Source organism: Triticum urartu, chromosome 3 (genome assembly GCF_003073215.2).
Source record: "Triticum urartu cultivar G1812 chromosome 3, Tu2.1, whole genome shotgun sequence".
NCBI classification, from domain to species: Eukaryota; Viridiplantae; Streptophyta; class Magnoliopsida; order Poales; family Poaceae; genus Triticum; species Triticum urartu.
Window position 1 is genome coordinate 692,545,658 of NC_053024.1, and position 72,089 is coordinate 692,617,746.

The following is a 72,089-nucleotide window of genomic DNA, read 5'->3' on the forward strand; positions in this document are numbered from 1 at the left end:
GGAAAACGAGGTCTGTTTTTTGGGACTTGCCGTACTGGAAGATCCACCGTGTGCCTCACAGCCTTGATGTCATGCATATCACGAAGAACGTGTGCGAGAGTCTGCTTGGTACCCTGCTCAACATGCCAGAGAGGACCAAAGATGGGCCGAAAGCAAGGGCAGACTTGAAATCAATGGGCATCAGGCAGGAGCTTCACGCTATATATGATGATCATGATGATGAGGCGAAGCAGGACACGGAAAGTCGTCGCAAAGGCAAAAAGGCCAAGAAGACCCGAAATGACTACCCTCCCGCGTGCTTCACTCTAAGTCAGGAGGAGATCGAGCAGTTTTTCACCTGCCTCATAGGAGAAAAACTTCCTTACGGTTACGCGGGGAAGATAAGCAGATACCTAGACCCAGCGAAGCTGAAGTTCAGCGGGATGAAGTCTCACGACTGTCACGTGCTGATGACGTAGATACTTCCAGTTGCAATCCGTGGGATCATGGGACGCGCACGTCCATGAAACCCTATTTGGCCTATGCAACTTTTTCGACGTTATCTCTCGGAAGTCTGTTGGCATGAGGCAACTCAGAAGGCTACAGGAAGAGATCGTGGTGATACTATGCGAGCTTGAGATGTACTTCCCGCCCGCATTCTTCGACGTTATGGTGCATTTGCTGGTCCATATCGTGGACGATATCATCCAACTCGGCCCGACGTTCCTGCACAGCATGATGCCGTTCGAAAGGATGAATGGTGTCATCAAAGGATACGTTCGCAACATGTCACGTCCAGAGGGAAGCATAGCCAGGGGCTTTCTGACCGAAGAGTGCATCTCCTACTGCACGAATTATCTAGGCATCGAGAACCCCGTTGGTCTGCCCGTCAACAGGCACCTCGGCAGGCTCGCTGGATGGGGTCACCGTGAGTGTCGTTGCGAAATGCATGTCGACTTCGAGGGTCGACTCACCGACTTTGAAAGAGCAAACCTAGTCGCGCTACAACACATAGACATGGTCGATCCTTGGGTGGTACAGCACAAAACCTTTATTAAGAAGACGTACAATGACCGAGGCCAACAGAGGACGGACGGAGATATACTCAAAGAGCACAACTCATGTTTCACGCGTTGGTTCAAGCAGAAGCTTCTGTCGTACCCTTTACATGAGGATTCTTTCGCGGAAGAACAACTCATATTCGCCTTGTCACAGGGCGTCGAGCACAACCTGATGACCTATGAGGCGTACGATATCAACGGCTACACATTCTACACCGAGGCCAAGGACATGAAGAGCGATGGTTATCAGAACTCCAGGGTAACGATGGAATCCTACACCGGTAATGACAAGGACAGATACTACGGAAGTATTGAGGAGATCTGGGAGCTGAGCTACGCTGGAGAGAAGGTCCCGATGTTCCGTGTCAGATGGGCCAAGAGCGTCCTAAAAGAAGACCGGTATTTCACCACCATGGTTATACCCGAAGCCAAATCCAAGACCGCGGGCGCAAACGTCACCGCGAAAAATGAGCCATGGGTACTGGCTTCCCAAGTGGACCAATGCTTCTTCATTACCGACCCGTCAAAGCCCAGTCGTGTTGTCATGAGGAGAGGCAAAAGGAAGATCATCGGAATGGATGGAGTAGCCAATGAGCAAGACTTAGACAAGTACGGCGACCCGAGGATCGAACATGACGACGATGATGAAGTAGCAGCATACACCACAAGAAGAAGCAGGACCACCCTACCTAAAGGACGTCCGTTCCACAGAAGAACTCCATTTGTGAAAAAGAAGGGCAAGAAGATTGTGAACAGATAGCTAGCTAAGATCGATTGTATTTAAATCGTAGCCTTCATTTCTCGATTGTATTTCATGGGCACTTTTTGAACTATCATGAATATTTTTAAATTTCATGGACACTCGATCTCGATCCCCCTCCATCTCGATCGCTATCCCACCTCGCCAGATCCGGTCCCCCTCGCCGCCGAGCACCCCCCGGTCCACCGGCCGCCGCCGCCGACCCCCCGCACCCTCGATTCCCCTACTCAACCGCCGCCGCCGACCCCCCGCACCCCTCCCCTACTCAACCGCCGCCGCCGACCACCCGCACCCCTCCCCTACTCAACCGCCGCCGCCGACCACCCGCACCCCGCGCACCCTCCCCCGCTCCACCGGCATTACTGTTTGATGATATTTTTAAAAAAATTATTACTGTATTATAAAAAATATTACTGTTATGATTTAAACAAGTTTGAACATATTTATTACTGTCTTATAAAAAAATACTAATGGCGCACCACGGTGAGGTGCGCCATTAGTATGGATGTACTTATGGCGCACCGAGGGGTGGTGCGCCATTAGTATTGTGCCATTGCTATAAGAAAAAAAATACTAATGGCGCACCACGGTGAGGTGCGCCATTAGTATGGATGTACTTATGGCGCACCACGGTGAGGTGCGCCATTAGTATGGATGTACTTATGGCGCACCGAGGGGTGGTGCGCCATTAGTATTGTGCCATTGCTATAAGAAAAAAAATACTAATGGCGCACCACGGTGAGGTGCGCCATTAGTATGGATGTACTTATGGCGCACCACGGTGAGGTGCGCCATTAGTATGGATGTACTTATGGCGCACCGAGGGGTGGTGCGCCATTAGTATTGTGCCATTGCTAGTTCCCCCCTTCCCCCCTTCCCTCTCCCCCTCGCCAGTTCCCTCTCCCTCGATCCACCGCGCTGCTCCTTCCCTCGTCCCTCCCTCCACCGCGCCGCCGCCGCCGCTGCCCCGACCCACTGCACCCTGCCTCCTCGCCCCGTCCCCACTTGCCCCCTCGCGCTTCCCCTCGCCCTTCCCCTCGCCCTCTCGCCTTCTCCTCTCCCCCAGATCCGCATCGGCAACCCGCGCGCGACGCGCCCGTCGCCGGCCACCTCGCACCATCGTGGCAACCGTCGACCTCATGCCACACTGACGTGCCCAAGCACTCCACCTCCCTCGACTACATCTCCCCGGACAAGCCGCAGGACTCCGGACGCCCCCGCGACACCTTCCCCGCCACCGGCTTCCTCTTCGGCCCGGCGGACTCCGTCGACAATTCGCTCCGGCGAGCTCTCCCCCGAGACCGCTTTGCTCACCTACAGGTCACGGTGAGCTCCTCTGTCGATCCCCTCCTTGTCACTGCACTATGGTTTTGATGTACTACATACACATTAGTGTTGCCATAGTAAAGAAGATGAGCATGAGTAGAGGGACATGGGGCTGTAGTGGCTGAAATTTTGAGAGACGGCCAGGGTTATGGTGAGAGGAAGAGGTGGTGTCTGTAAATGGTTTGTGTGATCCTGGTTAGTGAGGGGCAGATCAGATCCCTGCTTTTGTTTGTTAGTGATTGTTTAGTCTCCTGGGCTGCTTTGCCCTTTGTATATATTGTGTTGGATGGAGTGAAAGGGAGACATGGTTGTGTTTTTTTTGTTTAACGAGAAAAGAGAAGATGAGTCTGCTGTAAGCCATGGATGATGATATGACATTAGGGAAGAAAGATCTTGTGCAGATACACTCTGATGCATGACATTGTCTCCTAGTTAAATTTAGCAGCATCTGGTTGTTGAGCCCATATTATTTGTAATATTTAATTGTTGCTAATGTTGGGTTAGTTCCCCCATAGAGGAGGAGCTTTGGGTAGGGTACTGTTGCTATACAAAGGTATGCATGAGTAGTATATGCTGGTGGTGTGGATTAGTAAGTAGATGAGATCTTGTTTCTAATTAGCAGCCATACTTTAGTAGTAGTCGTTAGGCTGGTGTGGTGGGATAGGAGTAGCCATGTTGAATTGTTAGGCATTGGTCAGAGTGCCAACCAGTGGAAAAAGGAGCAGAGAGAGTCCAGCCCCTTTTTCTCTTGATTAATTATGGCATTGTGTGTCATAATTTAAAATTGCCATGTTTATTAGAAGTGTTAACCATCACTTCTGGGTTGTAACCTTAGCTATGTTTCAATGCTTAAAGACTATTAGTTGCATAGTAATTTTCCTGTCCTAATTGTTGTTTTTCCATGCATAGATGAACATTCTATAATTTCCAAGGATCAATTGAACAGATTGCTCTTCTTCAGCACTTCACTGTTTTTTGATTCTAGCTGAATCCATCAAGTCTTGTGAAAATACTCTATGAACTGTGGGGTTGCTATCATTACCAAATGTTAGAATGTTGCGCTGCACATGGATGTCCATACCTCACTGTTCCTTTTTATTGTTGTTTTGACCTTTCTGTTGTGAAAAATAAAGCAGGATTTTAGACTAATGTGGGCCTATGGCTACACCAGCATGGTGTTTTGATTCAGAAGTGATGATTTTCTAGGTTGCATGGCATGTGCTGGATGAAGCTTATGGTGTAGTATCTTAATTGACTGATGTTGATGAACCTTTCCTGTACATATTTGGTTTGGTTGATTGCCTGGCATGAGCTAGATGAAATGATCTATTTCTCCTGATGTGAAATGATCCCTTTCTCCTGAAATGTTGATTAATTTCCGTTTCGGTTGAGAATGGGGCACTCCTAGGTCAAGAAAATTAGCAAAGGTCATGCCCAATTTTTTGACTAAGAAGGTGGCCCGATTCTCAACCAAAAACAAATATTAATACCATGTATGTTTGACATCAACCAACTTTCTGGACACATCCTCGACAACTAGGTTATCTTGAGAACTTGAGGAGTTGTGGCTTTGCTACCAACACACTAACAGGTTCCATCCCAAACTGCCTAGGAAATTTGACCAAACTCACAGCCTTGGATCTTGAGAGAAACCAACTTTCTGGACACATCCCTCGAGAACTAGGTTAGCTTGAGAACATAGAGAAGTTGTTTACCATGATCTTGATCTTGTTCCTTGACATAACCAACTTTTTGACCAAAACTTTGTTCTATTTAGAAAGAAACATGGCCAACAACGATGAGGCCGGGGGTTCAGGCGGCAAGGCATTCTGGGAGCTGTCCCAGGAGATGGAGGAACAACCTCACTTGTATGAGGACGCCGCCTTCCCCACCGATCCTGAGACCACTGATGGTGCCGCCGAGGATGACCCCACTGATGCCACCACTGATGGTGCCGCCGAGGATGCCACCACTGATGATGGCGGCGCACGCACAGATGGCAGCCAACCGAAGAGGCAACGGAAGGACCAGCGCCCGACCGTGCTCCGCACCCTCAAGGAGGAAGTTACTGAAGTGGACTCCGACGGGAATCCAATGGCGCCCGAACGAATAGTCAAGGGGTACTCGCTTCAGCTCGGGTGCATTCTCCGGAGCACCGTCTCGATCAACACCGAGAACCTGAGGCATCCTGACCGAGGGAATTTGCGCAACCTCCTCTTCACGAAGCTGCACGAACGATACAAGTTCCCCGCTGAATTTGAAAACACAAGCCTCAAAGGGAATAAAGTGAACAATGCTGCCCTCACGAAGATGAGCAAGGCCCTGTCTACTTGGAAAAGCAATGTGAAGAGAATGATCGAGAAAGGTGAGAGTTATGAGAAGATCAAGGAGAAAAATCCTTCGATCACCGAAGATGACTACAACGACTTCAAGATCAATTGCTCGAGCACCGCAAACTCCGAATCAAGTAAGTGGGGGAAAGAAATGCGGGAGCTGAACTTAGGGGAACACACACTCGGTCCCGGCGGTTACAGAGTGGCGGAGCCTATATGGGACAAGGAGGAGGCGGACCGTGCCGAGCAAGGCCTACCGCCCCTCTTCGATAAATACGGTGACAAGCAGACCAGGAACTTTGTCAGGGCCCGGTACAAGAAGGACAAAACAAAGGAGCTTACCACGGATCCGAAGACCAGGGCGCTTGAGCTTGTTCTGGTAAGGAATACACCCCCGCGTAATTAGCTCCATATGGTTGCATTCTAATTAATGAAGCCAAATTTCTAAATGGTTCACATTCCTTCCGCAGGCGACTGAAAGCAGTAGCGCGGGGTCGACTAAGAGCAACCCTTGGGACACCACTCTAAATAGGGCGTTGAATGTAATGAAGAACAAGGATAAGCTCAGTAAGCCGACGTCAGCTGGTCGTGTGGCCGGCAAAGGCTTGTCGACAAAATGGTCGTCATACTATAACACTGGTGGGCGAAAGGAGAAAAAGACCAGCTCGGAAAGCCAGGCGCGCGAGGTTCAAGAACTCAGGGCACAGGTGGCGCGGATTCCGGAGATTGTCCAAGAGCAAGTGCAACAACAACTCGGAGCGACGATCACCGCCATTGTGCCTACCTTGATCCAGGGGATTAGTGCGTGGATTGCGGGCGGCCAACAGGGGCCGCCCCCGATTCCTAGCTTCACGGCCAGCAACTCGCAGAACGCGATGGCGGGGCCATTGGTGTCTCCGGCGGAGGCGGCATTGGTGTCTCCGACGCCGGCACGGGAGCTTAATGCACCCGGGTGTACGCCGGCGGCACCTCTGCAGCAAGCGGCCTCCGTCAACTGCACGCCCGCCGTTGGCGGTGCCTCGACATTAGCCGAGCTCGACGCCATCATCACGGTAACTAATTAAGCCTCTCTCGGCCGAGGACTTCATCTCCTTGCCTTTGACTGGGCATCCCTGACGCCCTACATGTTTTCGCAGGGCGCCGCCGACGTTCCGTGCACTCTCCTGCACTTCGTGAACAACGAGTTGGTCGATGTCGCCAAGGGCAAAATCGTTCAACCGGGCAACCCCTTGTTCCACGGTACCCAGATGCCACCCAACTTGTTTAGGGTTCAACTGGTTCGGGTGCTGCCAGGCTGCGACGAGTTGTTACCTCCGATTCGACCCGTCGGGGCCGACGATGATGACGTGATGACCCTCAGCGCCTGCCTGAGCTGGCCCCTGCTTTGGCCGAAGAGCCAGATTCGTTTGGGGGCGGGGGACACCACCCCAAAGACAACACCGCCAGTCGTGCCGGTGCCAAGTCGGCCCCATGGCAAGACCGCCGCAACGGTGCCGGACATCCCTATGCCACTGGATCCAAACATGCATATGGCACAGGATCAGAACGACGATGACGACGATACATTTGGCAATGTCGATCAGCACTTTGCCGATCATGGGTACGGTGGCGACTTCATGGGGCCTCCTTCTCAAGAACCCAACCCAACAAAAGACGTGCGCGATCTAGCTGGTACCGCGGAGAAGCCAAGTTGCAACAGGCGTCGTCTGCAGTTCAGCTCTCAGGAGACGCCTCCAGCTGCCGACTTCACCGAGCCTCAGATAGGCGAGGTGCGAAATATATCAGCCCCAACACACTCAAGAAGGCGGTCTGTGAGCAGAACTCGGTCCCATTACAGGAGAAGAAGAAGGCACGCAAAAGAAAGACTAACAAGGGTGCGGGCCAGCCGGCACCGAGTACGATCCGTGCTCAGGACGGGCCACCTTCACCTGAGGATTTAATGAGGAGGGTGCATGTGGCGGGTAGGCCGATGCTACCGAGAAATATGCTCGATGCTGCAACCGGTGCTATGCGGAGTCTGCATGATAGTGTTCTTTCTTTGGAGAAGCGGCGTCTTAGAGAGAAGGATGTGGCATACCCGGTTTTCGCAGCCAAGGTGCCAGAGGGCAAGGGCTTTGTGGATAACTCCATCGGGGGTACGATCGTCCTGCGGTTTGACGACATCCACGCTATGTTGAACCTTCATCCGCTGCACTACACCTTCATTCGGCTATTTTCGCTGAGTATGGAGATGCGGATCATTCGCGACAAGACCCCGGACATCGTGATAGTCGACCCCTTCTACATGTGTGCCAAGATCTTGGCAGCGCTGGGGACCGGCAAGTCGCGAGTTCTTACCTCGAAGGCATCATTCTGGCAAACCAAGATAAGGATAACTTCCTCGTGCCTTACTTTCCCGAGTAAGTCCTCCCCTCAACCGCCCCGTAACATATGAATTCTTAGATTTCGATCGTTTTTCTTTTAACATTCCGTGTTTTCTGCAGTGACACACATTGCACGCTCATCCTCCTAAGCCCCAAATATCCCATGGCCACGTATTTCGACCCGGACCGTCAGTCGAACGTAGACTACACAAATGTCAAGAAGGTTCTTGATGATGTTCTCCCCGGCTACGCCAAATCTGGAGGCACCTTCAACAGGCCTATACGTAAGTACGACAAGCACGAGTTCTCCCACAATACGACGTTCTGCTGCGTCAAGCAGCCGCCTGGCGGTCAGAAGGGTGCCTACTACGCCATCCATCACATGCGGGCGATCGTACGGGACCATCATCAACTTCTGCTACCGAGTAGACTCAAAGATTGGGCCGCGAGCATGTCGGCAATCCAGGACGCGGACATCAGACAAGAATTCTTTCGCATCCAGTCGGAGTTTGCGGAAATCATCCATCAAGATGTCCTTCATACCTCGGGGCAGTTCTACCTCAGAAATCAACCGTCCAACAGTGACATCGACACAATCCTACAAATGCAGGCTGACAACGCCCGTTTGTTTCATGACTCCCACGATAGACGGCAGGCTTCATCCACGCTCCGGTCCCTTGAGTCGAGTCGAAAGCAGTGATGCTGTGTCTAGTTCTGAAACATCGATTGGCTCATGTTGTAATTAAACTTTAATGAACTTGTAGTATGTCTCTTTGGTTTCGAGAGTCGTTCAACTTAGATGTAATCAATGCTATTAATGTCTTGCTTTTCTCTTCTGATCGTTCTGTTGCATACTTATATATCGCTTATGTATTGTTTGTGAATTGGTACTAACGTTTCGTTTGGCTACTGCATAGCGATGCCGTGGTATGTCGTGTACAAGGGTAAGGTTCCCGGAGTCTACAACGACTGGGAGGAGTGTCGGAGACAGGTTCACCGATTTAGCGGTAACAGTTACAAAGGGTACACCACTAGGGCCGAGGCCGAATCTAGATACGCCCGCTATCTAGCGGGAGAGGGGAGGGAGCGTTGGAGGAACCGGATGAAGACGAGTTTCATCGTGATGATGCTCATCGTGATGACCGCAGCTCTCTTCTATGTGATGGTAGTTTAGATGATCGATATCGACTTGTAATGTGAAGACAAACTCGCGGTCTCGAGACTTGTAATATAATTTTCTATCTTTGTTCGGTCTTTTCAATTCGGAGACTAATATGATGAATTGTATTCGGAGACTAAAATGATGAATTGTATTCAGATACTAATCTTCTATTGTATTCGATGAATTGTTGTTGATGTGTGCTGTCTATATTTTGTCCAATTATACATTTTGTAACCTGTGCAAAAAACAGAAAATTAAAAAATAAAAAAAAACCTAATATTCATACTAATGGCGCATCACATCATAGTGCGCCATTAGTATGCCAAAGGATACTAATGGCGCATCATTAAACAGTGCGCCATTAGTATGCCGAAGTTACTAATGGCGCATCCTGTTGTTGTGCGCCATTAGTATGCCAAAGCACCTGGGTATACATGCCCCCCTGGGAGGCATACTAATGGCGCACTGTTGTATATACTAATGGCGCATCTGAGGTGCGCCATTAGTATACCAGATACTAATGGCGCACCAGTGGAGCGCCATTAGTAAAATATACTAATGGCGTGGCACTAATGGCGCACCACTAATGCGCCATTAATGGACAAATTAGGTGCGCCATTAGTAGGCCTTTTCCTAGTAGTGAGTGTTGGTCCAACTTGTTAGCCGCCGGTGGCCACGAGGGGCAACTCTGGGCTGGCCTACCGGAAGTTTAGACAATCTGGTGTGCCCTCAGAAAGAGATATGTGCAGCTCCTATCGGGATTTGTCGGCACATTCGGGCGGTGTTGCTGGTTTAGTTTTACCTTGTCGAAATGTCTTGTAACCGGGATTCTGAGTCTGATCGGGTCTTCCCGCTAGAAGGAATATCCTTCGTTGACCGTGAGAGCTTGTGATGGGCTAAGTTGGGACACTCCTGCAGGGATTTGAACTTTCGAAAGCCGTGCCCGCGGTTATGGGCAGATGGGAATTTGTTAACGTCCGGTTGTAGAAAACCTGAAGTTGACCTTAATTAAAATACATCAACCGCATGTGTTACCGTGATGGTCTCTTTCCGGCGGAGTCCGGGAAGTGAACACGGTGTTGGAGTTATGCTTGACATAGGTTGTTCTAGGATCACTTCTTGATCATAGTTTCTCGATCGTGCTTTGCCTTCTCTTCTCGCTCTCATTTGCGTATGTTAGCCACCATATATGCTAGTCGCTTGCTGCAGCTCCACCTCATACCTTTTACCTTACCCATAAGCTTAAATAGTATTGATCGCGAGGGTGCGAGATTGCTGAGTCCCCGTGGCTCACAGATACTTCCAAACCAGCTTGTAGGTGCCGATGAGTCTGGGCAGATGACGCAACCAAGCTCAGGAGGGGCTCGATGAAGATCTTGTCCTTTGTGTAGTTTCGTTCTAGTTGATCAGTAGTGGAGCCCAATCGGGACGATCGGGGATCTGTGTAGCATTTGGGGTAGTCTTCTTTTATTTTGGTTTCGTAGTCGGACCTTGTGTGTATCTGGATGATGTAATGTTTTATTCATGTAATTGTGTGAAGTGGCGATTGTAAGCCAACTATGTATCTCTTTCCCTTATGTATTACATGGGTTGTGTGAAGATTACCTCACTTGCGACATTGCTTTCAATGCGGTTATGCCTCTAAGTCGTGCTTCGACACGTGGGAGATATAGCCGCATCGAGGGCGTTACAAGTTTGTAATCAGAGCCTTCCCCGACCTTAGGAGCCCCCTACTGCTTGATCGATATTAGCACCTGATGTAGAGTCTAGAAAAAATGTTTTGAGTCATTTAGGAATTATATATCGGAGAGTTTAGGAATTCTTTTTACTCCCCAGTCTCCTCATCGCTCTGGTAAGGCATTCTGATGTAGAGTTTTGACTCTTCTCTTCTCAAATTTCACTAATTTTTTTAGGATCACGCGGGTATCTTGGAATTGTTCCGATCGATTTGTGATGAGAAAATTGTTCTTGGTGCCTCCTGTCTTTAGGGGTTGTGGCAGTGTCCCGGGGAGTTGAGCTCCGAGGTGTTGTCGTCACAATTTTATCATTGCAGTTCTGGAATACCTGGGATTAGTTTCGCCGACATCGAAAATCTCTTTTATGCAGCTGTTGGTGAGATAACCTCGACGCCACCCAGTACTGGGGCAGGAGTTCGGGAGTATTGCCATAACTCGTATAACGGATGCTTTTTGAAGGTTGAGGTAGACGATTTCCGAAGTTTCTTGGTTATGTGTTGAAGGATGGATACAGCTGGATGTAGGATTTGCTAGTTTGGGTGAGATACTAGGCTTCCCCTGTATCCCCAACACCTGATTGCATAACCGGAAAATTTCGGGAGTTTATAAGTGGGAATTCAAGTAGCTCTTAGGATATCTTTCCGACAAATGTATGATATGAAATTGGGGTTCTACGTCTAGTGGTCCGCCTATCCACCATTGGTTTTACAGTGGTCTCGTTGTGTCTTGAAGAGTCCTTGGCTATGCCGACTCGGGGACGCTTCGTATGTCATGTGCCCTACCTTGTACATGATGGTGCTGTACGATCGAGCCCGTGTAGGCCCCACCACGAAAACTTCGGATGAAATCTCTATCATATGTTTGTTCTGGCTTATTTTGCAAGGCAATCATTTGTTTTGTTTTGAGTTGTGGTATTCGAGTTGCTTCGAAGTCAAGTGTTGATTCCATACCTAACCCAAATGGTGTTCTCATACTCCGATGTGAATACCAATCCTTCATGATCATCGATATTGTCATGTCAATCCTTTTCTATCGGCGTGTTTCTCTTCAAGTGGATCCGATCATTTCAACATCCGCAAGGTCAATTATCAGTTCTTCTCAATGTTGTTTTTTTCATCCATCTACATGTTGCCTTTGTTTTTCCTGCCCTCCCTCCCTTGTGTTTCTTTAAGGACTCAGATTTCTTAATGGAGTATCCATCTTATTGATGTGAAGCCTCTCCATTCCTTTCCTTCAATGTTCTTATCCGGTGATTCTCATGAAGATACTAACGGAGCTTCAAGTTCGTCATTCTTCATTCTTTTCATCTCTGGTGGTGTCAAGTCATGCTTTGTTGATCATATCCTTTCCTCGTTTCAAATACCTTTTCTTACCGGTGCACCTCTTTATCATTCACCTTTCGCTATTCATTTGTTCCAGAGTGCTGAAGATATTTTGAAGATTTGTGTTTTCACCTTGCATCCGTTCAAGCTATTTCGAGGTCCTATCGTATTCATGCCACTTAATTCAACCAGTGCAACCTCTCTTGTAAATCGTTCTACGGTGTTTCTTTTGAGTGGGCCCTAACCCACAGGTCTTTTTCCAGGATCTTACCTGACTCTTCTAATCTTTCCGGAGTTATTCTCAAATTCTTTTCTAAAGTTTGATGTAAGAATGATTTATCATCAGTCAAATGTCTTTCTCCAAGATCGGTTAAATTCTTTTCATCGTTGGCTCAACCTCTTCGTTTTGATCCTTCCGGAGTGTCTAAATAATTCACGGTGGTGTTTCTCGCCGTCCTTCTCATCATTTGAAGACCGAAGAAGATTTCACCTCCATATCTTATCCGTTTTCTTAGAGGTTCGTGGTTTTAATTCGAGGCCATCCTCTCATAATGGTTTGAATGTGAGAATTCTTTTTAAATATCCGGAGCAATTCAGGAGCCTTTTTCAATTTGTTCATCCGGAGTCCATCATCTCAGAATTTATTCATTCTCAGCTTTCAGTTATCATTCTCCAATCTTACTGGTGCTTCGTTCAAGTGATCTTTAATCGGCTCGTGATCTCTTCGTTCTCATGTATCTAAATTCTCTCAAGCATCTTCGTTCATTTGCTAAATTCTTCCCGGTGTCTTCCTTATCTTTTCTTTGTTCATTTTTAATTATTACGGTTGTTCATTCAAGATTTTTCTTCCTTATCAATTTATTCGTTGTTTCTATTCTACCGGTGGGTCGTTCAAGATTTTCTCAAGTTATCGATATCTCTCTTAATCCTGTCCACGAGAATAAGTAGTGTGCCAAATCCATTGTTTGTCATCAATTAAATTGGTGAAGGATAAGCATAATGTAATTCTTATTCTTGTTTCATCCAGATGTTAATCTTTTCTTCCGGAGTTTGGTCACGATGATTAAATTCTTGGTTTCAAGTACTCGTTTTTCTTTCCCAGAGTTCCAAGCTCTAATTATCACGGAGATCCATCTAAATCATTCCAAGGCTTCAACCTTATTCTTTTATCCTTCATTTTGGCCGTTCATTCTTTTCTTACCGGAATTCTTCAACGAGGCTTTACATGACTGGTCATCAAGGACTTAAATCTTTCTCGAAGTGCTCATCAAGATTCTTTTCAGAAGAGCTCAAGTTTTCCTCATCTTGCAATCCGGAGAGCAATTTCTTTCTACCGTATATTTGGAGGTGGTATTATGTCATTCTTGATAATTTGAGTTCATGTTTCATGATTCACATGTTATTAAGAATGAGGTATTTTAAATCCATCAATCTCGTCATTGGAGTTATCTTAGGTTATATTTCACCAAAGCTTTCACTAAGGATTGTTGCTATTTATGGTGCTTATATATGACACAAGTTCTTCATCTATCCCCCCGGTGAAATAATTTCTCATTTTCTTGTTCATATCAATCCAATATATCATTTCCGTTAGTGGCAGATTTTCACCTCTTGGTTTTGAGATGTTTTCCATAAGCCCACTTCAAGCCTATCTTTTCGTTGTGGATTGTTCCAACAACTCCGTGTGACCCTTCTCTTTAAGATGCTTGTCAGGTAGAAGATGATGTTTTCTTCTCCGTTCTTTTGTTCCGTAGATACAACTTCTATTCTTTCGTTCCGGAGGCATTGTTTCGTTGCTCTCTTCAACCATCTTCTTGTTTTGTCAAGATCATGTTCTTTTCATGATTGTCCATTTAACCGGAGTGACGTGCCCTCTTTTCAAGTTCTATCACCTTATTAAGCTCTTATTCAATCCTTTTTTTTCTTTTCAATCGGAGTGCTGCCCGAAGTTGTTCTTCCTTGTTCCTCTTTTAAAACGGAGTGATTTCAATTGTGTTTTTCTCCGTTGCTTTCTTTCTTGAAATTGCTCAACCTTTCAAGGTTCTTTGGTTTCACTCATTGGTCAAAGAAGCAACTTAGTTTTTACCCCTTCTCTTTCTTTTCCGTGTGCCCTCCGGTGCCATTCTAGATCTCGGGACGAGATCCTCTCGTAGTGGTGGAGTGTTGTAACGCCCCGAGACCGATGTGCCAGGTGTCGTCCAGTTATTCGATGTTGTTTTCCTTGTCATTGCTTGCGTTTCATGCATTGCATATCATGTCATCATGTGCATTGCATCATCATGTTTTCAAAACTTGCATCCGCCCCGGTCTCCTCTGTAACACCCCGGATATGATTTACACAATTTGTACTCCAACTCTTGCCGTTCCGGCCTTAAGTTATTTTATTTTCTCGGGTTCGGGTTCTTTGTCTCCGTGTGTTGTTATCGCTGTCATGCATCTCATATCATGTCATCATGTGCATTGCATTTGCATACGTGTTCATCTCATGCATTCGAGCATTTTCCCCGTTGTCCGTTTTGCATTCCGGTGCTTCGTTCTCCTCTGGTGGTCATTTCTACCTTTCTTTCATGTGTGGGGATTAAACATTTCCGGATTGGACCTAGACTTGCCAAGCGGCCTTGGCTTACTACCGGTAGACCGCCTGTCAAGTTTCGTACCATTTGGACTTCGTTTGATGCTCCAACGGCTAACCGAGGGACCGAAAAGGCCTCGTGTGTGTTGCAGCCCAACACCTCTCCAATTTGGCCCAAAAACCACCAAAACCCTCTCCATCATCTAGAGCATTCGATCACGATCGCGTGGCCGAAAACCGCACCTCATTTGGACTCTCCTAGCTCCCTCTATGCCTATATAAAGACCCCCTCCTCCAAATTCGCGGATCCCCTCTCCCAAACCCTAAAAATATCTCCTGCGCCGCGCCGGACATTGTCCGTCCGGCCGGACACGCCCGCGCCGCCGCGTCCGGCCACTCAGGAGCCGCCACGTGGCCCGGCCACCTCCCACCACCGCCGGCCCGCTCGGGCCCGAGGCCGGCCCCCGCGGCCCGCCTCTCCGCCGCCGCCGCCCGCGGGAGACCGTGTGCCCCCACCGCCACGCCACCAGCTCCGGAGAGCGCGAGCCGCCGCACCACTGCTCTGGCGCGCCTCGCCGCCCGACCGCCGTGCGCCGCCCACCGTCGCCCGTCGCCTCCTCGACGTCCGGCCCCGCCGACCTCCTCCTCGTCCGCTTCAACTCCGGCGAACCCCGACGCTTCATCATATTCATTTGTCCATTTTGCATTCCGGCGCTTTGTTCTCCTCCGGTGGTCATTTCTACCTTTCTTTCGTGTGTGGGGATTAAACATTTCCAGATTGGATCTAGACTTGCCAAGCGGCCTTAGTTTACTACCGGTAGACCGCCTGTCAAGTTTCGTACCATTTGGACTTCGTTTGATGCTCCAACGGTTAACCAAGGGACCGAAAAGGCCTCGTGTGTGTTGCAGCCCAACACCTCTCCAATTTAGACCAAAAACCACCAAAACCCTCTCCATCATCTAGAGCGTTCGATCACGATCGCGTGGCCGAAAACCGCACCTCATTTGGACTCTTCTAGCTCCCTCTATGCGTATATAAAGACCCCCTCCTCCAAATTCGCGGATCCCCTCTCCCAAACCCTAAAAATATCTCCTCCGCCGCGCCGGACATTGTCCGTCCGGCCGGACACGCCCGCGCCGCCGTGCCCGGCCACTCAGGAGCCGCCACGTGGCACGGCCACCTCCCAACGCCGCCGGCCCGCTCGGGCCCGAGGCCGGCCCCCGCGGCCCTCCTCTCCGCCGCCGCCGTCCAGCCACTCCGGCCGCCGCACCACCGCTCCGGCGTGGCGCCCGCCCGCGCACCTCGCCGCCCGGCCGCCGTGTGCCGCCCACCGTCGCCCGCCGCCTCCTCGACGTCCGGCCCCGACGACCTCCTCCTCCGCTTCAACTCCGGCGAACCCCAACGGTTCCGGCGAACAGTAGCTCGGGTTCGGCGATCTCCTCGATCCGCGTGCCGGATCCAGATCTCAGAATCGGGGTTGACTTTTTCGTCCCAAACCCTAATAATTGGCATTTTTCATCATTCTACATCTCCTCATCCGTAGCTCCGTTTTTGGCATATAGCATATCAAAATGTTCGTCTCAGAGAGTACATCATTTCATCTCATTGCATCATATTCATTTGAGTTCATCTTGATGCCCGAAATGCTGTTAGAAGTATGCTATTTGAGATAATTGTCAGATCTGCTGCTCCAATTAGATATTTGTCATTTTTGCCATGATTATTGTGTGCATGATATGCCCATTAGATCTACATGTGTTTTGTTATATGTTTTGCCATCTATCCAGAGGTGCAACCCATGTATTTTTGTGATGTGTGTGGTGACTAGCACAAGCTTGCAAAGTGAGGCACATGGTAATGCTGATTTCAGGGACTTAGCATTTTCACTAAGTCCTTGATCTGTTTATCTCATATGGCCATATGTTCATGTTGTTTCCTAGTGATCCATGCCTCTTTTGAGGATGATCAGTAAGGATGTTTTGTTAATATTTTAGTGCTCTATCCATCCATGTCTTTGTTTGCAATTATTGAGCACCCTAGCTTGAGTCAATCGAGCTCTGCTTTTGTCATTTCGTGAATCTGGGCAGATTGTCTACTTGTTAGCGATTTTGCCGAGGATGTTGTAGTTGATCCATGCATGCTATGTTATTGTTCTTGCCATGTCTAGCTTGAAGTTTGTGTATTCTTGATGGGTGTATGCTTAGCTTGTCATGACTTGCTCTGTAGTGAGTGCATCGAGCTCGTAAACATGCCTACTTGATATCTGTTTTCAGCATGCTCCAGTTTTCACTAAGTCTGAGAACTGATTATGTTTTTGCCATGTTCACATGCTTGCAAATATATTTTCTGATCCCTTTTGGCTCAAGGTCACTAAGGGACTTTTGTTAAGATCTTTGAGTAGCTCCATACCATGCTTTACTTTGCCATGTTCAGGTCCTGTAGCATGTAGTTTTGTTGCTCCAAATAGTGCTATCTAATTTGAAATTCCAGACAAGTGTTAATTTCACAAAGTCTGAGATCTGTTTACCAAATGCATTTTTGCCATGCTTGTTTGAACCTGTTAATGGATGAATTGGCCGTAGCTCAGTGCTAGACTTTTGTTAAGCATCTTGAGAGGATTCCTGCCATGTATTTTGTTGTCATGTTTGGGTGCTGTAGCATGTTCATCTTGTTGCATTTAGATGGCTACTTGTTGTAAATCGCAGAACATGGTCATATTTGAATTGCTTGCCATTTCCAAATCGTAACTTCGATTCCGACGTTCTTTATATCGTTTTCAAGCGATTTCATCTCATCTTTCCAGTGGCTCACTTGGATTTCCAAGTTTAGGCCAGGTTCATTCATTCCTCGTCAAATCTTGCATATGCATCCCGCATCGCATCCCGCATAGCATGTTGTTTGAGTTTGCACGTGGTTGATTGTGTCCTTGTTGCTTGTTTTTCTTGTTTGGGTAGAGCCGGGAGATGAGTTCGCTAACGAGGAGCCCGTTGAGTTTGCTTTCAAGGATCCAGTCAACTCTGACAACTTTGCAGGCAAGATGATCATACCCTCGAAATCACTACTATCTTTGCTTTGCTAGATGCTCGCTCTTTTGCTATGCCATGCTACGATGCCTACCACTTGCTTTCAAGCCTCCCAAATTGCCATGTCAAACCTCTAACCCTCCATGTCCTAGCAAACCGTTGATTGGCTATGTTACCGCTTTGCTCAGCCCCTCTTATAGCGTTGCTAGTTGCAGGTGAAGATTGGAGACCGTTCCTTGTTGGAACATTATTTACTTGTTGGGATATCATTATATTGCCATGTTATCTTAATGCATCTATATACTTGGTAAAGGGTGGAAGGCTCGGCCTCTCGCCTAGTGTTTTGTTCCACTCTTGCCGCCCTAGTTTCAGTCATATCGGTGTTATGTTCCCGGATTTTGCGTTCCTTATGTGGTTCCGGAGCCCGAGGGTCATCTTATTTAAACCCCCCCGGGCCAGTGCTCCTCTGAGTGTTGGTCCAACCTAGAGCCCCTTGCAGCGCCACCTCAGGGAAACTCGAGGGCTGGTTTTAGTTGTATGGATTGCTTATCCGATTGTGCCCTGAGAAAGAGATATGTGCAGCTCATATCGGGATTTGTCGGCACATTCAGGCGGTGTTGCTGGATTTGTTTTAGCCTGTCGATGTGTCTTGAAGAACCGAGGTACCGAGTCTGATCGGAACATCTCGGGAGGAGGTCTATTCCTTCGTTGACCGTGAGAGCTTGTCATGGGCTAGTTGGGACTCCCCTGCAGGGATTTGAACTTTCGAAAGCCGTGCCCGCGGTTATGGGCAGATGGGAATTTGTTAATGTCCGGTTGTAGATAACTTGAACCTTAATTTAATTAAAATGAATCAACTGTGTGAGTTACCGTGATGGCCTCTTCTCGGCGGAGTCCGAGAAGTGGACACGGTGTTGGAGTAATGCTTGCTGCAGGTTTGCCCTCTAGTTACTCATTCGCGCTCTGCCTCCTCTTCTCGCTCTCTTTTGCGAACATGATAGCCACCATAAATGCTAGTCGCTTGTTGCAGCTCCACATATTTTTACCTTAACTACCTATTAAGCTAAAATAGTCTTGATCGTGAGGGTGCGAGTTTGCTGTGTCCCTGTGGCTCACAGATTACTATTACACCAGATGCAGGGCCTGATGATTCCGCTCCAGATGGCATGCTTGAGCTCAAGTGGGAGTTCGACGAGGACTCTCAACGATACTATGTTTCTTTTCCTGATGATCAGTAGTGGTGCCCAGTTGGGGTGATCGGGACCGTGTCGCATGTTGGGTTATCTTTTATTTTGGCGCCGTAGTCGGGCCATGAGTGTTTGAATGTTGTAATGCTATTTATGTACTTTGATTGACGTGGCGAGTGTAAGCCAACTATGTTATCGCCCCTTTTATTATCTATGTATTACATGGGATGTTGTGAAGATTGCCTAACTTGCGACATTGCTTTCAATGCGGTTATGCCTCTAAGTCATGCCTCGACACGTGGGAGATATAGCCGCATCGAGGGCGTTACGAGTTGGTAATCAGAGCCTTCCCCGACCTTAGGAGCCCCATTGCTTGATCATTTTTAGCAGCCGAGTTGTGTCTAGAAAAATGTTTTGAGTCATTTAGGAATTATATATCGGAGAGTTTAGGAATTCGTTTTACTTCCCAGTCTCCTCATCGCTCTGGTAAGGCATCCCGACGTAGAGTTTTGACTCTTCTCTTCTCAAATTTCACAAAAAAAAATTTAGGATCACGCGGTTATCTTGGAATCGTTCCGATGGTTTTGTGACGAGAACATTGTCTTGGTGCCTCCTGTCAGGGGTTTTGTGGCAGTGTCCCGGGGAGTTGAGCTCTGAGGTGTTGTTGTCACAATTTTATCATTGCAGTTCTGAAATACCTGAGTTTAGTACGCCGACATCGGAAATCTCTTTTATGAAGTTCGTTGGTGAGATAACCTCGACGCCACCCAGTACTGGGGCGGGAGTTCGGGAGTATCGCCATAACTTGTATAACGGATGCTTTTCGAAGGTTGAGGTAGATGGTTTCCGAAGTTTTTCTCGGTCATGTGTTTAAGGATAGATACAGCTGGATGTAGGATTTGCTAGATTTGGGTGAGATATTATGCTTCCCCTGTATCCCCAACACCTGATTGCATAACCGGAAAGGTTCGGGAGTTTCATAGGTGGGAATTCTTGTAGGTCTAGTTCTTCTTCCATGGATATTTGGTTTGAGATTGGGATTTCTTACCGAGTATTCGTTCTTGGTCCGTACCTTGTTGATTTATTTCTCTACGTAAATTCTAAGTGGCTTCTCAATTTATGGATATGTGACCATTTCAAGAGGAATGCATTTGTTCTTATGTTCGGATGTGAAGACTTTATGTTGCAATTTTCATTCCGTTGGATTCATCTTCAATTTTTGTCTATCAATTTGCTAATGGATGTCAACCTCTTCAGGATGGCTCCTCCAATGCGCACGACTCCGAATCCTGATCCGCCACCACCTCCACCTCCTCCAGAGGCATGGCAAGGTGTGATGGCCGCAACCAATGCAAACACGCAGTTGATCATGCAAATTCTTCAAGAGCGCAATCAAGCGAATCAAGGCAACCAAGGGAAATAAGGCAACAATCAGAATCACTTTGCTACACTCAACCAGTTCCTTGCTAACGGGCCAAAGACTTTCAGCAATTGTGTTGAGGCAACTGATGCTGATGATTGGCTCGTGGATCTGTGCAAGCATTTCGAGTGCAGTAACGTCAGGCCTGAGGACTGTGTCAAGTTTGCTTCCTTCCAACTCAAAGACCAAGCCGCGGAGTGGTTCCAGCAGTACAAGGATTCCAGAGGTGGACGTGTGATTACTTGGGATGAATTCCGTCAAGATTTCAGAGCTCATCATATCCCTCAGAGCGTGGTTGAAAGCAAGCGTGAGGAATTCCGCAACCTGAAGCAAGGCTCTTTGTCTGTCTATCACTACAATAAGTTGTTCCAGAAGCTCGCCCGCTTTGCCAAGCAGGACGTACCTGATGAGAAGAGCATGATATACCAGTTCAGGGGTGGTCTCAGAGAAGAAATCCAGCTAGCTCTTGTTCTCTTTGAGCCCTTGAGGTACGATGAGTTCTACAACATGGCACCGAAGCAAGAGGCCGCTCAACTGAGATGTGATGCTTCCAAGAAGCGAGTCGGAGATGTTACTCCTTCTTCCTCTACTCAAGTGGCCAAGCAGCAGAAGTTTTGGCTTCCTCCTCCACCGTTCCGTCAGCCGTATCAGAAGAGCAAAGGTGGCAGTGGATCTTCCCACCCACCCAACCCTGGTCTTCAGAATAAGACTTCGTCTCAAGCTCCAAGATCGAGTGCTCCGTATCACCGTCCGCTTTCAGAGGTCACGTGCAACAAGTGCCAACAGAAGGGTCACTATGCCAACAAGTGCTTCAACCAGAGGCGCCTCCCTCCTCCTCCTCCTGTCAGATCGGCAAGTACAGCTGTGGTCAAGCATAACCCCAAGCACACCAATGTCAACTTGATGAATGCAGCTCAGGCAGAGGACTAGTCAGATGTCATCATGGGTAACCTTCCTATTAATGATATTCCAACTAAAGTTCTTTTTGACACTGGTGCATCGCATTGTTTCATCTCGAGACCGTTTTCATCTAAGAATGGTTTGGCTTTGCAAATTTTGCCTAGTCCATTAGCAGTTGTCTCTCCCGGTAGGCGCATGCATGCTAACTCCATTGCTCCGGATGTTACTATCACTTTGGGCGACTACAAATTTCTGGCTTCTCCAACGGTTCTTGGTGACTCGGATATTGATCTTATTCTCGGAATGGATTGGCTTTCTAAGCACAAGGCACATCTTGATTGTGCAGCCAGGCAGATTCAATTGACTCATTCGTCTGAGGATGTAATTGTCTTTGCCGCTCAGGAAATACCATCCGTCTGTTTTCTCTCAATGAGAAGGGTGAACTGGATGCTATCTCGCAAATTCCAGTCGTTTGCGAATATCAAGACGTCTTTCCAGAAGAGCTTCCAGGAATGCCTCCGCACCGGCCAGTTGAATTCGTCATCGATCTTGAGCCTGGCACGGAACCTGTGTGCAAGCGTCCTTACAAGCTCGGACCTGAAGAGTTGAAGGAGCTGAAGAAGCAACTCGATATTCAAGAGAGAATGGGTCTCATCCGGCCTAGTTCTTCTCCGTGGGGTTGTGGTGTTCTTTTTGTGAAGAAGAAGGACGGAACGGACCGACTTTGTGTTGATTACCGTCCATTGAACAAGACAAGAACAAATACCCACTTCCCAACATCAACGAGCTGTTCGAACAACTCAAAGGTGCCCAAGTATTATCCAAGCTTGATCTCCCTATGGGTTATCATCAGTTTCGAATCCTTGAGCAAGATATTCCCAAGACGGCTTTCAGGACAAGCTATGGTTTATATGAATACACTGTCATGTCTTTTGGCCTCGTCAACGCTCCTCCGACTTTCTCTCGCATGATGAACTTCATCTTCAACGCCTACACCAATGACTTCGTTTTTGTCTATCTCGACGACATTCTGGTTTTCTCAAAGAACAAGGAAGATCATACCAAGCACTTGCGTTTGGTACTCGATAAGCTCAGAGAACACCAGTTCTACGCCAACTTCTCCAAGTGCGAATTTTGGCTCAATGAGGTTCTTTATCTTGGTCATATCATCTTCGCCAAGGGCATTGCAGTGAATCCTGAGAAGATGTCTGCAATTATGAATTGGGAACCTCCTCAGAACGTGAAGCAACTCCGTAGCTTCCTTGGTCTCGCAAGCTACTGTCGAAGATTCGTTGAAAACTTTTCTAAGATCGCGAAGCCTCTCTCAAATCTTCTCCAGAAGCACATCAAGTATTTTTGTTCTCCGGAGTGTGACATTGCTTTCAACACTTTGAGAGAAATTGGTCACCGCTCCAGTTCTGACTCCGCCTGATGAACCCAAGCCGTACTAGGTCTTTTGTGATGCCTCTCTCTAAGGTCTCGGCACAGTGTTGATGCAAGAGAAGAAAGTTGTGGCTTATACCTCTCGCCAGTTGAAGCCCAACGAGAAGAACTACCCCACTCATGATCTCGAGTTGGCGGCAGTTGTGCATGCTCTTTTGACTTGGAGACATCTCTTATTGGGAAGAAAAGTGGACATTTTCACTGACCACAAGAGTCTCAAGTACATCTTCACTCAGCCTAATCTCAACCTCAGGCAGACTCGATGGGTCGAAATGATTCAAGAGTATAATCCGAGTATCGAGTATACTCCAGGCAAGGCCAATGTGATTGCCGACGCATTGAGCAGGAAGGCTTATTGCAACAGTCTGATTCTCAAGCCCTATCAGCCCGAGCTTTGTGAAGCTTTCCGCAAAATGAATCTGCAAGTTGTTCCTCAAGGTTTCCTCGCCAACATTCAAGTCTCTCCTTCCTTAGAAGACCAGATTCGCCAAGCCCAGCTTCTTGACGCTATGGTGAAAAAGGTGAAGATTGGGATTGCCAAGAGCCAGCCCAAGTACAAGTGCTACCGCCTTGATGACAAGGATACTCTTTTCTTCGAGGATCGTATTGTTGTGCCCAAAGTGAACTTCGTAAAGTGATCATGAACGAGGCTCACAATTCTCTCCTCTCCATCCTCCCTGGGAGCACAAAGATGTATCAGGACCTCAAGCAGGCTTATTGGTGGACTCGAATGAAGCGCGAGATTGCTCAGTTCGTGAATGAATGTGATGTCTGCAGAAGAGTGAAGGCAGAACACCAAAGGCCAGCGGGTCTCCTCCAACCTCTTGCCATTCTAGAATGGAAGTTTGACCACATTGAGATGGACTTCGTGACTAGGTTTCCAAAGTCCAAGCGTGGCAATGATGCTATATTCATTGTCATCGACAAACTCACTAAAGTGGCTCATTTTCTGCCTATCAAAGAGTCAATCACTGCAGCTCAATTGGCGGAACTCTATACCTCTCGAATTATCTCTCTGCACGGTATTCCTCAAGTGATCTCTTCAGACCGTGGCAGCATATTTACCTCCAAGTTTTGGGATTCTTTTCAGAAGGCCATGGGCACCAACATCCGCTTCAGCACAGCTTTCCATCCTCAAACTAGCGGTCAAGTCGAGCATGTCAATCAGATTCTTGAAGATATGCTCAGAGCTTGTGTGATCTCCTTCGGCATGAAGTGGGAGGATTGTCTTCCATATGCTGAATTCTCCTACAACAACAGTTTTCAAGCAAGTTCGGGCAAGGCCCCATTTGAAATTCTGTATGGCAGGAAGTGTCGTACCCCTCTCAACTGGTCTGAAACCGGTGAACGTCAACTTTTGGGAAATGACTTAATCACAGAGGCAGAGGAAATGTGCAAAGTCATTCGAGATAACCTCAAAGCAGCCCAATCCCGTCAGAAGAGCTACTATGATAGTAAGCACCGTGATTTGGCTTTCGAGATCGGAGATCATGTTTACCTCCGCGTCTCTCCAATGAAAGGTACTCGTCGCTTCGGTATCAAATGGAAGCTTGCCCCTAGATACGTGGGACTTTTCAAGATCGTTAGCAAGAGAGGCGATCTCGCCTATCAACTCAAGCTTCCTTCAAACTTTGCAAATGTTCATGATGTGTTCCATGTCTCTCAACTTCGAAAGTGCTTCAAGACTCCTGATCGCACCGTCAACTTCGAGGACATTGAGCTCCAAGAAGATCTCTCATATCGTGAGCACCCCGTGGCTATTCTCGAAGAGACTGAACGCAAGACTCGCAACAAGTCAATCAAATTCCTCAAAGTCAAGTGGTCACACCATTCCGACCGTGAAGCTACCTGGGAACGCGAGGATCACCTCCGTTCTGAGTACCCGGCGTTCTTTCAGTCCTAGATCTCGGGACGAGATCCTTTCGTAGTGGTGGAGTGTTGTAACACCCCGGATATGATTTACCCAATTTGTACTCCAACTCTTGCCGTTTCCGGCCTTAAGTTATTTTATTTTCTCGGGTTCGGGTTCTTTGTCTCCGTGTGTTGTTGTCGCTGTCATCATGTCATCATGTGCATTGCATTTGCATACGTGTTCATCTCATGCATTCGAGCATTTTCCCCGTTGTCCGTTTTGCATTTCGGCGCTTCGTTCTCCTTCGGTGGTCATTTCTACCTTTCTTTCGTGTGTGGGGATTAAACATTTCCGGATTGGACCTAGACTTGCCAAGCGGCCTTGGTTTACTACCGGTAGACCGCCTGTCAAGTTTCGTACCATTTGGACTTCGTTTGATCCTCCAACGGTTAACCGAGGGACCGAAAAGGCCTCGTGTGTGTTGCAGCCCAACACCTCTCCAATTTGGACCAAAACCACCAAAACCCTCTCCATCATCTAGAGCGTTCGATCACGATCGCGTGGCCGAAAACCGCACCTCATTTGGACTCTCCTAGCTCCCTCTATGCCTATATAAAGACCCCCTCTCCCAAACCCTAAAAATATCTCCTCCGCCGCGCCGGACATTGTCCGTCCGGCCGGACACGCCCGTGCCGCCGTGCCCGGCCACTCAGGAGCCGCCACGTGGCCCGGCCACCTCCCACCGCCGCCAGCCCGCTCGGGCCCGAGGCCGTCCCCCGCGGCCCGCCTCTCCGCCGCCGCCGTCCAGCCACTCCGGCCGCCGTGCCACCAGCTTCGGCGAGCGTGAGCCGCCGCACCACCGCTCCGGCGCCTCACCGCCCGGCCTCCATGCGCCGCCCACCGTCGCCCGCCGCCTCCTCGACGTCCGGCCCCGCCGACCTCCTCCTCGTCCGCTTCAACTCCGGCGAACCCCGACGGTTCCGGCGAACAGTAGCTCGGGTCCGGCGATCTCCTCGATCCTTGCGCCGGATCCAGATCTGAGAATCGGGGTTGACTTTTTCGTCCCAAACCCTAATAATTGGCGTTTTTCATCATGCTATATCTCCGCATCCGTAGCTCCGTTTTTGGCATATAGCATATCAAAATGTTCGTCTCAGAGAGTACATCATCTCATCTCATTGCAAAATATTCATTTGAGTTCATCTCGATGCCCGAAATGCTGTTAGAAGTATGCTATTTGAGATAATTGTCAGATCTGCTGCTCCAATTAGATATTTGTCATTTTTGCCATGATTATTGTGTGCATGATATGCCCATTAGCTCTACATGTTTTTTGTTATATGTTTTGCCATCTATCCAGAGGTGCAACCCATGTATTTTTGTGATGTGTGTGGTGACTAGCACAAGCTTGCAAAGTGAGGCACTTGGTAATGCTGATTTCAGGGACTTAGCATTTTCACTAAGTCCTTGATCTGTTTATCTCATATGGCCATATGTTCATGCTGTTTCCTAGTGATCCGTGCCTCTTTTGAGGATGATCAGTAAGGTTGTTTTGTTAATATTGTAGTGCTCTATCCATCCATGTATTTGTTTGCAATTATGGAGCAGCCTAGCTTGAGTCAATCGAGCTCTGCTTTTGTCATTTCGTGAATCTGGGCAGATTGTCTACTTGTTAGCGATTTTGCCCAGGATGTTGTAGTTGATCCGTGCATGCTATGTTATTGTTCTTGCCATGTCTAGCTTGAAGTTTGTGTATTCTTGATGGGTGTATGCTTAGCTTGTCATGACTTGCTCTGTAGTGAGTGCATCGAGCTCGTAAACATGCCTACTTGATATCTGTTTTCAGCATGCTCCAGTTTTCACTAAGTCTGAGAACTGATTATGTTTTTGCCATGTTCACATGCTTGCAAATGTATTTTCTGATCCCTTTTGGCTCAAGGTCACTAAGGGACTTTTGTTAAGATCTTTGAGTAGCTCCATAGCATGATTTACTTTGCCATGTTCAGGTCCTGTAGCATGTAGTTTTGTTGCTCCAAAGAGTGCTATCTGATCTGAAATTCCAGACAAGTGTTAATTTCACTAAGTCTGAGATCTGTTTACCAAATGCATTTTTGCCATGCTTGTTTGAACCTGTTAATGGATGAATTGGCCGTAGCTCAGTGCTAGACTTTTGTTAAGCATCTTGAGAGGATTCCTGCCATGTATTTTGTTGTCATGTTTGGGTGCTGTAGCATGTTCATCTTGTTGCATTTAGATGGCTACTTGTTGTAAATCGCAGAACATGGTCATATTTGAATTGCTTGCCATTTCCAAATCGTAACTTCGATTCCAGCGTTCTTTATATCGTTTTCAAGTGATTTCATCTCATCTTTCCAGTGGCTCACTTGGATTTCCAAGTTGAGGCCAGGTTCATTCATTCCTCGTTAAATCTTGCATATGCATCCCGCATCGCATTCCGCATAGCATACCACTACTAGGAAAAGGCCTACTAATGGCGCACCTAATTTGGCCATTAATGGCGCATTAGTGGTGCGCCATTAGTAGCACGCCATTAGTATATTTTACTAGTGGTGCGCCATTAGTATCTGGTATACTAATGGCGCACCCCAGATGCGCCATTAGTATATACAACAGTGCGCCATTAGTATTCCTCCCAGGGGGCCATGTATACCCAGGTGCTTTGGCATACTAATGGCGCACGACAGCAAGATGCGCCATTAGTAACTTCGGCATACTAATGGCGCACTCTTTAATGATGCGCCATTAGTATCCTTTGGCATACTAATGGCACACTATGATGTGATGCGCCATTAGTATGAATATTAGGTTTTTTTATTTTTTAATTTTCTGTTTTTTGCACAGGTTACAAAATGTATAATTGGACAAAATATAGACAGCACACATCAACAACAGATTCATCGAATACAATAGAAGATTAGTCTCTGAATACAATTCATCATTTTAGTCTCCGAATACAAGTCATCATATTAGTCTCCGAATTGAAAAGACCGAACAAAGATAGAACATTATATTACAAGTCTCGAGACCGCGAGTTTGTCTTCACATTACAAGTCGATATCGATCATCTAAACTACCATCACATAGAAGAGAGCTGCGGTCATCATGATGAGCATCATCACGATGAAACTCGTCTTCATCCGGTTCCTCCAACGCTCCCTCCCCTCTCCCGCTAGATAGCGAGCGTATCTAGATTTGGCCTCGGCCCTAGTGGCGTACCCTTTGTAACTGTTACCGCTAAATCGGTGAACCTGTCTCCGACACTCCTCCCAGTCGTCGTAGACTCCGGGAACCTTACCCTTGTACACGACATACCACGGCATTGCTATGCAGTAGCCAAACGAAACGTTAGTACCAATTCACAGACAATACATAAGCAATATATAAGTATGCAACAGAATGATCGAAAGAGAAAAGCAAGACATTAATAGCATCGATTACATCTTAAGTTGAACGACTCTCGAAACCAAAGAGACATACTACAAGTTCATTAAAGTTTAATTACAGCATGAGACTCAAGGGACCGGAGCGTGGATGAAGCCGCCGTCTATCATGGGAGTCATGAAAGAACGGGCGTTGTCAGCCTGCATTTGTAGGATTGTGTCGATGTCACTGTTGGACGGTTGATTTCTGAGGTAGAACTGCCCCGCGGTACGAAGGACATCTTGATGGATGATTTCCGCAAACTCCGACTGGATGCGAAAGAATTCTTGTCTGATGTCCGCATCCTGGATTGCCGACACGCTCGCGGCCCAATCTTTGAGTCTACTCCGTAGCAGAAGTTGATGATGGTCCCGTACGATCGCCCGCATGTGATGGATGGCGTAGTAGGCACCCTTCTGACCGCCAGGCGGCTGCTTGACGCAGCAGAACGTCGTATTGTGGGAGAACACGTGCTTGCCGTACTTACGAATAGGCCTCGTGAAGGTGCCTCCAGATTTGACGTAGCCGGGGAGAACATCATCAAGAACCTTCTTGACATTTGTGTAGTCTACGTTCGACTGACGGTCCGGGTCGAAATACGTGGCCATGGAATATTTGGGGCTTAGGAGGATGAGCGTGCAACGTGTGTCACTGCAGAAAACATGAAATGTTAAAAGAAAAACGATCGAAATCTAAGAATTCATATGTTACGGGGCGGTTGAGGGGAGGACTTACTCGGGAAAGTAAGGCACGAGGAAGTTATCCTTATCTTGGTTTGCCAGAATGACGCCTTCGAGGTAAGAACTCGCGACTTGCCGGTCCCCAGTGCTGCCCAAGATCTTGGCACGCATGTAGAAGGGGTCGACTATCACGATGTCCGGGGTCTTGTCGCGAATGATCCGCATCTCCATACTCAGCGAAAATAGCCGAATGAAGGTGTAGTGCAGAGGATGAAGGTTCAACATAGCGTGGATGTCATCAAACCGCAGGACGATCGTACCCCCGATGGAGTTATCCACAAAGCCCTTGCCCTCTGGCACCTTGGCCGCGAAAACCGGGTATGCCACATCCTTCTCTCCGAGACGCCGCTTCTCCAAAGAAAGAACACTGTCATGCAGACTCCGCATAGCACCGGTTGCAGCATCGAGCATATTTCTTGGTAGCATCGGCCTACCCGCCACATGCACCCTCCTCGAGATATCCTCAGGTGAAGGTGGCCCGTCCTGAGCATGGATCGTACTCGGTGCCGGCTGGCCCGCACCCGTGTTAGTCTTTCTTTTGCGTGCCTTCTTCTTCTCCTGTAATGGGACCGAGTTCTGCTCACAGACCGCCTTCTTGGGTGTGTTGGGGCTGATCATATTTCGCACCTCGCCTATCTGAGGCTCGGTGAAGTCGGCAGCTGGAGGCGTCTCCTGAGAGCTGAACTGCAGACGACGCCTGTTGCAACTTGGCTTCTCCGCGGTACCAGCTAGATCGCGCACGTCTTTTGTTGGGTTGGGTTCTTGAGAAGGAGGCCCCATGAAGTCGCCACCGTACCCATGATCGGCAAAGTACTGATCGACGTTGGCAAATGTATCGTCGTCGTTGTCGTTCTGATCCTGTGCCATATGCATGTTTGGATCCAGTGGCATAGGGATGTCCGGCACCGTTGCGGCGGTCTTGCCATGGGGTCGACTTGGCGCCGGCACGACTGGCGGTGTTGTCTTTGGGGTGGTGTCCCCCGCCCCCAAACGAATCTGGCTCTTCGGCCAAAGCAGGGGCCAGCTCAGGCAGGCGCTGAGGGTCATCACGTCATCATCGTCGGCCCCGACGGGTCGAATCGGAGGTAACAACTCGTCGCAGCCTGGCAGCACCCGAACCAGTTGAACCCTAAACAAGTTGGGTGGCATCTGGGTGCCGTGGAACAAGGGGTTTCCCGGTTGAACGATTTTGCCCTTGGCGACATCGACCAACTCGTTGTTCACGAAGTGCAGGAGAGTGCACGGAACGTCGGCGGCGCCCTGCGAAAACATGTAGGGCGTCAGGGATGCCCAGTCAATGGCAAGGAGATGAAGTCCTCGGCCGAGAGAGGCTTAATTAGTTACCGTGATGATGGTGTCGAGCTCGGCTAATGTCGAGGCACCGCCAACGGCGGGCGTGCAGTTGACGGAGGGGCCGCTTGCTGCAGAGGTGCCGGCCGACGTACACCCGGGTGCATTAAGCTCCCGTGCCGGCGTCGGAGACACCAATGCCGCCTCCGCCGGAGACACCAATGGCCCCGCCATCGCGTTCTGCGAGTTGCTGGCCGTGAAGCTAGGAATCGGGGGCGGCCCCTATTGGCCGCCCGCAATCCACGCACTAATCCCCTGGATCAAGGTAGGCACAATGGCGGTGATCGTCGCTCCGAGTTGTTGTTGCACTTGCTCTTAGACAATCTCCGGAATCCGCGCCACCTGTGCCCTGAGTTCTTGAACCTCGCGCGCCTGGCTTTCCGAGCTGGTCTTTTTCTCCTTTCGCCCACCAGTGTTATAGTATGACGACCATTTTGTCGACAAGCCTTTGCCGGCCACACGACCAGGTGACGTCGGCTTACTGAGCTTATCCTTGTTCTTCATTACATTCAACGCCCTATTTAGAGTGGTGTCCCAAGGGTTGCTCTTAGTCGACCCCGCGCTACTGCTTTCAGTCGCCTGCGGAAGGAATGTGAACCATTTAGAAATTTGGCTTCATTAATTAGAATGCAACCATATGGAGCTAATTATGCGGGGGTGTATTCCTTACCAGAACAAGCTCAAGCGCCCGGGTCTTCGGATCCGTGGTAAGCTCCTTTGTTTTCAGGTCCTTCTTGTATCGGGCCCTGACAAAGTTCCTGGTCTGCTTGTCACCGTATTTATCGAAGAGGGGCGGTAGGCCTTGCTCGGCACGGTCCACCTCCTCCTTGTCCCATATAGGCTCCGCCACTCTGTAACCGCCGGGACCGAGTGTGTGTTCCCCTAAGTTCAGCTCCCGCATTTCTTTCCCCCACTTACTTGATTCGGAGCTTGCGGTGCTCGAGCAATTGATCTTGAAGTCGTTGTAGTCATCTTCAGTGATCGAAGGATTTTTCTCCTTGATCTTCTCACAACTCTCACCTTTCTTGATCATTCTCTTCACATTGCTTTTCCAAGTAGACAGGGCCTTGCTCATCTTCGTGAGGGCAGCACTGTTCACTTTATTCCCTTTGAGGCTTGTGTTTTCAAATTCAGCGGGGAACTTGTATCGTTCGTGCAGCTTCGTGTAGAGGAGGTTGCGCAAATTCCCTCGGTCAGGATGCCTTAGGTTCTCAGTGTTGATCGAGACGGTGCTCCGGAGAATGCACCCGAGCTGAAGCGAGTACCCCTTGACTATTCGTTCGGGCGCCGTTGGATTCCCGTTGGAGTCCACTTCAATAACTTCCTCCTTGAGGGTGCGGAGCACGGTCGGGCGCCGGTCCTTCCGTTGCCTCTTCGGTTGGCTGCCATCTGTGCGTGTGCCGCCATCATCAGTGGTGGCATCCTCGGCAGCACCATCAGTGGTGGCATCAGTGGGGTCATCCTCGGCGGTACTATCAGTGGTCTCAGGATCGGTAGGGAAGGCGGCGTCTTCATACAAGTGAGGTTGTTCCTCCATCTCCTGGGACAGCTCCCAGAATTTCTTGCCGCCTGAACCCCCGGCCTCATCATTGTTGGCCATGTTTCTCTATAAATAGGAACAAAGTTTGGTCAAAAAGTTGGTTATTGTCAAGGAACAAGATCTCTAAGTTGACCAAATAACCTAATTCTCGAGGAATGTCGCCAAAAAGTTGGTTATTGTCAAGGAACAATTGAGAGATGTTTGTGATATTGCCTAGGTGTTTTGGGATAGAACCTGTTAGTGTGTTGTTGCTAAGGTCCAAGTCCACGTTCTTAGGGTAACCTAGTTCTTGAGGGGTGTGTCTAGAAAGTTGGTTGCTGCAAAGATACAAGGTTGTGAGTTTGGTCAAATTGCCTATGATGTTTGTGATATTGCCTTGGATCTTGAAGGCACAGTTGCATGATGCAGTGGTACAGCCAGCATGGGACCTCATCTTTGCAGGCTAATTTTCTAGATTGTAACACTGGGATTTGTGCACAAGCTAAGATAGCTAAGACAGTAGCTTCCTTGCAACCCACAAAAGACAAAGGAAAAGGGGTGAAAAGGGGGAGATGGTTAGCTTTGATGAGCAGGCAACATCTTCCTAACCCCCTTCTTCTTGTCTCCTCTCACTATCTCTCTCACACACATGGCAAGCAAGGGTGTCTGAGTGTGTGAAAAAAATACTAAACTAATCCAACCACTAAAGCAAATTAATTTTTATTTCGGTTGAGAATCGGGCACCTTCTAGGTCAAGAAAATTGGGCATGACCTTTGCTAATTTTCTTGACCTTGGAGTGCCCCATTTCTCAACCGAAACGGAAATTAATCAACGTTTCAGGAGAAAGGGGTCATTTTAGAAGATCACAAGTAGCAGCAGCATCACTTGACAAAATCACAACTAGCAGCAGCAACTCGCAGATAGCAGCAGCAACATCACTTGACAAGTAGTACAGCAGCAGCAGCATGCATGCACTGGTCCATGGCACAAAGTCCATGACCCAGAACAGAGCACTTTACTAAAAATGAAGAAGAAAAAAGGCATGCATGCACTGGTTGTAGCAAATCATCACTTCTGAATCAAAACACCATGCTGGTGTAGCCATAGGCCCACATTAGTCTAAAATCCTGCTTTATTTTTCACAATAGAAAGGTCAAAACAACAATAAAAAGGAGAGCCCAATCTGGTCTAATTGATCCTTGGAAATTATAGAATGTTCATCTATGCATGGAAAAACAACAATTAGGACAGGGAAATTACTATGCAGCTAATAGTCTTTAAGCATTGAAACATAGCTAAGGTTACAACCCAGAAGTGATGGTTAACACTTCTAATAAACATGGCAATTTTAAATTATGACACACAATGCCATAATTAATCAAGAGTTACTACTACAGTACTCATGTACTCCATCTTACAGAGTTACTCCATCACAGCAACAACAACCTTGCAGATCAAAAATGATTTGTGTAATCTGGTTGGTACTCTTACAGTTGCATAAATTGAAAAAAATTTGATCTGTGTGATCTGGGTTACAATATCAGCAACCTTGCATTTCATTTTATACAAAATTGTACTCCATCACCAAATTCATTGATGTTTCTAAGCAAAATTCACAAGTTCAGAAGATCACAAGTTCACAAGATCTACAGTAGACAAAATTCAGTGGACTTAGAAGTTAGAGCTAGAGCAGCATCACTAGTGTGCAACTACAAGAACAAGCATCACAAGTTGACAAAATTCTAAGTTAGAGCTAGAGCAGCATCACTAGTGTGCAACTACAAGAACAAGCACCGGCATCACTTAAGCAGCAGCAGCAACAACATCGAGCAGATTACACATCGCGGGTCACTAGAGCGGATTAAGTGATGATAGCCTACTCCTCGGATCTTTGGACAAGTAGCTGACCACCACCAGATCGAGTGGTCACTAGAGAAGATTACACATCACAAACAGGAACTCACTAGAGCAGATTACACATCCAAGCATCACTTAAGCTGTACTCCCGACGAACCGAAGGGGAAAGGGAGGGGATCGACAGAGGAGCTCACAAAGGCCATGTCATGCTTGGCATTATTTGTTTACTGAAACTAAATGAACATTTTACTGGTAGTGTACTGATAGTGTAATCTAGCTATTGTACTGATATTTCTGTTCCTTTGAACATTTTACTGTCAATAAAAATGATGTACTGCTGCTTTCAGTTAATTCAAATTAGCTAAAACCTTTTACTGTCAAATAGTGCTAATGTTTACTCTATGAAATAAACTACTCCTCCTCTCTTCTCTTCTTCAGTTATTTAGGAATAGTTTTAGAGGTAACTAACTGAAACTATTTATCATGTTGACAACAGTAGCATGTGGACCTATCATGGTGATTTCATATCAAAATAGAGGAGTACTCCTGTTCATTTGGAGAACTCATACAACAATTGTTATGCATCAAACTTGGGATCAATAGTAGCATGTGGCCTTATCATTCTGGTTTTTGGATGATTTAGTTAATCAAATTCCTCAATTGAGGAACACCTGGACTTGTCATTCCGGTCTTGGGATCAACAGTAGCATATGGACTTATCATTCTTGTTTCTGGATGATTTAGTTAATCAATTTGACATCAATTGACCTGGTTTTTGGATCAATTACAGTTGCTGCTGCTGTGAATCAACTATACAAAGGCCCAAAATTACACTAATAATTACAGTGTAAAAACCATGGAAATACACAGTAATTCCACTAAAAATGCCACTTGCAAATATAGAGCAAAAATCCACTAGAAGTACATTGTAAACCCACTAACATTTACAGTGTAAATTCCACTAACAATTACAGTGTAAATTTCACTGAAAATGCATAGTAATTACACTAAAAGTACACTGTAAATACCACTTAAAACACACAAAAGAATTACACTGCTGGAGAGGGCGATTCCTCCATGATCTAGAGTTCTAGACACAAACATGGCTGGAGAAGCAAAAAAAATCACAGGTAACCAGTCAAGAGGGGGAGAGGGGGAGAGGGGGAGAGGGGGAGAGGGAGCTCACGGGGGCCGGGGAGTGGGGCGCGGGGAGGATGCCCGGGAGTGGGGCGCGGGGAGGATGTCGGGGACGAGGTCCAGGTGGTGGTGGTGCTCCGGCAACGGTGGTGTGGAAAGGGCGGCGTCCGGGCGGCGGGGTCGCGTCGAGGCGATGGGGCAGCGTCGAGGTGGCGGGGCAGCGGCGTCGGGGCGGGGTCGAGGCGGCGTCGGGGCGGCGTCGGGGAGGCGGGGCAGCGTCGAGGCGGCGTCGGGGCGGCGGGGCAGCGGCGTCGGGAGAGGAGAGGGGAAGGGGATCGAGGGCGAGGGCGAGGGAGAGAGAGGGGATAGGGAGGGGCCGGGGAGGGAATATGGATGGGGCCGGGCACAATACTAATGGCGCACCACCCCTCGGTGCGCCATAAGTATATCCATACTAATGGCGCACCTCACCCTGGTGCACCATTAGTATATTTTTTTTCTGCTCGAGCCAACAGGTTATCTTCCACCTGACCTAATCCACACCAAGCCCCCTCTACTAGCTCGATTGGTCAGCAACCAGTTCTCACACCAAGAGGTCCTGGGTTCGATTCCCAGGCTCCACAATTTTTTTTATGCATTTAAAATGCTGTTTGATACTTATTTGTGTTTAAATATGTTCAAACTTGTTTAAATCATAACAGTAATATTTTTTTATAAGACAGTAATAATTTTTTAAAAACTATCATCAAACAGTAATGCCGGTGGAGCGGAGGAGGGTGCGCGGGGTGCGGGGGGTCGGCGGCGGCGGTTGAGTAGGGGAGGGGTGCGGGGGGTCGGCGGCGGCGGCCGGTGGACCAGGGGGTGCTCGGCGGCGAGGGGGACCGGATCTGGCGAGGTGGGATAGCGATCGAGATGGAGGGGGATCGAGATCGAGTGTCCATGAAATTTAAAAATATTCATGATAGTTCAAAAAGTGCCCATGAAATACAATCGAGAAATGAAGGCTACGATTTAAATACAATCGATCTTAGCTAGCTATCTGTTCACAATCTTCTTGCCCTTCTTTTCGCAAATGGAGTTCTTCTGTGGAACGGGCGTCCTTTAGGTAGGGTGGTCCTGCTTCTTCTTGTGGTGTATGCTGCTACTTCATCATCGTCGTCATGTTCGATCCTCGGGTCGCCGTACTTGTCGAAGTCTTGCTCATTGGCCTCTCCTCACGACAACACGACTGGGCTTTGATGGGTCGGTAATGAAAAAGCATTGGTCCACTTGGGAAGCCAGTACCCATGGCTCATTTTTCGCGGTGACGTTTGCGCCCGCGGTCTTGGATTTGGCTTCGGGTATAACCATGGTGGTGAAATACCGGTCTTCTTTTAGGACGCTCTTGGCCCATCTGACACGGAACATCGGGACCTTCTCTCCAGCGTAGCTCAGCTCCCAGATCTCCTCGATCCTTCCGTAGTATCTGTCCTTGTCGTTACCGGTGTAGGATTCCATCGTTACCCCGGAGTTCTGATAACCATCGCTCTTCATGTCCTTGCCTCGGTGTAGAATGTGTAGCTGTTGATATCGTACGCCTCATAGGTCATCCAGGTTGTGCTCGGCGCCCTGTGACAAGGCGAATATGAGTTGTTCTTCCGCGGAAGAATCCTCATGTAAAGGGTACGACAGAAGCTTCTGCTTGAACCAACGCGTGAAACATGAGTTGTGCTCTTTGAGTATATCTCCGTCCGTCCTCTGTTGGCCTCGGTCATTGTACGTCTTCTTAATAAAGGTTTTGTGCTGTACCACCCAAGGATCGACCACGTCTATGTGTTGTAGCGTGACTAGGATTGCTCTTTCAAAGTCGGCGAGTCGACCCTCGAAGTCGACATGCATTTCGCGACGACCCTCACGGTGACCCCATCCAGCGAGCCTGCCGAGGTGCCTGTTGACGGGCAGACCAACGGGGTTCTCGATGCCTAGATAATTCGTGCAGTAGGAGATGCACTCTTCGGTCAGAAAGCCCCTGGCTATGCTTCCCTCTGGACGTGACATGTTGTGAACGTATCCTTTGATGACACCATTCATCCTTTCGAACGGCATCATGCTGTGCAGGAACGTCGGCCCGAGTTGGATGGTATCGTCCACGATATGGACCAGTAGATGCACCATAACGTCGAAGAATGCGGGCGGGAAGTACATCTCAAGCTCGCATAGTATCACCACGATCTCTTCCTGTAGCCTTCTGAGTTGCCTCACGCCAACAGACTTCCGAGAGATGACGTCGAAAAAGTTGCATAGGCCAAATAGGGTTTCACGGACGTGCGCGTCCATGATCGGATTGCAACTGGAAGTATCTGTGTCATCAGCACGTGACAGTCGTGAGACTTCATCCCGCTGAACTTCAGCTTCGCTGGGTCTAGGTATCTGCTTATCTTCCCCGCGTAACCGTAAGGAAGTTTTACTCCTACGAGGTAGGTGAAAAACTGCTCGATCTCCTCCTGACTTAGAGTGAAGCACGCGGGAGGGTAGTCATTTCCGGTCTTCTTGGCCTTTTTGCCTTTGTGACGACTTTCCGTGTCCTGCTTCGCCTCATCATCATCATCATCATCATGATCATCATATATAGCGTGAAGCTCCTGCCTGATGCCCATTGATTTCAAGTCTGCCCTTGCTTTCGGCCCATCTTTGGTCCTCTCTGGCATGTTGAGCAGGGTACCAAGCAGACTCTCGCACATGTTCTTCGTGATATGCATGACATCAAGGCTGTGAGGCACACGGTGGATCTTCCAGTACGGCAAGTCCCAGAAAACAGACCTCGTTTTCCATACCTTCAGCAGCGGCTCTGGCGCCTTTCGCTTCTTTCCCGGCTCTGGCGCCTTTTGCTTCTTTCCCGGCAGTGGGCAGTCTTTCCAATTTTTCAACAACTCGTCTATTTCCTCGCCGCTCCTCATACGCGGGCGTCCTCGGGGTTCGGTTTCACCATCGAACAGATCCTTGCGTTTTCTCCACGGGTCATCGTCGCGAAGCCACCTTCGATGTCCCATGAACACGGTTTTTCGAAGACCCGGGATCTCTATCTAGCTGGCGACACGTTGTGTCATCCATGCACCTGACGCATCCAGAAAATCCATGGACCACCTGCCCCGCGACATATCCGTAACCGAGATAGTTGTGCACCGTCGTGAGCAGCGCGACTCTCATAGGGAAATATTCTTTCTCTGTGGCGTCCCACGTATTGGCTGGCATTTTCCACAGCGTGTCAAGCTCCTCTTTCAGCAGCCCCAGATACAGATTGATGTCGTTCCCTGGTTGTTTCGGTCCTTCAATTAGCATACTCATGTGAATGTACTTCCTCTTCATGCACAACCAGGGGGGAAGGTTGTACATCCACACAAACACAGGCCAGGTGCTATGTGTGCTTCTCTGGCTGCCAAACGGATTGACTCCATCGGTGCTCGCGCCCAGCACGATGTTCCTTGGATCATTCCCAAATTCTGGGTCTTCAAAGTTCAACGCTTGCCACTGGCTTGCATCCTTAGGGTGACTCAGCATCTTGTCTTTTTTTATCTATCTCCGGATCATTTGCATCATCTTCTCGCTTCTTCTCCTCCCTATCCGCGTGCCAACGCAGGAGCTTTGCTACCTTAGGGTCCGCGAAATACCGCTGCAGACGAGGAGTGATCGGAAAGTACCACACCACTTTTCTAGGAGCTTTCTTCCTCTTCTTGTATCGAGTGACGCCACACACCAGACATATGGTAGACTCCGCGTGCTCGTCCCGATAAATGATGCAATTGTTCATGCACACATGGTATTTCACGTGCGGTAAATCCAGAGGACACACGATTTTGTTTGCCTCCTCCAAACTGGTCGGGCACTTGTTCCCCTCGGGAAGACGTTCGTGCCAGAATGACATGTTCTTGTCGAAGCATGCGTTGGTCATTTTGTCTTTTACCTTCATCTCCAGAGCCATGAGCGTTACTTTCAGCCGGGTATCCTCGGGCCTGCATCCTTCATACAATGGAGTAACCGCGTCTAACTCAAGTTGATCCATCTTGGCTTTCTCTCGGGCGGCAGCTCTTGCGTTATCCGTCTGCTTGAGAAGCAGCTCCTGAATATGAGGGTCCTGCACCCAGCCCATCAATGGTCCAGCGTCGTCTGCTCCGCCGGCATCATCATCTTCATGATCATGCCCGTCGACTGCTCCGGCATCTTCCTCATCATCATGTCCTGCATCTTCTACATGATGACTGTGTACAGCATCACCGTCGTGATCATCTCCTGGGGATTCTTCGTCTTCTCGCCCGCCCGATCCGCGGTGGTTGTCTTGCTGCCCTTCCTCATTTCTTGCCTGGCCCCCATGGACGACTTCGTAGTCATCTTCATCACCTTGCCACCGATAGCCATCCATGAAACCACGCAAGAGCAGGTGGTCCCACACCTGCCCGGATTCCGGGTCCGCAATAAGGCTCTTCAGCTTGCATCTTTGACACGGACATCTTATCTCCGTCTCGTTCTTTTGAAGCATCTCGGCCTTCGCGGACCTCAAAAACCTATTCATGATGCCTTCGGTCATCATGCGGACCATGGTCTCCTGCGGGGTAGAGGAAAACGATATTTTAGAAGCAAGAAAAAATTTGGCATGACTTTCCCTAAAAATAGGACCAAAAAGAATGCTTAATGCCAAAATTCTCGCCAAAACGGAAATAAATCAACATTCCGGCAAAATATTGGCAACTATCGAATTTCAAATACCGGTACACCTCCAAACACAAACACATATGCAACACCACAAACATATGCAACACCACGAACATACATAGATCTAGCTAGGCCATAAAAAGTGCATGTGCACATTGTTGTAGGGAGAACAACATAAATATAGCTTCCCCCTTACTTACCTATCAAAACAAGGTAATTTAACCACTTAAATTGAATGAATCTATGGTGGAAATGAGGTGAAAAAGTGGAGGCACCCAAGACAAGGAGGAGGTGGAGAGAATGAAGTGGGCAGAAAGTGAGTGTGGGTAGGAGAGGCTGTCCAAAATATCTTGTTGCTGCCCACTTACTAATGGCTCACCAACTCTAAATGCGCCATTAGTAATCCAGGTCACTAATGGCGCACCTCCTGGTGGTGCGCCATTAGTAGTTTTGCAAAAAAAAATTACTAATGGCGCACTGTCCCACAGTGCGCCATTACTAGTTTAAACTAGTAATGGCGCACGGTGGAACAGTGCGCCATTAGTAGTTTTGCAAAAAAGGGAATAAAAAATATAATAAAAAAACAACTTTAGTGGCGCACTTTCCGGCTGGTGCGCCATTACTAGTTACAACTAGTAATGGCGCACTGTGTCTGGATGCGCCATTAGTATGTTTGGACAGGTGCACAAGTTAAAAAAAAATTGATACTAATGGTGCACCCGGGGCCAGGTGCGCCATTAGTAGTTTCAACTCTAATGGCGTATCAGAAGGTGGTGCGCCATTAGTATATACTAATGGCGCACCGCTTGTCTGGTGCGCCATTAGTGTCAATCCCATCTATAGCCCTTTTTCTAGTAGTGTACCATCTTTGCATCATGTTGTTTGAGTTTGCACGTGGTTGATTGTGTCCTTGTTGCTTGTTTGTCTTGTTTGGGTAGATCCGGGAGACGAGTTCGCTAACGAGGAGCCCATTGAGTTTGCTTTTGAGGATCCAGTCAACTCTGACAACTTTGCAGGCAAGATGATCATACCCTCGAAATCACTACTATCTTTGCTTTGCTAGATGCTCGCTCTTTCGCTATGCCATGCTACGATGCCTACCACTTGCTTTCAAGCCTCCCAAATTGCCATGTCAAACCTCTAACCCTCCATGTCCTAGCAAACCGTTGATTGGTTATGTTACCGCTTTGCTCAGCCCCTCTTATAACGTTGCTAGTTGCAGGTGAAGATTGGAGACCGTTCCTTGTTGGAACATTATTTACCTGTTGGGATATCATTATATTGCCATGTTATCTTAATACATCTATATACTTGGTAAAGGGTGGAAGGCTCGGCCTCTTGCCTAGTGTTTTGTTCCACTCTTGCCGCCCTAGTTTTCATCATATCGGTGTTATGTTCCCGGATTTTGCGTTCCTTACGCGGTTGGGTTATAATGGGAACCCCTTGATAGTTCGCCTTGATTAAAGCTTTTCCAGCAATGCCCAACCTTGGTTTTACCATTTGCCACCTAGCCTCTTTTTCCTTTGGGTTTCCGGAGCCTGAGGGTCATCTTATTTAAACCCCCCCTGGCCAGTGCTCCTCTGAGTGTTGGTCCAACCTAGAGCCCCTTGCAGCGCCACCTCGGGGAAACTCGAGGGCTGGTTTTAGTTGTACGGATTGCTTATCCGATTGTGCCCTGAGAAAGAGATATGTGCAGCTCCTATCGGGATTTGTCGGCACATTCGGGCGGTGTTGCTGGATTTGTTTTAACCTGTCGAAGTGTCTTGAAGAACCGAGGTACCGAGTTTGATCAGAACGTCTCGGGAGGAGGTCTATTCCTTCGTCTCGGGAGCAGCTCCACATATTTTTACCTTAACTACCTATTAAGCTTAAATAGTCTTGATCGCAAGGGTGCAGGATTGCTGAGTCCCTGTGGCTCACAGATTACTATTACACCAGATGCAGGGCCTGATGATTCCTCTCCAGATGGCGTGCTTGAGCTCAAGTGGGAGTTCGACGAGGACTCTCAACGATACTATGTTTCTTTTCCTGATGATCAGTAGTGGTGCCCAGTTGGGGTGATCGGGACCGTGTCGCATGTTGGGTTATCTTTTATTTTGGCGCCGTAGTCGGGCCATGAGTGTTTGAATGTTGTAATGCTATTTATGTACTTTGATTGACGTGGCGAGTGTAAGCCAACTATGTTATCTCCCCTTTTATTATCTATATATTACATGGGATGTTGTGAAGATTGCCTAACTTGGGACATTGCATTCAATGCGGTTATGCCTCTAAGTCGTGCCTCGACACGTGGGAGATATAGCCGCATCGAGGGCGTTACAAGTTGGTAATAAGAGCCTTCCCCGACCTTAGGAGCCCCATTGCTTGATCGTTTTTAGCAGCCGAGTTGTGTCTAGAAAAATGTTTTGAGTCATTTAGGAATTATATATCGGAGAGTTTAGGAATTCGTTTTACTTCCCAGTCTCCTCATCGCTCTGGTCAGGCATCCTGACGTAGAGTTTTGACTCTTCTCTTCTCAAATTTCACAAAAAAAAATTAGGATCATGCGGGTATCTTGGAATCGTTCCGATGGTTTTGTGACGTGAAATTGTCTTGGTGCCTCCTGTCAGGGGTTTTGTGGCAGTGTCCCGGGGAGTTGAGCTCCGAGGTATTGTTGTCACAATTTTATCATTGCAGTTCCGAAATACCTGAGTTTAGTACGCCGACATCAGAAATCTCTTTTATGAAGTTGGTTGGTGAGATAACCTCGACGCCACCCAGTACTGGGGCGGGAGTTCGGGAGTATCGCCATAACTTTTATAACGGATGCTTTTCGAAGGTTGAGGTAGATGGTTTCCGAAGTTTTTCTCGGTTATGTGTTGAAGGATGGATACAGCTGGATATAGGATTTGCTAGATTTGGGTGAGATATTATGCTTCCCCTGTATCCCCAACACCTGATTGCATAACCGGAAAGGTTCGGGAGTTTCATAGGTGGGAATTCTTGTAGCTCTAGTTTTTCTTCCACGGATATTTGGTTTGAGATTGGGATTTCTTACCGAGTATTCGTTCTTGGTCGGTACCTTGTTGATTTATTTCTCTACCTAAATTCTAAGTGGCTTCTCAATTTATGGATATGTGACCATTTCAAGTGGAATGCATTCGTTCTTATGTTCGGATGTGAAGACTTTATGTTGCAATTTTCATTCCGTTGGATTCAGCTTCAATATTTGTCTATCAATGTGCTAATGGATGTCAACCTCTTCAGGATGGCTCCTCCAATGCGCACGACTCCGAATCCTGATCCGCCACCACCTCCACCTCCTCCGGAGGCATGGCAAGGTGTGATGGCCGCAACCAATGCAAACACGCAGTTGATCATGCAAATTGTTCAAGAGCGCAATCAAGCGAATCAAGGCAACCAAGGGAACCAAGGCAACAATCAGAATCACTTTGCTACACTCAACCAGTTCCTTGCTAACGGGCCAAAGACTTTCAGCAATTGTGTTGAGGCAACTGATGCTGACGATTGGCTCGTGGATCTGTGCAAGCATTTCGAGTGCAGAACGTCAGGCCTGAGGACTGTGTCAAGTTTGCTTCCTTCCAACTCAAAGACCAAGCCGCGGAGTGGTTCCAGCAGTACAAGGATTCCAGAGGTGGACGTGTGATTACTTGGGATGAATTCCGTCAAGATTTCAGAGCTCATCATATCCCTCAGAGCGTGGTTGAAAGCAAGCGTGAGGAATTCCGCAACCTGAAGCAAGGCTCTTTGTCTGTCTATGACTACAATAAGTTGTTCCAGAAGCTCGCCCGCTTTGCCAAGCAGGACGTACCTGATGAGAAGAGCATGATATACCAGTTCAGGGGTGGTCTCAGAGAAGAAATCCAGCTAGCTCTTGTTCTCTTTGAGCCCTTGAGGTACGATGAGTTCTACAACATGACACTGAAGCAAGAGGCCGCTCAACTGAGATGTGATGCTTCCAAGAAGCGAGTCAGAGATGTTACTCCTTCTTCCTCTACTCAAGTGGCCAAGCAGCAGAAGTTTTGGCTTCCTCCTCCTCCATTCCGTCAGCCGTATCAGAAGAGCAAAGGTGGCAGTGGATCTTCCAACCCACCCAACCCTGGTTTTCAGAACAAGACTTCGTCTCAAGCTCCAAGATCGAGTGCTCCGTATCACCGTCCGCTTTCAGAGGTCACGTGCAACAAGTGCCAACAGAAGGGTCACTATGCCAACAAGTGCTTCAACCAGAGGCGCCTCCCTCCTCCTCCTCCTGTCAGATCGGCAAGTACAGCTGTGGTCAAGCATAACCCCAAGCACGCCAAGGTCAACTTGATGAATGCAGCTCAGGCAGAGGACTCGTCAGATGTCATCATGGGTAACCTTCCTGTTAATGATATTCCAGCTAAAGTTCTTTTTGACACTGGTGCATCGCATTGTTTCATCTCAAGACCGTTTTCATCTAAGCATGGTTTGGCTTTGCAAATTTTGCCTAGTCCATTAGCAGTTGTCTCCCCCGGTAGGCGCATGCATGCTAACTCCATTGCTCCGGATGTTACTATCACTTTGGGCGACTACAAATTTCTGGCTTCTCCAACGGTTCTTGGTGACTCGGATATTGATCTTATTCTCGGAATTGATTGGCTTTCTAAGCACAAGGCACATCTTGATTGTGCAGCCAGGCAGATTCAATTGACTCATTCGTCTGAGGATGTAATTTGAAGGAAATATGCCCTAGAGGCAATAATAAAGTTATTATTTATTTCCTTATAATCATGGTAAATGTTTATTATTCATGCTAGAATTGTATTAACCGGAAACATAATACATGTGTGAATACATAGACAAACAAAGTGTCACTAGTATGCCTCTACTTGACTAGCTCGTTAATCAAAGATGGTTATGTTTCCTAACCATGAACAATAAGTTGTTATTTGATTAACGAGGTCACATCATTAGTTGAATGATCTGATTGACATGACCCATTCCATTAGCTTAGCACACGATCGTTTAGTATGTTGCTATTGCTTTCTTCATGACTTATACATGTTCCTATGACTATGCGATTATGCAACTCCCGTTTGCCGGAGGAACACTTTGGGTGCTACCAAACGTCACAACGTAACTGGGTGATTATAAAGGAGCATTACAGGTGTCTCCGAAGGTAGATGTTGGGTTGGCGTATTTCGAGATTAGGATTTGTCACTCCGATTGTCGAAGAGGTATCTCTGGGCCCTCTCGGTAATACACATCACATAAGCCTTGCAAGCATTGCAACTAATATGTTAGTTGTGAGATGATGTATTACGGAACGAGTAAAGAGACTTGCCGGTAACGAGATTGAACTAGGTATTGGATACCGACGATCGAATCTCGGGCAAGTAACATACCGATGACAAAGGGAACAACGTATGTTGTTATGCGGTCTGACCAATAAAGATCTTCGTAGAATATGTAGGAGCCAATATGGGCATCCAGGTCCCGCTATTGGTTATTGACCGGAGACATGTCTCGGTCATGTCTACATTGTTCTCGAACCCGTAGGGTCCGCACACTTAAGGTTACGATGACAGTTACATTATGAGTTTATGCATTTTGATGTACCGAAGGTTGCTCGGAGTCCCGGATGTGATCACGGACATGACGAGGAGTCTCGAAATGGTCGAGACGTAAATATTGATATATTGGAAGCCTATGTTTGGACATCGGAAGTGTTCCGGGTGAAATCGGGATTTTACCGGGTTACCGGGAGGGTTACCGGAACCCCCCGGGAGCCATATGGGCCTTCATGGGCCTTAGTGGAAAGGAGAAAGGGGCAGCCCAAGGTGGCTGCGCCTCTTCCCCCTCCCCTAGTCCTATTAGGACTAGGAGAAGGTGGCCGGCCCCCCTCTCTCCCTTCCCCTCTGAGGAATCATAGTTGGACTAGGATTGGGGGGAGGAATCCTACTCCCAGAGGGAGTAGGACTCTCCTGCGCCTCCCTCCTTGGCCGGCCAGCCTCCCCCCTCTACTCCTTTATATACGGAGGCAGGGGATACCTCTAGACACACAAGTTGATCCACGTGATCTATTCCTTAGCCGTGTGCGGTGCCCCCTGCCACCATATACCTCGATAATACTGTAGCGGAGTTTAGGCGAAGCCCTGCTGCGGTAGTACATCAAGATCGTCACCACGCCGTCGTGCTGACGAAACTCTTCCCCGACACTTTGCTGGATCGGAGTCCGGGGATCGTCATCGAGCTGAACGTGTGCTCAAACTCAGAGGTGCCGTAGTTTCGGTGCTTGATCGGTTGGATCGTGAAGACGTACGACTACTTCCTCTACGTCGTGTCATCGCTTCCGCAATTGGTCTGCGTTGGGTACGTAGACAACACTCTCCCTCTCGTTGCTATGCATTACATGATCTTGCGTGTGCGTAGGAAATTTTTGAAATTACTACGAAACCCTTCAGTGGCATCCGAGCCTAGGTTATTTATGTTGATGTTATATGCACGAGTAGAACACAAGTGAGTTGTGGACGATACAAGTCATACTGCCTACCAGCATGTCATACTTTGGTTCGGCGGTATTGTTGGACGAGACGACCCGGACCAACCTTACGCGTACGCTTACGCGAGACCGGTTCCCTCGACGTGCTTTGCACATAGATGGCTTGCGGGCGACTGTCTCTCCAACTTTAGTTGAACCGAGTATGGCTACGCCCGGTCCTTGCGAAGGTTAAAACGGAGTCTATTTGACAAACTATCGTTGTGGTTTTGATGCGTAGGTGAGATTGGTTCTTACTTAAGCCCGTAGCAGCCACGTAAAACATGCAACAACAAAGTAGAGGACGTCTAACTTGTTTTTGCAGGGCATGTTGTGATGTGATATGGTCAAGGCATGATGCTGAATTTTATTGTATGAGATGATCATGTTTTGTAACCGAGTTATCGGCAACTGGCAGGAGCCATATGGTTGTCGCTTTATTGTATGCAATGCAATCGCGATGTAATGCTTTACCTTATTACTAAACGGTAGTGATAGTCGTGGAAGCATAAGATTGGCAAGACGACAACGATGCTACGATGGAGATCAAGGTGTCGCGCCGGTGACGATGGTGATCATGACGGTGCTTCGGAGATGGAGATCACAGGCACAAGATGATGATGGCCATATCATATCACTTATATTGATTGCATGTGATGTTTATCTTTTATGCATCTTATCTTGCTTTGATTGACGGTAGCATTATAAGATGATCTCTCACTAAATTATCAAGAAGTGTTCTCCCTGAGTATGCACCGTTGCGAAAGTTCTTCGTGCTGAGACACCACGTGATGATCGGGTGTGATAGGCTCTATGTTCAAATACAACGGGTGCAAAACAGTTGCGCACGCAGAATACTCAGGTTATACTTGACGAGCCAAGCATATACAGATATGGCCTCGGAACACGGAGACCGAAAGGTCGAGCGTGAATCATATAGTAGATATGATCAACATAATGATGTTCACCAATGAAACTACTCCATCTCACGTGATGATCGGACATGGTTTAGTTGATTTGGATCACGTGATCACTTAGAGGATTAGAGGGATGTCTATCTAAGTGGGAGTTCTTAAGTAATATGATTAATTGAACTTAAATTTATCATGAACTTAGTACCTGATAGTATCTTGCTTGTTTATGTTGATTGTAGATAGATGGCTCGTGTTGTTGTTCCGTTGAATTTTAATGCGTTCCTTGAGAAAGCAAAGTTGAAAGATGATGGTAGCAATTACACGGACTGGGTCCGTAACTTGAGGATTATCCTCATTGCTGCACAGAAGAATTACGTCCTGGAAGCACCGCTGGGTGCCAGGCCTGCTTCTGGAGCAATGCCAGATGTTATGAACGTCTGGCAGAGCAAAGCTGATGACTACACGATAGTTCAGTGTGCCATGCTTTACGGCTTAGAATCGGGACTTCAACGACGTTTTGAACGTCATGGAGCATATGAGATGTTCCAGGAGTTGAAGTTAATATTTCAAGCAAATGCCCGGATTGAGAGATATGAAGTCTCCAATAAATTCTATAGCTGCAAGATGGAGGAGAATAGTTCTGTCAGTGAGCATATACTCAAAATGTCTGGGTATAATAATCACTTGATTCAATTGGGAGTTAATCTTCCAGATGATTGCGTCATTGATAGAATTCTCCAATCACTGCCACCAAGCTACAAGAGCTTTGTGATGAACTATAATATGCAAGGGATGAACAAGACTATTCCCGAGCTCTTCGCGATGCTGAAAGCTGCGGAGGTAGAAATCAAGAAAGAGCATCAAGTGTTGATGGTCAACAAGACCACTAGTTTCAAGAAAAAGGGCAAAGGAAAGAAGAAGGGGAACTTCAAAAAGAACAGCAAGCCAGTTGCTGCTCAAGAGAAGAAACCCAAGTCTGGACCTAAGCCTGAAACTGAGTGCTTCTACTGCAAGCAGACTGGTCACTGGAAGCGGAACTGCCCCAAGTATTTGGCGGATAAGAAGGATGGCAAAGTGAACAAAGGTATATGTGATATACATGTTATTGATGTGTACCTTACTAATGCTCGCAGTAGCACCTGGGTATTTGATACTGGTTCTGTTGCTAATATTTGCAACTCGAAACAGGGGCTACGGATTAAGCGAAGATTGGCTAAGGACGAGGTGACGATGCGCGTGGGAAACGGTTCCAAAGTCGATGTGATCGCAGTCGGCACGCTACCTCTACATCTACCTTCGGGATTAATATTAGACCTAAATAATTGTTATTTGGTGCCAGCGTTGAGCATGAACATTATATCTGGATCTTGTTTAATGCGAGACGGTTATTCATTTAAATCAGAGAATAATGGTTGTTCTATTTATATGAGTAATATCTTTTATGGTCATGCACCCTTGAAGAGTGGTCTATTCTTATTGAATCTCGATAGTAGTAATACACATATTCATAATGTTGAAGCCAAAAGATGCAGAGTTGATAATGAAAGTGCAACTTATTTGTGGCACTGTCGTTTAGGTCATATCGGTATAAAGCGCATGAAGAAACTCCATACTGATGGACTTTTGGAACCACTTGATTATGAATCACTTGGTACTTGCGAACCGTGCCTCATGGGCAAGATGACTAAAACACCGTTCTCCGGTACTATGGAGAGAGCAACAGATTTGTTGGAAATCATACATACTGATGTATGTGGTCCGATGAATATTGAGGCTCGTGGCGGATATCGTTATTTCTCACCTTCACAGATGATTTGAGCAGATATGGATATATCTACTTAATGAAACATAAGTCTGAAACATTTGAAAAGTTCAAAGAATTTCAGAGTGAAGTTGAAAATCATCGTAACAAGAAAATAAAGTTTCTACGATCTGATCGTGGAGGAGAATATTTGAGTTACGAGTTTGGTGTACATTTGAAAAACTGTGGAATAGTTTCGCAACTCACGCCACCCAGAACACCACAACGTAATGGTGTGTCTGAACGTCGTAATCGTACTTTACTAGATATGGTGCGATCTATGATGTCTCTTACTGATTTACCGCTATCGTTTTGGGGTTATGCTCTAGAGACGGCCGCATTCACATTAAATAGGGCACCATCAAAATCCGTTGAGACGATGCCTTATGAACTGTGGTTTGGCAAGAAACCAAAGTTGTCGTTTCTTAAAGTTTGGGGCTGCGATGCTTATGTGAAAAAGCTTCAACCTGATAAGCTCGAACCCAAATCGGAGAAATGTGTCTTCATAGGATATCCAAAGGAAACTATTGGATACACCTTCTATCATAGATCCGAAGGCAAGACTTTTGTTGCTAAATTCGGAAACTTTCTTGAGAAGGAGTTTCTCTCGAAAGAAGTGAGTGGGAGGAAAGTAGAACTTGACGAGGTAACTGTACCTGCTCCCTTGTTGGAAAGTAGTACATCACAGAAAATTGTTTCTGCGACACCTACACCAATAAGTGAGGAAGTTAATGATAATGATCATGAAACTTCAGAACAAGATACTACTGAACCTCGTAGATCAACCAGAGTAAGATCCGCAGAGTGGTACGGTAATCCAGTTCTGGAAGTCATGCTACTAGATCATGATGAACCTACGAACTATGAAGAAGCGATGGTGAGCCCAGATTCCGCAAAGTGGCTTGAAGCCATGAAATCTGAGATGGGGTCCATGTATGAGAACAAAGTATGGACTTTGGTTGACTTGCCCGATGATCGACAAGCAATTGAGAATAAATGGATCTTCAAGAAGAAGACTGACGCTGATGGTAATGTTACTGTCTACAAAGCTCGACTTGTCGCGAAAGGTTTTCGACAAGTTCAAGGGATTGACTACGATGAGACCTTTTCACCCGTAGCGATGCTTAAGTCCGTCCGAATCATGTTAGCGATTGCCGCATTTTATGATTATGAAATTTGGCAGATGGATGTCAAAACTGCATTCCTGAATGGATTTCTGGAAGAAGAGTTGTATATGATGCAACCGAAAGGTTTTGTCGATCCAAAGGGAGCTAACAAAGTGTGCAAGCTCCAGCGATCCATTTATGGACTGGTGCAAGCCACTCGGAGTTGGAATAAACGCTTTGATAGTGTGATCAAAGCATTTGGTTTTATACAGACTTTCGGAGAAGCCTGTATTTACAAGAAAGTGAGTGGGAGCTCTGTAGCATTTCTGATATTATATGTGGATGACATATTACTAATTGGAAATGATATTGAATTTCTGGATAGCATAAAGGGATACTTGAATAAAAGTTTTTCAATGAAAGACCTCGGTGAAGCTGCTTACATATTAGGCATTAAGATCTATAGAGATAGATCAAGACGCTTAATTGGACTTTCACAAAGCACATACCTTGACAAAATTTTGAAGAAGTTCAAAATGGATCAAGCAAAGAAAGGGTTCTTGCCTGTGTTACAAGGTGTGAAATTGAGTAAGACTCAATGCCCGACCACTGCAGAAGGTAGAGAGAATATGAAAGATGTTCCCTATGCATCAGCCATAGGATCTATCATGTATGCAATGCTGTGTACCAGACCTTATGTGTGCCTTGATATAAGTTTAGCAGGGAGGTACCAAAGTAATCCAGGAATGGATCACTGGACAGCGGTCAAGAACATCCTGAAATACCTGAAAAGGACTAAGGATATGTTTCTCGTATATGGAGGTGACAAAGAGCTCACCGTAAAAGGTTACGTTGATGCAAGCTTTGACACTGATCCGGACGATTCTAAATCGCAAACCGGATACGTGTTTACATTAAACGGTGGAGCTGTCAGTTGGTGCAGTTCTAAACAAAGCGTCGTAGCGGGATCTACATGTGAAGCGGAGTACATAGCTGCTTCGGAAGCAGCGAACGAAGGAGTCTGGATGAAGGAGTTCATATCTGATCTAGGTGTCATACCTAATGCATCGGGTCCAATGAAAATATTTTGTGACAATACTGGTGCAATTGCCTTGGCAAAGGAATCCAGATTTCACAAAAGGACCAAACACATCAAGAGACGCTTCAACTCCATCCGGGATCTAGTCCAGGTGGGAGACATAGAGATTTGCAAGATACATACGGATCTGAATGTTGCAGACCCGTTGACTAAGCCTCTTCCACGAGCAAAACATGATTAGCACCAAAGCTCCATGGGTGTTAGAATCATTACAGTGTAATCTAGATTATTGACTCTAGTGCAAGTGGGAGACTGAAGGAAATATGCCCTAGAGGCAATAAGAAAGTTATTATTTATTTCCTTATAATCATGATAAATGTTTATTATTCATGCTAGAATTGTATTAACCGGAAACATAATACATGTGTGAATACATAGACAAACAAAGTGTCACTAGTATGCCTCTACTTGACTAGCTCGTTAATCAAAGATGGTTATGTTTCCTAACCATGAACAATAAGTTGTTATTTGATTAACGAGGTCACATCATTAGTTGAATGATCTGATTGACATGACCCATTCCATTAGCTTAGCACACGATCGTTTAGTATGTTGCTATTGCTTTCTTCATGACTTATACATGTTCCTATGACTATGAGATTATGCAACTCCCGTTTGCCGGAGGAACACTTTGGGTGCTACCAAATGTCACAACGTAACTGGGTGATTATAAAGGAGCATTACAGGTGTCTCCGAAGGTAGATGTTGGGTTGGCGTATTTCGAGATTAGGATTTGTCACTCCGATTGTCGGAGAGGTATCTCTGGGCCCTCTCGGTAATACACATCACATAAGCCTTGCAAGCATTGCAACTAATATGTTAGTTGTGAGATGATGTATTACGGAACGAGTAAAGAGACTTGCCGGTAACGAGATTGAACTAGGTATTGGATACCGACGATCAAATCTCGGGCAAGTAACATACCGATGACAAAGGGAACAACGTATGTTGTTATGCGGTCTGACCGATAAAGATCTTCGTAGAATATGTAGGAGCCAATATGGGCATCCAGGTCCCGCTATTGGTTATTGACCGGAGACATGTCTCGGTCATGTCTACATTGTTCTCGAACCCGTAGGGTCCGCACGCTTAAGGTTATGATGACAGTTACATTATGAGTTTATGCATTTTGATGTAACGAAGGTTGTTCGGAGTCCCGGATGTGATCACGGACATGACAAGGAGTCTCGAAATGGTCGAGACGTAAAGATTGATATATTGGAAGCCTATGTTTGGACATTGGAAGTGTTCCGGGTGAAATCGGGATTTTACCGGGTTACCGGGAGGGTTACCGGAATCCCCCGGGAGCCATATGGGCCTTCATGGGCCTTAGTGGAAAGGAGAAAGGGGCAGCCCAAGGTGGCTGCGTCTCTTCCCCCTCCCCTAGTCCTATTAGGACTAGGAGAAGGTGGCCGGCCCCCCTCTCTCCCTTCCCCTCTGAGGAATCCTAGTTGGACTAGGATTGGGGGGAGGAATCCTACTCCCAGAGGGAGTAGGACTCTCCTGCGCCTCCCTCCTTGGCTGGCCAGCCTCCCCCCCTCTACTCCTTTATATACGGAGGCAGGGGACACCTCTAGACACACAAGTTGATCCACGTGATCTATTCCTTAGCCGTGTGCGGTGCCCCCTGCCACCATATACCTCGATAATACTGTAGCGGAGTTTAGGCGAAGCCCTGCTGCTGTAGTACATCAAGATCGTCACCACGCCGTCGTGCTGACGAAACTCTTCCCCGACACTTTGCTGGATCGGAGTCCGGGGATCGTCATCGAGCTGAACGTGTGCTCGAACTCGGAGGTGCCGTAGTTTCGTTTCTTGGTCGGTTGGATCGTGAAGACGTACAACTACTTCCTCTACGTCGTGTCATCGCTTCCGCAATAGGTCTACGTTGGGTACGTAGACAACACTCTCCCCCTCGTTGCTATGCATCACATGATCTTGCGTGTGCGTAGGAAATTTTTGAAATTACTACGAAACCCTTCATAATTGTCTTTGCCGCTCGGGATAATACTATCCATCTGTTTTCTCTCAATGAGAAGGGTGAACTGGACGCTATCTCGCAGATTCCAGTCGTTTGTGAATATCAAGACGTCTTTCCAGAAGAGCTTCCAGGAATGCCTCCGCACCGGCCAGTTGAATTCGTCATCGATCTTGAGCCTGGCACGGAACCAGTGTGCAAGCGTCCTTACAAGCTCGGACCTGAAGAGTTGACGGAGCTGAAGAAGCAACTCGATATTCAAGAGAGAATGGGTCTCATCCGGCCTAGTTCTTCTCCGTGGGGTTGTGGTGTTCTTTTTGTGAAGAAGAAGGATGGAACGGACCGACTTTGTGTTGATTACCGTCCATTGAACAAGAAGACTATCAAGAACAAATACCCACTTCCCAACATCAACGAGCTGTTCGAACAACAAAAAGGTGCCCAAGTATTCTCCAAGCTTGATCTCCGTATGGGTTATCATCAGATTCGAATCCGTGAGCAAGATATTCCCAAGACGGCTTTTAGGACAAGCTATGGTTCATATGAATACACTGTCATGTCTTTTGGCCTCGTCAACGCTCCTCCGACTTTCTCTCGCATGATGAACTTCATCTTTAACGCCTACAACAATGACATTGTTTTGGTCTATCTCGATGACATTCTGGTTTTTTTAAGAACAAGGAAGATCATGCCAAGCACTTGCGTTTGGTGCTTGATAAGCTGAGGGAACACCAGTTCTACGCCAAATTCTCCAAGTGCGAATTTTGGCTCGATGAGGTTCTTTATCTTGGTCATATCATCTCTGCCAAGGGCATTGCTATGAATCCTGAGAAGGTGTCTGCAATTGTGAATTGGGAACCACCTCAGAACGTGAAGCAGCTCTGTAGCTTCCTCGGTCTCGCAAGCTACTTTCGAAGATCGTTGAAAACTTTTCTAAGATCGCGAAGCCTCTCTCAAATCTTCTCCAGAAGCACATCAAGTACGTTTGGTCTCCGGAGTGTGACATTGCTTTCAACACTTTGAAAGAGAAATTGTCACCGCTCCAGTTCTGACTCCGCCTGATGAATCCAAGCCGTACGAGGTCTTTTGTGATGCCTCTCTCCAAGGTCTTGGCGCAGTGTTGATGCAAGAGAAGAAAGTTGTGGCTTATACCTCTCGCCAGTTGAAGCCCAATGAGAAGAACTACCCCACTCATGATCTCGAGTTGGCGGCAGTTGTGCATGCTCTTTTGACTTGGAGACATCTCTTATTGGGAAGAAAAGTGGACATCTTCACTGACCACAAGAGTCTCAAGTACATCTTCACTCAGCCTAATCTCAACCTCAGGCAGACTCGATTGGGTCGAAATGATTCAAGAGTATAATCCGAGTATCGAGTATACTCCAGGCAAGGCCAATGTGATTGCTGACGCATTGAGCAGGAAGCTTACTGCAACAGTCTGATTCTCAAGCCTATCAACCCGAGCTTTGTGAAGCTTTCCGCAAACTAATCTGCAAGTTGTTCCTCAAGGTTTCCTCGCCAACCTTCAAGTCTCTCCTACCTTGGAAGACCAGATTCGCCAAGCCCAGCTTCTTGATGCTATGGTGAAAAAGGTGAAGATTGGGATTGCCAAGAGTCAACCCAAGTACAAGTGCTACCGCCTTGATGACAAGGATACTCTTTTCTTCGAGGATCGTATTGTTGTGCCCAAAGGTGACCTTCGTAAAGTGATCATGAACGAGGCTCACAATTCTCTCCTCTCCATCCACCCTGGGAGCACGAAGATGTATCAGGACCTCAAGCAGGCTTATTGGTGGACTCGAATGAAGCGCGAGATTGCTCAGTTCGTGAATGAATGTGATGTCTGCAGAAGAGTGAAGGCAGAACACCAAAGGCCAGCTGGTCTCCTCCAACCTCTTGCCATTCCAGAATGGAAGTTTGACCACATTGAGATGGACTTCGTGACTGGGTTTCCAAAGTCCAAGCGTGGCAATGATGCTATATTCGTTGTCATCGACAAACTCACTAAAGTGGCTCACTTTCTGCCTATCAAAGAGTCAATCACTGCAGCTCAATTGGCGGAACTCTATACCTCTCGAATTATCTCTCTGCACGGTATTCCTCAAGTGATCTCTTCAGACCGTGGCAGCATATTTACCTCCAAGTTTTGGGATTCTTTTCAGAAGGCCATGGGCACCAACATCCGCTTCAGCACAGCTTTCCATCCTCAAACTAGCGGTCAAGTCGAGCATGTCAATCAGATTCTTGAAGATATGCTCAGAGCTTGTGTGATCTCCTTCGGCATGAAGTGGGAGGATTGTCTTCCATATGCTGAATTCTCCTACAACAACAGTTTTCAAGCAAGTTCGGGCAAGGCCCCATTTGAAATTCTGTATGGCAGGAAGTGTCGTACCCCTCTCAACTGGTCTGAAACCGGTGAACGTCAACTTTTGGGAAATGACTTAATCACAGAGGCAGAGGAAATGTGCAAAGTCATTCGAGATAACCTCAAAGCAGCCCAATCCCGTCAGAAGAGCTACTATGATAGTAAGCACCGTGATTTGGCTTTCGAGATCGGAGATCATGTTTACCTCCGCGTCTCTCCAATGAAAGGTACTCGTCGCTTCGGTATCAAATGGAAGCTTGCCCCTAGATACGTGGGACTTTTCAAGATCGTTAGCAAGAGAGGCGATCTCGCCTATCAACTCAAGCTTCCTTCAAACTTTGCAAATGTTCATGATGTGTTCCATGTCTCTCAACTTCGAAAGTGCTTCAAGACTCCTGATCGCACCGTCAACTTCGAGGACATTGAGCTCCAAGAAGATCTCTCATATCGTGAGCACCCCGTGGCTATTCTCGAAGAGACTGAACGCAAGACTCGCAACAAGTCAATCAAATTCCTCAAAGTCAAGTGGTCACACCATTCCGACCGTGAAGCTACCTGGGAACGCGAGGATCACCTCCGTTCTGAGTGCCCGGCGTTCTTTCAGTCCTAGATCTCGGGACGAGATCCTTTCGTAGTGGTGGAGTGTTGTAACACCCCGGATATGATTTACCCAATTTGTACTCCAACTCTTGCCGTTTCCGGCCTTAAGTTATTTTATTTTCTCGGGTTCGGGTTCTTTGTCTCCGTGTGTTGTTATCGCTGTCATGCATCTCATATCATGTCATCATGTGCATTGCATTTGCATACGTGTTCATCTCATGCATTCGAGCATTTTCCCCGTTGTCCGTTTTGCATTCCGGCGCTTCGTTCTCCTCCGGTGGTCATTTCTACCTTTCTTTCGTGTGTGGGGATTAAACATTTCCGGATTGGACCTAGACTTGCCAAGCGGCCTTGGTTTACTACCGGTAGACCGCCTGTCAAGTTTCGTACCATTTGGACTTCGTTTGATCCTCCAACGGTTAACCGAGGGACCGAAAAGGCCTCGTGTGTGTTGCAGCCCAACACCTCTCCAATTTGGACCAAAACCACCAAAACCCTCTCCATCATCTAGAGCGTTCGATCACGATCGCGTGGCCGAAAACCGCACCTCATTTGGACTCTCCTAGCTCCCTCTATGCCTATATAAAGACCCCCTCTCCCAAACCCTAAAAATATCTCCTCCGCCGCGCCGGACATTGTCCGTCCGGCCGGACACGCCCGTGCCGCCGTGCCCGGCCACTCAGGAGCCGCCACGTGGCCCGGCCACCTCCCACCGCCGCCAGCCCGCTCGGGCCCGAGGCCGGCCCCCGCGGCCCGCCTCTCCGCCGCCGCCGTCCAGCTACTCCGGTCGCCGCGCCACCAGCTCCGGCGAGCGCGAGCCGCCGCACCACCGCTCCGGCGCGGCGCCCGCCCGCGCGCCTTGCCGCCCGGCCGCCGTGCGCCGCCCACCGTCGCCCGCCGCCTCCTCAACGTCCGGCCCCGCTGACCTCCTCCTCGTCCGCTTCAACTCCGGCGAACCCCGACGGTTCCGGCGAACAGTAGCTCGGGTCCGGCGATCTCCTCGATCCTTGCGCCGGATCCAGATCCAAAAACTCGGTTGACTTTTGCCTCAAACCCTAGATATTTTTTTCATCATGCTATATCTCCGCATCCGTAGCTCCGTTTTTGGCATATAGCATATCAAAATGTTCGTCTCAGAGAGTACATCATCTCATCTCATTGCAAAATATTCATTTGAGTTCATCTCGATGCCCGAAATGCTGTTAGAAGTATGCTATTTGAGATAATTGTCAGATCTGCTGCTCCAATTAGATATTTGTCATTTTTGCCATGATTATTGTGTGCATGATATGCCCATTAGCTCTACATGTTTTTTGTTATATGTTTTGCCATCTATCCAGAGGTGCAACCCATGTATTTTTGTGAATGTGTGTGGTGACTAGCACAAGCTTGCAAAGTGAGGCACTTGGTAATGCTGATTTCAGGGACTTAGCATTTTCACTAAGTCCTTGATCTGTTTATCTCATATGGCCATATGTTCATGTTGTTTCCTAGTGATCCGTGCCTCTTTTGAGGATGATCAGTAAGGATGTTTTGTTAATATTGTAGTGCTCTATCCATCCATGTCTTTGTTTGCAATTATTGAGCACCCTAGCTTGAGTCAATCGAGCTCTGCTTTTGTCATTTCGTGAATCTGGGCAGATTGTCTACTTGTTAGCGATTTTGCCGAGGATGTTGTAGTTGATCCGTGCATGCTATGTTATTGTTCTTGCCATGTCTAGCTTGAAGTTTGTGTATTCTTGATGGGTGTATGCTTAGCTTGTCATGAGTTGCTCTGTAGTGAGTGCATCGAGCTCGTAAACATGCCTACTTGATATCTGTTTTCAGCATGCTCCAGTTTTCACTAAGTCTGAGAACTGATTATGTTTTTGCCATGTTCACATGCTTGCAAATGTATTTTCTGATCCCTTTTGGCTCAAGGTCACTAATGGACTTTTGTTAAGATCTTTGATTAGCTCCATAGCTTGCTTTACTTTGCCATGTTCAGGTCCTGTAGCATGTAGTTTTGTTGCACCAAAGAGTGCTATCTGATCTGAAATTCCAGACAAGTGTTAATTTCACTAAGTCTGAGATCTGTTTACCAAATGCATTTTTGCCATGCTTGTTTGAACCTGTTAATGGATGAATTGGCCGTAGCTCAGTGCTAGACTTTTGTTAAGCATGTTGAGAGGATTCCTGCCATGTATTTTGTTGTCATGTTTGGGTGCTGTAGCATGTTCATCTTGTTGCATTTAGATGGCTATGTGCTGTAAATCGCAGAACGTGGTCATATTTGAATTGCTTGCCATTTCCAAATCGTAACTTTGATTCCGACGTTCTTTATATCATTTTCAAGTGATTTCATCTCATCTTTCCAGTGGCTCACTTGGATTTCCAAGTTTAGGCCAGGTTCATTCATTCCTCGTCAAATCTTGCATATGCATCCCGCATCGCATCCCGCATAGCATACCATCTTTGCATCATGTTGTTTGAGTTTGCACGTGGTTGATTGTGTCCTTGTTGCTTGTTTTTCTTGTTTGGGTAGATCCGGGAGACGAGTTCGCTAATGAGGAGCCCGTTGAGTTTGCTTTCGAGGATCCAGTCAACTCTGACAAGTTTGCAGGCAAGATGATCATACCCTCGAAATCACTGCTATCTTTGCATTGCTAGATGCTCGCTCTTTTGCTATGCCATGCTACGATGCCTAACACTTTCTTTCAAGCCTCCCAAATTGCCATGTCAAACCTCTAACCCTCCATGTCCTAGCAAACCGTTGATTGGCTATGTTACCGCTTTGCTCAGCCCCTCTTATAGCGTTGCTAGTTGCAGGTGAAGATTGGAGACCGTTCCTTGTTGGAACATTATTTACTTGTTGGGATATCATTATATTGCCATGTTATCTTAATGCATCTATATACTTGGTAAAGGGTGGAAGGCTCGGCCTCTCGCCTAGTGTTTTGTTCCACTCTTGCCGCCCTAGTTTCCGTCATATCGGTGTTATGTTCCCGGATTTTGCGTTCCTTACGTGGTTGGGTTATAATGGGAACCCCTTGATAGTTCGCCTTGATTAAAGCTTTGCCAGCAATGCCCAACCTTGGTTTTACCATTTGCCACCTAGCCTCTTTTTCCTTTGGGTTTCCGGAGCCCGAGGGTCATCCTATTTAAACCCCCCCGGGCCAGTGCTCCTCTGAGTGTTGGTCCAACCTAGAGCCCCTTGCAGCGCCACCTCGAGGAAACTGGAGGGCTGGTTTTAGTTGTATGGATTGCTTATCCGATTGTGCCTTGAGAAAGAGATATGTGCAGCTCCTATCGAGATTTGTCGGCACATTCAGGCGCTGTTGCTGGATTTGTTTTAACCTGTCGAAGTGTCTTGAAGAACCGAGGTACCGAGTCTGATCGGAACGTCTCCGGAGGAGGTCTATTCCTTTGTTGACCGTGAGAGCTTGTCATGGGCTAAGTTGGGACTCCCCTGCAGGGATTTGAACTTTCAAAAGCCGTGCCCGCGGTTATGGGCAGATGGGAATTTGTTAATGTCCGGTTGTAGATAACTTGAACCTTAATTTAATTAAAATGAATCAACTGTGTGAGTTACCGTGATGGCCTCTTCTCGGTGGAGTCCGGGAAGTGGACACGGTGTTGGAATAATGCTTGCCGCAGGTTTGCCCTCTAGTTCCTCATTCGCGCTTTGCCTCCTCTTCTCGCTCTCTTTTGCGAACATGATAGCCACCATAAATGCTAGTCGCTTGCTGCAGCTCCACATATTTTTACCTTAACTACCTATTAAGATTAAATAGTCTTGATCGCGAGGGTGCGAGATTGCTGAGTCCCTGTGGCTCACAGATTACTATTACACCAGATGCAGGGCCTGATGATTCCGCTCCAGATGGCGTGCTTGAGCTCAAGTGGGAGTTCGACGAGGACTCTCAATGATACTATGTTTCTTTTCCTGATGATCAGTAGTGGTGCCCAGTTGGGGTGATCGGGACCGTGTCGCATGTTGGGTTATCTTTTATTTTGGCGCCGTAGTCGGGCCATGAGTGTTTGAATGTTGTAATGCTATTTATGTACTTTTATTGACGTGGCGAGTGTAAGCCAACTATGTTATCTCCCCTTTTATTATCTATGTATTACGTGGGATGTTTTGAAGATTGCCTAACTTGCGACATTGCTTTCAATGCGGTTATGCCTCTAAGTCATGCCTCGACACGTGGGAGATATAGCCGCATCGAGGGCGTTACAAGTTGGTAATCAGAGCCTTCCCCGACCTTAGGAGCCCCATTGCTTGATCGTTTTTAGCAGCCGAGTTGTGTCTAGAAAAATGTTTTGCGTCATTTAGGAATTATATATCGGAGAGTTTAGGAATTCGTTTTACTTCCCAGTCTCCTCATCGCTCTGGTAAGGCATCCTGACGTAGAGTTTTGACTCTTCTCTTCTCAAATTTCACAAAAAAAATTTAGGATCACGCGGGTATCTGTTGGAAATATGCCCTAGAGGCAATACTAAATTAGTTATTATTATATTTCCTTGTTCATGATAATCGTTTATTATCCATGCTATAATTGTATTGATAGGAAACTCAGATACATGTGTGGGTACATAGACAACACCATGTCCCTAGTAAGCCTCTAGTTGACTAGCTCGTTGATCAATAGATGGTTACGGTTTCCTGACCATGGACATTGGATGTCGTTGATAACAGGATCACATCATTAGGAGAATGATGTGATGGACAAGACCCAATCCTAAGCATAGCACAAGATCGTGTAGTTCGTATGCTAAAGCTTTTCTAATGTCAAGTATCATTTCCTTAGACCATGAGATTGTGCAACTCCCGGATACCGTAGGAGTGCTTTGGGTGTGCCAAACGTCACAATGTAACTAGGTGGCTATAAAGGTACACTACAGGTATCTCCAAAAGTGTTTGTTGGGTTGGCACGAATCGAGACTGGGATTTGTCACTCCATGTGACGGAGAGGTATCTCTGGGCCCACTCGGTAGGACATCATCATAATGTGCACAATGTGATCAAGGAGTTGATCACGGGATGATGTGTTACGGAACAAGTAAAGAGACTTGCCGGTAACGAGATTGAACAAGGTATCGGGATACCGACGATCGAATCTCGGGCAAGTATCGTACCGCTAGACAAAGGGAATTGTATACGTGATTGATTAAGTCCTTGACATCGTGGTTCATCCGATGAGATCGTCATGGAACATGTGGGAGCCAACATGGGTATCCAGATCCCTCTGTTGGTTATTGACCGGAGAGTCATCTCGGTCATGTCTGCATGTCTCCCGAACCCGTAGGGTCTACACACTTAAGGTTCGGTGATGCTAGGGTTATAGAGATATTAGTATGCGGTAACCCGAAAGTTGTTCGGAGTCCCGGATGAGATCCCGGACGTCACGAGGAGTTCCGGAATGGTCCGGAGGTAAAGAATTATATATAGGAAGTGCTATTTCGGCCATCGGGACAAGTTTCGGGGTCACCGGTATTGTACCGGGACCACCGGAAGGGTCCTGGGGGTCCACCGGGTGGGGCCACCTACCCCGGGGGGCCACATGGGCTGTAGGGGGTGCTCCTTGGCCTATATGGGCCAAGGGCACCAGCCCTAAGAGGCCCATGCACCAAGAGAAGAGGGAAAGGAAGAGTCCTAAAGGGGGAAGGCACCTCCGAGGTGCCTTGGGGAGGAGCGGCTCCTCCCTTGGCCGCACCCTTCCTTGGAGGAAGGGCCAAGGCTACGCGCCCCCCCCCTCTCCCTTGGCCCTATATATAGTGGGGGAAAGGGAGGGCAGCACAACCTAAGCCCTGGCGCGTCCCTCTCCCTCCCATGACACATCTCCCTCCTCCCGCAGCGCTTGGCGAAGCCCTGTTGGAATCCCGCTACTTCCACCACCACGCCGTCGTGCTGCTGGATCTCCATCAACCTCTCCTTCCCCCTTGCTAGATCAAGAAGGAGGAGACGTCTCTGCTCCGTACGTGTGTTGAACGCGGAGGTGCCGTCCGTTCGGCGCTAGGATCATCGGTGATTTGGATCACGACGAGTACGACTCCATCAACCCCGTTCTCTTGAACACTTCCGCGCGCGATCTACAAGGGTATGTAGATCCACTCCTCCCTCGTTGCTAGATGACTCCATAGATTGATCTTGGTGACACGTAGGAAAATTTTGAATTATTGCTATGTTCCCCAACAGTGGCATCATGAGCTAGGTCTATGCGTAGTTTCTATGCACGAGTAGAACACAAAGTAGTTGTGGGCGTTGATATTGTTCAATATGCTTACCGTTACTAGTCCAATCTTGATTCGGCGGCATTGTGGGATGAAGCGGCCCGGACCGACCTTACACGTACTCTTACGTGAGACTGGTTCCACCGACTGACATGCACTAGTTGCATAAAGGTGGCTAGCGGGTGTCTGTCTCTCCCACTTTAGTCGGATTGGATTCGATGAAAAGGGTCCTTATGAAGGGTAAATAGAAATTGGCATATCACGTTGTGGTCTTTGCGTAGGTAAGAAACGTTCTTGCTAGAAACCCATAGCAGCCACGTAAAACATGCAAACAACAATTAGAGGACGTCTAACTTGTTTTTGCAGGGTATGCTATGTGATGTGATATGGCCAAAAGGATGTGATGAATGATATATGTGATGTATGAGATTGATCATGTTCTTGTAATAGAAATCACGACTTGCATGTCGATGAGTATGACAACCGGCAGGAGCCACAGGAGTTGTCTTTATTTATGACCTGCGTGTCAACATAAACGTCATGTAATTACTTTACTTTATTGCTAACCGTTAGCCATAGTAGTAGAAGTAATAGTTGGCGAGACAACTTCATGAAGACACGATGATGGAGATCATGATGATGGAGATCATGGTGTCATGCCGGTGACGATGATGATCATGGAGCCCCAAAATGGAGATCAAAGGAGCTATATGATATTGGCCATATCATGTCATTATTATTTGATTGCATGTGATGTTTATCATGTTTTTTCATCTTATTTGCTTAGAACGACGGTAGTAAATAAAATGATCCCTCATTAAAATTTCAAGAAGGTGTTCCCCCTAACTGTGCACCGTTGCGACAGTTCGTTGTTTCGACGGACCACATGATGATCGGGTGTGATAGATTCTAACGTTCACATACAACGGGTGTAAGACAGATTTACACACGCAAAACACTTAGGTTGACTTGACGAGCCTAGCATGTACAGACATGGCCTCGGAACACAAGAGACCGAAAGGTCGAGCATGAGTCGTATGGTAGATACGATCAACATGAAGATGTTCACCGATGTTGACTAGTCCATCTCACGTGATGATTGGACACGGCCTAGTTGACTCGGATCATGTAATCACTTAGATGACTAGAGGGATGTCTATCTGAGTGGGAGTTCATAAGATGAACTTAATTATCCTGAACATAGTCAAAAGGTCTTCGCAAATTATGTCGTAGCTCGCGCTTCAGTTCTATTGTTTAGATATGTTCCTAGAGAAAATTTAGTTGAAAGTTGATAGTAGTAATTATGCGGACTAGGTCCGTAAACTGAGGTTTGTCCTCATTGCTTCATAGAAGGCTTATGTCCTTAATGCACCGCTCAGTGCGCTGAACCTCGAACGTTGTCTATGGATGTTGCGAACATCTGACATACACATTTTGATAACTACGTGATAGTTCAGTTAAAACGGCTTAGAGTTGAGGCACCGAAGACGTTTTGAAACGTCGCGAAACATATGAGATGTTTCGAGGGCTAAAATTAGGATTTCAGGCTCGTGCCCACGTCAAGAGGTATAAGACCTCCGACGATTTTCTTAGCCTGCAAACTAAGGGAGAAAAGCTCAGTTGTTGAACTTGTGCTCAGATTGTCTGAGTACAACAATCGCTTGAATCGAGTGGGAGTTGATCTTCCAGATGAAATAGTGATGGTTCTCCGAAGTCATTACCACCAAGCTGCTTGAGCTTCGTGATGAACTATAATATATCAAGGACATATATGATGATCCTTGAGATATTAGCGATGTTTGACACCACAAAAGTAGAAATCAAGATGGAGCATCAATTGTTGATGGTTGGTGAAACCACTAGTTTCAAGAAGGGCAAGGGCACGAAGGGATACTTCATGAAACGGCAATTCAGCTGCTGCTCTAGTGAAGAAACCCAAGGTTAAACCCAAACCCGAGATTAAGTGCTTCTGTAATAAGGGGAACAACCACTGGAGCAGAATTACCCTAGATACTTGGTAGATGAGAAGGCTGGCAAGGTCGATAGAAGTATATTGGATATACATTGTGTGGATGTGTACTTTACTAGTACTCCTAGTAGCACCAGGGTATTAGATACCGGTTCGGTTGCTAAGTGTTAGTAACTCGAAACAAAAGGCTACGGAATAAACGGAGACTAGCTAAAGGTGAGCTGACGATATGTATTGGAAGTGTTTCCAATGTTGGTATGATCAAGCATCGCACACTCCCTCTACCATCGAGATTGGTGTTAAACCTAAATAATTGTTATTTGGTGTTTGCGTTGAGCATAGACATGATTGGATTATGAGTATCGCAATATGGTTATTCATTTAAAGAGAATAATAGTTACTCTGTTTGTTTGAATAATACCTTCAATGGTCTTGCACCTAAAATGAATAGTTTATTAAATCTCGATCGTAGTGATACATATGTTCATGCCAAAAGATATAAGATAATGATAGTACCACCTACTTGTGGCACTGCCACGTAAGTCATATCGGTATAAAACGCATGAAGAAGCTCCATGTTGATGGATCTTTGGGCTCACTCGTTTTTGAAAAGTTTGAGACATGCGAACCATGTCTATTGGTGTATATGCATGAAGAAACTCCATGCAAATGGGCCGTTTTGACTCACTTGATTTTGAATCATTTGGGACATGCAAATCATACCACATGGGCAAGATGACTGAAAGCCTCATTTTCAGTAAAATGGAACTAGAAAGCAACTTGTTGGAAGTAATACATTTTGATGTGTGCAGTCCAATGAGTGCTGAGGCATGTAGTGGATATCGTTATGACTTGAGTAGATGTTGAGTATATTTACTTGATGAATCACGAGTCTGAATTATTGAAAGGTTCAAGTAATTTCAGGGTGAAGTTGAAAGATCGTCGTGACAAGAGGATAAGATATGTATGATATGATCATAGAGATGAATATCTGAATTACGAGTTTGGCACAGAATTAAGACATTGTGGAAATTGTTTCACAACTAATACAGCCTGGAACACCATAGTGTGATGGTGTGTCCGAACATCATAACTGCACCCTATTGGATATGATGCATACCATGATGTCTCTTATCGAATTACCACGATAGTTTATGGGTTAGGCATTAGAGACAACCACATTCACTTTAAAAGGGGGCACCACGTAATTCCGATGAGATGACACCGTATGAACTATGGTTTAGAGAAAACCTAAGCTGTCATTTCTTAAAAGTTTGGGGTTGCGACGCTTATGTGAAAAAGTTTCAGGCTGATAAGCTCGAACCCAAAGCGGATAAATGCATCTTCATAGGACACCCAAAATAGTTGGGTATACCTCCTGTCTCGGATTCAAAAGCAATAAGGATTGTTTCTAGAATCAGGTCCTTTCTCGAGGAAAGGTTTCTCTCGAAAGAATTGAGTGGGAGGATGGTGGAGACTTGATGAGGTTATTGAACCGTCTCTTCAACTAGTGTGTGGCAGGGCACAGGAAGTTGTTCCTGTGGCACCTACACCAATTGAAGTGGAAGCTTATGATAGTGATCATGAAACTTCAGATCAAGTCACTACCAAACCTCGTAGGATGACAAGGATGCGTACTACTTCAGAGTGGTATGTAATCCTGTCTTGGAAGTCATGTTGCTAGACAACAATGAAACTACGAGCTATGGAGAAGCGATGGTGGGCCCGGATTCTGATAAATGGCTCGAGGCCATAAAATCCGAGAAAGGATCCATGTATGAAAACAAAGTGTAGACTTTGGCAGAACAACTCGATGGTCGTAAGGCTGTTGAGTGCAGATGGATTTTAAAAGGAAGACGGACAATGATGATAGGTATCACCATTAAGAAAGCTCGACTTGTCGTTAAGATGTTTTCCGACAAGTTCAAGGAGTTGACTGCGATGAGACTTTCTCACTCGTAGCGATGCTAAGAGTCTGTTGGAATTATATTAGCGATTACTGCATTATTTATGAAATCTTGCAGACAGGATGCCAAAACATTGTTACCTCGACGTTTTTTTTTGAGGAAAGGTTGTATGTGATACAACCGGAAGGTTTTGTTAATCCTGAAAGATGCTAATAAGTATGCAAAGCTCCAGCAATCCTTCTAAGGACTGGAGTAAGCATCTTGGAGTTAGAATGTATGCTTTGATAAGATGATCAAAGTTTTGGGTGTATACAAAGTTTATGAGAAACTTGTATTTCCAAAGAAGTGAGTGGGAGCACTATAGAATTTCCGATGAGTATATGTTGTTAACATATTGTTGATCGGAAATGATGTAGAATTTCTGGAAAGCATGCAGAGTTATTTGAAAAATGTTTTTCAATGGAAAACCTGGATTAGGCTGTTTGAGTATTGAGCATTAGGATCTATGAGGATAGATCAAAACGCTTAATAGTACTTTCAAATGAGCACATACCTTGACATGATCTTGAAGGCGTTCAAGATGGATCAGTCAAAGAAGGAGTTCTTGCCTGAGTTGTAAGGTATGAAGTTAAGACTTAAAGCTCGACCACGGCAGAATAGAGAGAAAGGACGAAGGTCGTCCCCTATGCTTAAGACATAGGCTCTACAGTATGCTATGCTGTGTACCGCGCCTGAAATGTGCCTTGCCATGAGTCAGTCAAGGGGTACGAGAGTGATCCAAGAATGGATCATAGGACAGCGGTCAAAGTTATCCTTAGTAACTAGTGGACTAAGGAATTTTCTCGATTATGGAGGTGATAAAGAGTTCGACGTAAAGAGTTACGTCGATGCAAGCTTAACACCTATCCGGATAGCTCTGAGTAGAGATATTGGATACGTATAATTGAGCAACAATTTAGAATAGCTCCAAGTAGAAGTTATTTGGAATAGCTCCAAATGTAGCGTAGTAGTTGCATCTACAAGATGACATAGAAATTTGCGAAGTACATACGGATCTGAATGTTGCAGACCCGTTGACTAAAACCTCTCTCACAAGCAACATGATCAAACCCAGAACTCTTTGAGTGTTAATCACATAGTGATGTGAACTAGATTATTGACTCTAGTAAACTCTTTGGGTGTTAGTCACATGGGGATGTGACCTTGAGTGTTAATCACATATCAATGTGAACTAGATTATTGACTCTAGTGCAAGTGGGAGACTGTTGGAAATATGCCCTAGAGGCAATACTAAATTAGTTATTATTATATTTCCTTGTTCATGATAATCGTTTATTATCCATGCTATAATTGTATTGATAGGAAACTCAGATACATGTGTGGGTACATAGACAACACCATGTCCCTAATAAGCCTCTAGTTGACTAGCTCGTTGATCAATAGATGGTTACGGTTTCCTGACCATGGACATTGGATGTCGTTCATAACGGGATCACATCATTAGGAGAATGATGTGATGGACAAGACCCAATCCTAAGCATAGCACAAGATCGTGTAGTTCGTATGCTAAAGCTTTTCTAATGTCAAGTATCATTTCCTTAGACCATGAGATTGTGCAACTCCCGGATACCGTAGGAGTGCTTTGGGTGTGCCAAACGTCACAACGTAACTGGGTGGCTATAAAGGTACACTACAGGTATCTCCAAAAGTGTTTGTTGGGTTGGCACGAATCGAGACTGGGATTTGTCACTCCGTGTGACGGAGAGGTATCTCTGGGCCCACTCGGTAGGACATCATCATAATGTGCACAATGTGATCAAGGAGTTGATCACGGGATGATGTGTTACGGTACGAGTAAAGAGACTTGCCGGTAACGAGATTGAACAAGGTATCGGGATACTGATGATCAAATCTCGGGCAAGTATCGTACCGCTAGACAAAGGGAATTGTATACGGGATTGATTAAGTCCTTGACATCGTGGTTCATCCGATGAGATCATCGTGGAACATGTGGGAGCCAACATGGGTATCCAGATCCCGCTGTTGGTTATTGACCGGAGAGTCATCTCGGTCATGTCTGCATGTCTCCCGAACCCGTAGGGTCTACACACTTAAGGTTCGGTGACGCTAGGGTTATAGAGATATTAGTATGCGGTAACCCAAAAGTTGTTCAGAGTCCCGGATGAGATCCCGGAAATCACGAGGAGTTTCGGAATGGTCCAGAGTTAAAGAATTATATATATGAAGTGCTATTTCGGCCATCGGGACAAGTTTCGGGGTCACCGGTATTGTACCGGGACCACCGGAAGGGTCCCGGGGGTCCACCGGGATGGGGCCACCTGCCCCGGGGGGCCACATGGGCTGTAGGGGGTGCGCCTTGGCCTATATGGGCCAAGGGCACCAGCCCCAAGAGGCCCATGCGCCAAGAGAAGAGGGAAAGGAAGAGTCCTAAAGGGGGAAGGCACCTCCGAGCTGCCTTGGGGAGGAGGGACTCCTCCCTTGGCCGCACCCTTCCTTGGAGGAAGGGCCAAGGCTGCGCCCCCCCCCTCTCCCTTGGCCCTATATATAGTGGGGGAAAGGGAGGGCAGCACAACCTAAGCCCTGGCGCGTCCCTCTCCCTCCCATGACACATCTCCCTCCTCCCGCAGCGCTTGGCGAAGCCCTGTTGGAATCCCGCTACTTCCACCACCACGCCGTCATGCTGCTGGATCTCCATCAACCTCTCCTTCCCCCTTGCTGGATCAAGAAGGAGGAGACGTTGCTGCTCCGTATGTGTGTTGAACGCGGAGGTGCCATCCGTTCGGCGCTAGGATCATCGGTGATTTGGATCACGACGAGTACGACTCCATCAACCCCGTTCTCTTGAACGCTTCCGCGCGCGATCTACAAGGGTATGTAGATCCACTCCTCCCTCATTGCTAGATGACTCCATAGATTGATCTTGGTGACACGTAGGAAAATTTTGAATTATTGCTACGTTCCCCAACAGTATCTTGGAATCGTTCCATTGTTTTGTGACGAGAACGTTGTCTTGGTGCCTCCTGTCAGGGGTTTTGTGGCAGTGTCCCGGGGAGTTGAGCACCGAGGTGTTGTTGTCACAATTTTATCGTTGCAGTTCTGAAATACCTGAGTTTAGTACGCCGACATCGGAAATCTCTTTTATGAAGTTCGTTGGTGAGATAACCTCGACGCCACCCAGTACTGGGGCGGGAGTTCGGGAGTATCACCATAACTTGTATAACGGATGCTTTTCGAAGGTTGAGGTAGATGGTTTCCGAAGTTTTTCTCGGTTATGTGTTGAAGGATGGATACAGCTGGATATAGGATTTGCTAGATTTGGGTGAGATATTATGCTTCCCCTGTATCCCCAACACCTGATTGCATAACCGGAAAGGTTCGGGAGTTTCATAGGTGGGAATTCTTGTAGCTCTAGTTCTTCTTCCACGGATATTTGGTTTGAGATTGGGATTTCTTAATGAGTATTCGTTCTTGGTCGGTACCTTGTTGATTTATTTCTCTACCTAAATTCTAAGTGGCTTCTCAATTTATGGATATGTGACCATTTCAAGTGGAATGCATTCGTTCTTATGTTCGGATGTGAAGACTTTATGTTGCAATTTTCATTCCGTTGGATTCAGCTTCAATATTTGTCTATCAATGTGCTAATGGATGTCAACCTCTTCAGGATGGCTCCTCCAATGCGCATGACTCCGAATCCTGATCCGCCACCACCTCCACCTCCTCCGGAGGCATGGCAAGGTGTGATGGCCGCAACCAATGCAAACATGTAGTTGATCATGCAAATTCTTCAAGAGCGCAATCAAGCGAATCAAGGCAACCAAGGGAACCAAGGCAACAATCAGAATCACTTTGCTACACTCAACCAGTTCCTTGCTAACGGGCCAAAGACTTTCAGCAATTGTGTTGAGGCAACTGATGCTGACGATTGGCTCGTGGATCTGTGCAAGCATTTCGAGTGCATTAACGTCAGGCCTGAGGACTTTGTCAAGTTCGCTTCCTTCCAACTCAAAGACCAAGCCGCAGAGTGGTTCCAGAGGTGGACGTGTGATTACTTGGGATGAATTCCGTCAAGATTTCAGAGCTCATCATATCCCTCAGAGCGTGGTTGAAAGCAAGCGTGAGGAATTCCGCAACCTGAAGCAAGGCTCTTTGTCTGTCTATGACTACAATAAGTTGTTCCAGAAGCTCGCCCGCTTTGCCAAGCAGGACGTACCTGATGAGAAGAGCATGATATACCAGTTCAGGGGTGGTCTCAGAGAAGAAATCCAGCTAGCTGTTGTTCTCTTTGAGCCCTTGAGGTACGATGAGTTCTTCAACATGGCACTGAAGCAAGAGGCCGCTCAACTGAGATGTGATGCTTCCAAGAAGCGAGTCAGAGATGTTACTCCTTCTTCCTCTACTCAAGTGGCCAAGCAGCAGAAGTTTTGGCTTCCTCCTCCTCCGTTCCGTCAGCCGTATCAGAAGAGCAAAGGTGGCAGTGGATCTTCCCACCCACCCAACCCTGGTTTTCAGAACAAGACTTCGTCTCAAGCTCCAAGATCGAGTGCCCCGTATCACCGTCCGCTTTCAGAGGTCACGTGCAACAAGTGCCAACAGAAGGGTCACTATGCCAACAAGTGCTTCAACCAGAGGCGCCTCCCTCCTCCTCCTCCTGTCAGATCGGCAAGTACAGCTGTGGTCAAGCATAACCCCAAGCACGCCAAGGTCAACTTGATGAATGCAGCTCAGGCACCGGCCAGTTGAATTCGTCATCGATCTTGAGCCTGGCACGGAACCAGTGTGCAAGCGTCCTTACAAGCTCGGACCTGAAGAGTTGAAGGAGCTGAAGAAGCAACTCGATATTCAAGAGAGAATGGGTCTCATCCGGCCTAGTTCTTCTTCGTGGGGTTGTGGTGTTCTTTTTGTGAAGAAGAAGGACGGAACGGACCGACTTTGTGTTGATTACCGTCCATTGAACAAGAAGACTATCAAGAACAAATACCCACTTCCCAACATCAACGAGCTGTTCGAACAACTCAAAGGTGCCCAAGTATTCTCCAAGCTTGATCTCCGTATGGGTTATCATCAGATTCGAATCCGTGAGCAAGATATTCCCAAGACGGCTTTCAGGACAAGCTATGGTTCATATGAATACACTGTCATGTCTTTTGGCCTCGTCAACGTTCCTCCGACTTTCTCTCGCATGATGAACTTCATCTTCAACGCCTACACCAATGACTTCGTTTTTGTCTATCTCGACGACATTCTGGTTTTCTCGAAGAACAAGGAAGATCATACCAAGCACTTGCGTTTGGTACTCGATAAGCTCAGAGAACACCAGTTCTACGCCAACTTCTCCAAGTGCGAATTTTGGCTCAATGAGGTTCTTTATCTTGGTCATATCATCTCCGCCAAGGGCATTGCGGTGAATCCTGAGAAGATGTCTGCAATTGTGAATTGGGAACCTCCTCAGAACGTGAAGCAACTCCGTAGCTTCCTCGGTCTCGCAAGCTACTGTCGAAGATTCGTTGAAACTTTTCTAAGATCGCGAAGCCTCTCTCAAATCTTCTCTAGAAGCACATCAAGTACGTTTTGTCTCCGGAGTGTGACATTGCTTTCAACACTTTGAAAGAGAAATTGGTCACCACTCCAGTTCTGACTCCGCCTGATGAACCCAAGCCGTACTAGGTCTTTTGTGAAGCCTCTCTGCAAGGTCTCGGCACAGTGTTGATGCAAGAGAAGAAAGTTGTGGATTATACCTCTCGCCAGTTGAAGCCCAACCGAGAAGAACTACCCCACTCATGATCTCGACTTGGCGGCAGTTGTGCATGCTCTTTTGACTTGGAGACATCTCTTATTGGGAAGAAAAGTGGACATTTTCACTGACCACAAGAGTCTCAAGTACATCTTCACTCAGCCTAATCTCAACCTCAGGCAGACTTGATGGGTCGAAATGATTCAAGAGTATAATCCGAGTATCGAGTATACTCCAGGCAAGGCCAATGTGATTGCCGACGCATTGAGCTGGAAGGCTTATTGCAACAGTCTGATTCTCAAGCCCTATCAACCCGAGCTTTGTGAAGCTTTCCGCAAACTGAATCTGCAAGTTGTTCCTCAATGTTTCCTCACCAACCTTCAAGTCTCTCCTTCCTTAGAAGACCAGATTCGCCAAGCCCAGCTTCTTGACGCTATGGTGAAAAAGGTGAAGATTGGGATTGCCAAGAGCCAACCCAAGTACAAGTGCTACCGCCCTGATGACAAGGATACTCTTTTCTTCGAGGATCGTATTGTTGTGCCCAAAGTGAACTTCGTAAAGTGATCATGAACGAGGCTCACAATTCTCTCCTCTCCATCCACCCTGGGAGCACGAAGATGTATCAGCACCTCAAGCAGGCTTATTGGTGGACTCGAATGAAGCGCGAGATTGCTCAGTTCGTGAATGAATGTGATGTCTGCAGAAGAGTGAA